Source organism: Equus asinus, chromosome 17, assembly GCF_041296235.1.
Source record: "Equus asinus isolate D_3611 breed Donkey chromosome 17, EquAss-T2T_v2, whole genome shotgun sequence".
NCBI classification, from domain to species: Eukaryota; Metazoa; Chordata; class Mammalia; order Perissodactyla; family Equidae; genus Equus; species Equus asinus.
In genome coordinates, this window is record NC_091806.1 from 32,384,646 (window position 1) to 32,456,734 (window position 72,089).

Genomic DNA, 72,089 nt, shown 5'->3' on the forward strand with positions numbered 1-72,089 from the left:
TTTTGTGCATGTTGTAAGGGAACGGTCTACTATCATTCTTTTGCATGTGGCCGTCCATTTTTCCCAAAACCATTTATTGAAGAGACTGTCCTTTCTCCATTGTATGCTCTTGGCTCCCTTGCTGAATATTAGCTGTCCATAAATGTGTGGGTTTATTTCTGGGCTCTCAATTCTGTTCCATTGATCTGTGTGTCTGCCTTGATATTTGCAAGAACAAAAGCCCAAGTTATGTTCCACAGCTGAGCTCCACAGGTGGGGAAGTAGTTTCCCCAGCATGATGCTTTCCTGGGCGTGGACTTCTGGTCAAAAATCTGGGTGTGAAATTTTTCCAGACTCCCTTTTCTGTACCCTCACTTGTGTGTTCCTCTGACAACTGTAAGTACTAAGAAAACATACAATCATAGTCAATTAGAATGGAAAGGGGCTCTAGATGTTCCAATCATTTTTATTTTACAAATGAGGAAAATAAAGCCCAGAGAGGTTAAATGACTAGACAATAGACATTCTGTCAGCTAGTGATCTTCTCACTCCCAGTCCACCTGTCTTTCCACTCTGCTATGCTGTTCTACAGCACCCAGATTTCCATGCTCATTGCAATCAGATAAATGGTTGGAGTGATGGTTAGACTCAAAAGGGAGGCTGTATCTCCTAATTTTCTTTTATTTAGAGTGTGCTACAAGAGTAGCAGTGCAAATATCATAGATCCCTTTTTGAATTTCAGGGGTCATAGAACTTTCATCTATTTGGGGACCTCAAATATAAAGCCATTTTCGTTAGGAACATCAAAGTTTCAACATTCAATATTACTGAGGGAATAGCTGGCATGAACCAAGAAGAGATAAGATAGACAATGTAAAGTAGTGATTCAGATTGCCTGATTTTAAAATGTCAGCACAGTTTATGCTTTTTAAAGAACTTTCATATTCATTGTCACATCAGAGCAGAATAGCAGCCTACAAGGGAGATAGAAAATGTTTTCATCTTGTGAATTAAGGTCTGGCCAGCGGCAGGCCTACCTAGATAATCATCAATAGAGCTAGATTAGAATTGATCTTGTGTTTGTAGTGCAATCCTAATCAGATCTACACTTCTGAATTTCTGAATCAAAAGGAGATTTTTAATATTTAGAATAGATAAGACATTCTGTCAATAAGTTGACCATTCTTGGTGCATCAGTGGAATACAGAAAGTAACTTTTTTCAAAAATAAATTAACCAGATTCACATGTGTATGCATTTAGGCTAAATCTAGCAACTCTAGCAAAGACAAATATCCAACAATTGATGAACCAATCTCAAGAGGAAGTAACTTCATAGTAGGGTGTTCTGGCATATTCTGAGTGCTTTTGTGATCATTTTATAACACTTTAGACACATTTTTGTTATAGCACTCTTCATTTTGGGGTGATAGTTTGTAGATCTGGCTGTTTCTACCCCATTAAAAAGTCAGGAATCATGTTATTCACTTTGTAACACCAGCTCCTGGTACAGAGCTGGCATACATGCAAAGCCAGCTAGGATGAGAATGAGAAGAGGGAACTAACACTGAATACATTCCGTGTGCCACATTAACAAAATGAAGACTAAAAATCACGTGATCATCTCAATAGATGCAGAGAAAGCATTTGCCAAGATACAGCATCCATTTATGATGAAAACTCTGAATAAAATAGATCTATGAAGAAAGTACCCCAACATAGTAAAGGCCATATATGACGAGTCTACAGCTGATATCATTCTAAATGGAGAAAAATTGAAAGCTATGCGTCTAAGAACAAGAATCAGACAAGGATGCCCACTTTCACCACTCTTATTTAACATAGTATTGGAAGTCCTAACCAAAGCAGACAACAAAAAGAAATAAAAGGGATCCAAATTGGAAAGAAAGAAGAGAAACTTCATTATCTGTAGATGACATGATTTTATATATAGAAAACCTTAAAGTATCCACTAAAAAAACTTTTAGAAATAATAAATGAATTTGGTCAAGTAGCAGGATACAAAATCAACATAACAATGAGTTGTGTTTCTATACATTAACAATGGAGTAGCAGAAAGAGGAATTAAGAATACAATCCCATTTACAATTGTAACAAAAAGAATAAAATATCTAGAAATAAACTTAACCAAAGAGATGAAAGATATGTACACTGAAAACTATAAAACATTGTTGAAAGAAATTGAAGATGCAAAGGAAAAGAAAGATATTCCGTGCACTTGGATTGGAAGGATTAACATAGTTAAAATGTCCATACTCCCTAAAACAATCAGATTCAATGAAATCCCTATCAAAGTTACAACAACATTTTTCACAGAAATAGAACAAAGAATCTTAAAATTTTTATGGAATAACACAAGACCTAGAATAGCCAAAGGAATCCCAAGAATAAAGAACAAAGCTGGAGGTATCACACTCCCTGATTTTAATGAGGGAAAGAGAAATACAATAAGGGGAAAAAATTAAAAATTAACAGGTTTTAATATCACAAAGTAATATCTGAGCAGGGACATGATCAAGCCTATAAAATTTGTATGGTACCTTGAGTGAATATGTATGCTTTCTTCAAATTCTGGAAGACCACAATAGGGAAGTTATTTAAAAAGTAACGGAGGAGAGTTAAATGTCTACCAAATGTTCCCCCTCAAATTGTTCCTTCACCTACAGCTAAGGTTACTAGAACCCTCCTTTTTCAGATTTAGCATTTTTTTCTGGATCCAGCATGGCCAATACCTCCTCCCACTTACTTGGTGAACATAGACAATTGATCACTGTGTATACATTCACAGTCCAAGCCCTGTCCACACACCTCTGCAACCAACTACCCCTTGGCCTTCCTTGGGCTAGTGTATGCCCACTTGGGGTGTACTGACTTCCAGAGGAGCCCGATTCCAGCCATGCAAGCTCAGGGTCCCAGGACCCTGGAACATAGTTTTGAAGTGGGAGGTGAGATCATTGCAGACTTGGAATGGGCATGTTCTCTTGGCCCTGTGAGGTCCTTGCCCCATGAGAAGGAGCTTGCCACAGTAGAGTTCCCTTTGCACATGCTTAAGAGCAGTCTTGGTGATAACCTATCAAGTCTATCTGACAATTACTCACCAGTCCGCCTGGATTTGGAATCTTGCCTCAGCACCAGCAGTATGATAGCCATTCTCCTGTTTGATGGAAATCATCTTAATGGTAACTGCCTGCCCATCTAGATTCCTGCATCTGTCCTGATCAACCTAATGTGTTTTCTTTCCACCTGCTGGACTTCTATGCATCACTGGCTCTGTATAGTTGGTTTCTGCTTCAGTTTCCCTCTCTATTCATCAATTCTTTACTGAAAATAGAGCCATTACCTTTATCATTGTCCACCCAAAGGGACTCTAATACCTGCTTAGCACTTGCCAGTCTCCTAACCTCTAAGAGAGGAATTTGAAATCTGGTCTCCAAATCTAGTCTGGATAGATTGCTGAATAAATAACTGGTTGGGCAGGACCAGAACACATGGTTAATTATCAGTGCAAATGCAGGAGAATAGTTACACCATCTCTAGCTCCACCTTCTTAGTCTAGTCCACCATTAGCTCTCATCTTAACTACAAATACCCTTATTGGGCTTTCTGCCTCCATATTTGATTCCTACAATTCATTCTTCCATCAAAATCTAACCTTCTATGACTGGAAGAGAATGGATGATTTCCCAAGAGTGTTATTTCCACAAGTCTCCCTTCATTCACCATGTATCTCTCTATTTTTGTAGTCTACAGAATATTATAATTATTAAAGAAAAAAATTACTGGACTTAGAAAGTAATATCCAAGGAATATCATGTGGTCTTCATCATCACTACCAACACCAGCATCTTTCACAGATTAATAAGAACAAGAAAATGTCAACCTTTTCCAGATCTTATTGAGAGAAAGTCCTCTTCTTAGGGATATCGTGATAAACCTTGGAATATCATTTTTGTACGTTCAGAGGTCAAAGTCCACATCAAGAACTTTGTGAAAACGGGAAGTAAGCAATTTACTACAGAACAATAATGGGTTTGGAGCATAGAAACTTCGCAAGGCAAGGACAAGAGGAATTTATTGATTATAATAGTAACTTTCATCTTAGCACCAGTTCCTTTATGAGGTGGCCATGACGATGTACCACTTAGAACCCCTGCTGCAGGGAGGATTGGCCAGTTGCTGCACTGTATCCATGCCAGGCCATAATGTCCACTCTCTACTCTCAGCAAAACATTGACTGTGTTAGGGATACTAAAGCAAATCTATTCCCACAAGATGCAGGATTCCTGTGTCTAGAGACTTTGGATGAGGACAACCAATTTGCTTGGTTAAAATTCTCTTAGAGTCTGACAGTCTGCCTATCCAACGCTACTTCCCTCTTTTCCTCCTCCATGAGGGTCAGATCTATATCACAGTTCAACATCTCTCCCTGTCTCCTCTGGATCCCTCCCCCTTCTCTCTGGTAGGCTTTTACCCCACTATCTCTTATACGTCTAATCCTGTCTTGGCATCTGCTTCTAGGAGTATCCAGATGAACGACTTAATAACAAGGAACTGGAAGCTCATATTAAATCTTCTAATACATCATATTATGTAGTCTGTATTTTAAGTTGGCATAAGATGACTCTTCAGTAAAGTGTATAGAGTCTTATCAGAGTGTAAATTCATTATTTTCTAATTATACATTTTCCCCCATAAAATTATTTGATAACCTCTTCAACTATATACACACATACATACAGAGATAGATAGATAGATAGATAGATAGATAGATAGATAGATAGATATATGATAGAAACAGATAGATGTAGAGATCTATAGAGAAAGAGAAGAGAGTGAGAGAAGTAACTAAGGGTTTGGGCCTTATAGATATCCCAACAATGTGAATAGCAAATTTTATGGAATCCTGACTTAGTAAATATAATTTATGCCTGGGTGTGCTACAGAGTAGACTTGTGATCATGAAACTATATTTCTTAATTTATGTGATAGCTTATATTAATTTTTATGTGTGTCATGTCAACATGGAATACATAGATGAACATATTCAGGCTTGTACCAGTAAAGTACTCACTGTATTATCTGTCAGACAGTGAATTCCTTGAATAAAGATAGGAATTTGGGCTATCAGAAAGATTTAAAAGTGTGTAATATGAAATAGTGGAATGAATAAACACAGATTCTGGTGCAAACCTGAATTCCTATAGAGCAGTCCATCTCTAAGGGCTGTCAGCTGGCTTCCTGCATCAGAATCACTGGCAGGGATTGAGGAAATTGGGGAAAGCCCCATTCCCAAAACTACCCAGTCAGAGCTGCTACAAAGAATGGAGAAATGTCCATTTGAAACAAACATCCAGTCACTCTATGTAAACCAAAGTTTATGTATCAAACATTTGCATATCAAATCTTCTTTTAACATTGACTTATATTAAGATCCCAGTGCTTATTTACTTTCATTTTTACTGATCCTCCTTGATCCTTGTTGATAATCCTTAGGTTTTCAGATGTTGAGGTCACATCCCCAGTGACCCTCTGTGAAGCCTCTCTCTATGAAGTTCTTAGTTTTGTTTTGTGCTTGTCTAAACTTCCTGAGAAGATGGCATGTCTAGGAACTCCACAAGGAATCTTTCTACATTGATAATTGATATCCCCAGTCACATTCTTCAATTTATTAATTTGTGTATGTGTGTGTGAGAAAGATTGGCTGTCAGCTAACATCTGTGTCAATCTTCTTCTATTTTATGTGAGATGCCACCACAGTGGGGCTTGATGAGCGATGCTAGGTCTGTGCCTGGGATCTGAAGCCACAAACCCTGGGCTGCGGAATCAGAGTGTGTGAACTTAACTACTACGCCACAGGGCCAACCTCCTGAATTTATTAATTTTTTGTTTTTAAGTTTGATCTTTAAAAATATCAATTTTCTTGAAGGAAATTATGCCAGTAGGCTTGACTTCTTTCATTCAAATTCCTTTTGGGATTAATTAAATTGAGTTCCCATAAATCAGGGAGAAAAAGTAGAATAATTGCACCAACAAATTATTCGTTTGTTAAGTGTTTGGCCCGTCACTATAGAATTTTGCAACAGCTATTTTATAAAATATAGGACATGAAAAAGTCATTCTTAGTTAATCGAATATCTAAATTTCCTTAATCCACTTCTTCAAGTGTTGTTTTTCCTTTGAGGAATGATGTATGGGAATAGGGGGATGGGTGAGATTAGGGGCAATGACTCTAACAGTGCACCTATGCTTTTACTGTGTAGCTGTAACCAGGAGGCAAAGAGAGGTCAAGGCCATCCCAAAGTCTGAGCATATTCTGTTTTCTTGTGGTCTACTATTTTTCATTTGTGTGTGTGTGTGTGTGTGTGTGTGCGTAGCATGGAAAATAAAGATACTTGCGGACAGATGAATTTCCTAATGGAAAAAAGGTGAAGAAGAAACTTCCCTGGTTTGACATATTTAATCCCATTTTAACACCTACATATTGTTATAGGCTGAATTTTGTTCCCCTGCCAAATCTATACCTCAGAATGTGACTGTATTTACAGATAAGATATTTAAAGAGGTAATTAAGTTAAAATGAGGTCATTAAAATGGGCCCTAATCCAATATTACCAAGGTCCTTCCAAGGTTGTATCCTTCTGAGGAAAAGAAATTAGGACACAGATACATACAGAGGGAACACAATGTGAAGATACAGGGAGAACATCTACAAAGATCAGTGAACATCTACAAAGGAGAGAGGCCTCAGAAGAAACCAACCCTGCTGACACCTTAATCTCAGACTTCTAACTTCCATAACTGAAAAAATAAATTTCTGTTGCTTAATCCATCTGGCCTTTGGTGCTTTGTTATGGCAATCTTAACAAACTAATATACGTATCTAGCAAACAAAAACCTGCAGGACCACTCTCTCATTCACGCAACTTAGAAAGGAAAAGTCTTTTATCATCTAGTATATAGAGTTATTATATATGCTATGTTTTTCACATGTACACATATAGTAACAGAATTCTTTCCTTCATCTGTGATGAGTGACTTTTGCAATAATGAAATGCAATTTCTTATTCCACAATAAATTCCTTAGACACTTATTGAAGTCAGGAAGTAGCAGGCCAACATCGTAACCTCGTGATTGCTGTATAATGCAAAGTTTTACTCCTAGATGTAGCAGATCATAGAGAAAAATTATTCAAGAGAGTGGAAAGAATCCTGTATATTTTCACAATCATAAGTCCTCTGTCCAACTCACCACTCCTCCAGTAGGTCTTAGCTTCTTAACTTTAAGACCATTCACTTATTCCATTATTTCCCCAAACAAGGATCCACACAGACAACTTGCCTCCAAAGAATATTTTCATACAGACAGGAGTTAATCTGTATTGTTTAAAATGAAGGTTAGTAAGGAAGACTTGTTGGTGGTTCCTTAGAAATGATATGATAAAAGGATGCTCTCATTCTAGACAGCCATTCCTAATTTATTTAACTGAAATATCTTTACAACATGAGGAAAATGCATCAGACTTTCTTAGATGGTTGGAAAGAAGACTTAAACACATGCAGCCCAGTTAGCTACAATTCTGCATTCATCTACCAACCTCTTGATCTTTATCTTGAGTTGAAAGACTCACTGCCATAGAGTTCCAGACCTGAATCCTGAGCTATTTATTCAATCATTCAACAAATAGTTTTGAGTGTCTTCTATGTTTTTCAAGTGGTTCTTAACTGGGGGTAATTTTGCTTCCCAGGGAAACATTTGGCAATGTCTGGAGATATTTTTCATTATCACAACCAGTGGGTTTGGGCTGGAGCTCCTGGATGAATCCAGGATGCTGTAAATATACTATAGTGTAAAGGACAGCCCCTTACAACAGAATTATCCAGCCCAAAATGTCAACAGTGACCAGATTGGAAAACCCTTTTCTTATACATACAATATACATACAAGTTGAGGAAAAAGAGACTTGGTCCTTGCCTTCATTGAGCTTACACACTACTAGGGGAGATAGAAGTTAATCAAACAGCACACAAATACATGAAAAATTGTAGCAGTGATAGTTGCAATGATAGAGGGGTGCATGAGATTCCAAAAGACCATTCCAAAAAGTGCTTTTATCCTGACATGACCAGGGTCAAGGAAATCCTCCATGAGGAAATTATAATAGAACCGGGATGGAGGATAAGACAAAGGATCTACTTCAGTAAAGAGAAAAGAAAAAGAGCATTCCAAGCAGAGTGAACAGCAGGTGCAAAGACCTAGTGGTGGGAGAAGCATGATGAGAAGGGACTTCAAGAATGACAAAGTTGCTGGAACAAAGAGTCAAGAGGAGGCTAAAAGTCAGTATGGGTCAGACTTTATGTGGCCTTGAAAGCAATATCATGGATCATCTTTGTCATAAATGTCAGATTTTACTTTCTCTAAAGATTAATTAAGAGCAATGTGGCTGTATGAAGCTTGATGTAGAGGAAAAATAACATGCTTTAGAGTCAAGCAAACTTTACCTCAGCTGCTTGCCACATCTATTCTTAGGCAAACTACTCAAATTCCATCAATCTTTTTACCTTTGATTTTTACATGTACAATAGGGATAACACTCACTTTGCAGAGTTCTTATAAGGATTAAATAATATAATATGACAATGGGATACAAATAGTACCTCCTTCTTAGGATTGTTGTGAGGATTAAATCAGTTAATCTAAGTAAGATGTGTGAAATATAGTAAATGCAATGTAAGACTTAGTTATTGTAATTATATAATGCTTGACACGTGGTAGACACTATGTATTTTGCTTCCTACCCTTTCCACTCCATTTTTCCTTCACTTTTAGGCCTTGAAAATACCTCAGAAGTCCCTGAACATCTCAGGTAGCTCAGTCCTTCCTGGTTGTTGGGTTCTGACAGTCCTGCATAGACACACACACACACATCAAAAAACATGGATGGACTTGAGGGCATTATGCTAAGTAAATAAATCAGGCAGAGAAATACAAATACTGTATGGTCTCACTTATATGTGGAATCTAAAAGAACCAAACTCAGAAGCAGAGATCAGATGGGTGAAGGGGTCGGGGGAGTGGATGAATTGAGTGAAGGTAGTCAAAAGGTACAAACTTCCAGTTATAAGACAAATAAGTTCTGGGGATATGATGTACAACATAATGATTATATTTAATAGTGTCTTGTATATTTGAAAGTTGCTTAGGGAGTAAATCTTGAAAGTTCTTAACACAGGGAAAAAATTCTAACTACTTGAGGTGACAGATGTTAACTAAACGTATTGTGGAAATTCTTGCACAAAATATACATGTACTCAATCATTATGTTATAGAGCTTAAACTTATACAATGTTATATATCAATTATATCTCAATAAAACTGGAAAAAAATGTTTGAAAGGTTAAAAAATTACTATATTAATCACTCTAGGCTTACACAGAGGACCTGCCTTTGAATGAATGGGATTTTGGGTGCATGTATTCACATACAGACATATAAACATGTATATACACATGACCAACCAACACTTTTTCAAGGAATAAGCTAATTTGCGAAGACCTGTGGGAATGTCTCCACTTGAGGAGAGTTAAACAGAGAAAGATGCCATGGATGAGGTGAAGCACTTGGTAAGTATTCATTGAGGCTCTCTTAAGTAAAGAGCACTATGCTAGGTCCCATGGAAGCTAGATGAAACATAAAATATGGTCTCAGCTCTCCAGGGCAATAATTTGAGACTTGGTCTGAACTCAACTATGACAGTCTGGTGGGAGTAAACTCCCTGAAACAGAAGGGTCAAATGATTTAGATTAGGGAACTTCATATTTCTCAGGAAATTATTTTGAGCACTGAGAATGTTGATAAAGGGTTAAATGCTGATCTGTACTTTGACAAGCTTACTCCAGACCTTCCACTGGCAAAGGATGCCTTGTAGACAGACAGTTTTAGTTTGGACTAATCATCTGGTAGCAGGGGAGAAGATCAGCAATCACCATGCTACCTTCTTCTGGGAGATGGAACTTGTGAGACAAGACCCCAGATAGCAAAACAATTTACTCCTTCCATGGTTTTTTGTTAGGGAAGGTTACATAAAGTCTCAATCCTACTGGGTACTCTCTCCAGGTTCATGCTCCTCCCTTCTCTATCCACTAGAGCAGTCAGATATCACCTGATAGGTCCTGTCTTTCATGAATATAACTGAGAAGGCTGGCTCAGTATACTCCCCTCTCTTCTCATGCTAAAGGTAAGAGAAAGTGTTTTTCTACCTCCTTCTAGATTTACAATACACCAGGCAATTGTTGACACTGAGATAGGAAAGCAGGTAATGACTTTACAAGTAGAAACTCCAGGATTTCAGAACCAGTTAAGCCTACGAATTATGGTGTTTCTCTCAATTCACTTGGAAATGCAATTCTGATTAAAATGATAGTAACTAATCTCAGTGTAAAAAATATTGAGAGAATGACTAATATAAATTTAGAAAAGGTTTAAGGGTTAATAAAAACCCTTTTCTCATGAGGTACCTCATTCAATCCTCTGCTATGAAGCAGATATTATTATCATCCCCTTAATAAATTAAAAAAAAACAGGGAAGAATTACCATTTGTTATGCAACTTAATAGGTTTCCTACAACAAACCGAGTTTTCTAAATACTTTGTCTCATCTAATCAACATCACAACTTCATTAGGTAAGTATTACCATTGACACCTTTTAAACATGAAGAAACAGAAATTAATGTTAGATGATCTGCTCAGGCAACAATGCTGTTAATGATAGGTTGATATTCTACCTTGGGTCTGTTATTGCCAAATCCACTAACCCTCTTTTTTAACACAACGCTAACTAGACAATTAGAGAGCTGCTCCAGCCTAGACTGTGGATTTCGAGAACATACACTGATTATGTTTTTCATGGCATTCTTGGCAGCTGGATAAGTAAGAAGGAAGATGAGTATATGAGGTGGGATGTGACTTGAAGGCAGTGAGATGGGTGTGAATACATGAACAGATGCCAGCCTGGGTCAGATTTCTGGGGATGATGTTGGCGTGCTGTAATCTTGTCTTTGTCTATGCAATATATTTAGTAACAACCTGCAATAGCAGGTTGATGATATGCTGATACAGTATTTCATTCTCTTGGAACCATAAAAACACTGTTCCTCTGTTCAGAATATGGACCCCACTACTTTGCCTACCTCTCTTCTTCTAGTTAATTTCCATTTTTTGGATCTGAACTTAAATATTTCTTCCTTTAGGAAATCTTTTCAAAATCTAGTAACTGCAAACTATGCAGTAGCTCCATGTTGCACAGTCTTATAACACACTATTTTTATTTACAACACTCAACCACAGTTTTAATTTTGTATACATGTCAGGCTGCCTAATTAACAGGGTCTCTCTCTCAATTGGATGTATAGCCACTTGGGCACAACTGTGCTATTTTGATCATCATTGTATGTGGTGCTTGGCACTTAATTAATAGAAAATAAATGTCAGTGACTTCAGGAAGGATAGTTAACATGTGGATTCACAGATTAAAGATTTTTTTAAATGTCAATCTCAATAGACATGAGCAATGGACCAATGTTAAAAGAGTGATGGGGCATGTTCTGCTTCACTAAAAATGAAAAAAATGATTAGAGCTTTAGCATCCAGGGAGCTGCATGTCAGTCCAAGTAAGAGAAGACTATCAAAACAATCAAATGCAAGCTCATGAATTAATCTGATTTTGATTAGATTTAAGAAATTGACTTCCAATGAACAGAGTGGTGATACCCAGATCTTTTTATAGTCAACCACTCCTTTGATCTGTCCCATATAGTACACATTTAAGTAAGGTACTTAAAACGAGAGCATTTCCAGAGCTAAAATTGTGAGACATTAAAACTATGTCATGTGAGTAATAGCAAAAGGAAATTTGGAAGAAAACTTGAGGCTGTATGATAAGAGTTCTTTTGTTCTTGAAGTATTTCATGTCAAAATGCCCCATTTCTGTTTAAAACAGAATGAATACGTAGAAGTTGCACAGAAGCACATTTCAGCCATCACAAGAAGGAAATTTAAGAGAACTGTGTCATCCAGCAATGGAGCAAGCAAGTCAGGAAGTAATGAGTTTCTCTAGGCATTGAAGATGACCTGCTGTTCAGATACAGTATTGCAGATTCAAGTATTCAATAGTAGACTAAACTAGGCAAATTCTGAGATCCTTTCCAGTGCTAAGAATTCATGATCCTGGATAACTCTATTATAAATATTTTAGTATAAATCCTGGGGAGCACCAATAAGATGATATGAGTGTGACGGACTATAATAAAATTCTCAGAAGTCATTGTTATCACACAGGTTTCAAGGTTCTTCATCATAATATAGGTGGTAGACTAGCTTCAGATGTCTGTTTGCTGTAGTCTTCCATATGACGTATCCATGGATGACAGGATTTTTTCCACAGTGGAGCCCAAATTTTGGAAGTGAAGTTGTTTTCCATAAGGGCTCTTGAACAAGAGATTTGATTATGAAACAATCTTAAAAGTGAAAAAAAGTGTATTATTTATGTTTTAACAGTATATTCATCCATACAACATTTATCTATTGAATATTTATAATTTGTACAATGTTAAGCTTAGTGGTATAGAGAGATAAAAATATAAATAAGGAAGGATGGCTGTCCTTGAACTTACAAATAATAGTGATGGTTATCTGTTATTTTGCCGCTATAACAATGGAGAAGGCATTGTGGTAGATATTTTACATTACGATCTCATTTAATCCTCACAACAACCCTTATAACAAAGTAAAATATTACCTCCATTTTTCAAATACAGAAACTGGGGCTCAGGGAAATTATATATTTCCTAACATCGCAGGATCATTCAAACCACATCATTTAATTTCAAAACTGATTTCACATCAATACATTACCCCTCATCTGCATATTATAATACAATGTTGAATATTCTCAGTGAAATTAGAAATAATTCAAAGCATTATTGAAATTTAGAATAGGAAAACAGAATGAACAAAATGGACGGTGCTTGTTAGCTGTTAGAAAAGCAACAGAGAGCCATTCATACCTTAAGTGCTCTTAATATTTAGGACAGCCTCTAATCGCATTTCTTTTTATGCTTATGACACTGAGGTGGGTCTGTGTGAATGATTTTAACTGGAAGTCATGCTTCTGAATGAAGATTCTTCTTCAAAGCTCATAATAAATATTAAAATTGAGCAGGCTGAAACAAGGTTACACATTTCCTATTTTCCACTTTCTTGAATATGAGTTGGTCTTGGAAAAGAAGTGGAATTAATGCTCTTTGAGAGTTATGTATGTTCATTAGAAGATTTTCAAGAAAACTAGATGGCTTGCCCTGAATTTCACTTTAGCTCCTTAGAAGAGAAGAGAAATAAATGGAGACTGGCTTGGGCTTTCCTATTCATCCCAAAACACACAGGAAGGATTCTTAGATCTCCCACAGCTTATGATTCCATATTTTCCAAACCCCCACAAGCCTGGAGGAACCCTATGATAAAACTCTCTGCTTCATTCAAGTCCTACACTTATCCTGACTTGATATGGATAGAAAACTCAGAAGTCAGGAGGGCTTTTGCTGAGGCTTATCCCTGACACTGTCAATCACAGCCCTCTGTCAGCTCTTTGCCCATGTGCATTGTTTTCTTTCTTCATTTTCCATCATATCATTAGCTTTTCAGTGTTACATCCATATCCCTGAGTCAATACCTCAGGAGGCATTGTATGTAAATAAATATATGAATGAATGAAAGAAGGAATGAATAGCTTCTCGTTCTCACCTAAGACCCCTGGTCTCAAGAATTTTTTGACATGTTCTTGTGAATTTACTGAAAGAATTTAATTTTCAATCCACTTCTACTGAAAATAGCTCTGAATTCCACAAATTTCCTCTTCTTTTCCTCAAAATATTTCTATATAATTTAGCCCAACTCTTAGCAGTTAGAAATTAAGTTGTAAATATTTACATAAAGACACTTGGTAAAAGGGGAAGAAAAATAATTAGTTCTAATTCTTCTCATTTCTAATTCCAGCTCTGATTAGATTATATCATGGCTCAGAGTTTGAACTGATATATTGTCAGTCTGATTCATCTTTCATTCTTGTAACTCTCAGCAGAGAAAAGCTGTTAGCTCAATGGCCTGGGAAAATTGCTCACTGTTGATGGAATTCGTGTTCCTGGGCTATCCCTCCAACCCAGAGGTGTGTATACTGTTCTTCCTTGGAGTCAACCTGGCCTATACATTGATCATCTGTGGGCATGTCCTCATCTTGGTGGCCATCCAGACAGAAGCACGCCTACACACACCCATGTACTATTTCCTGGGCAGCCTCTCAGCAGTAGAAATATGCTACACTGCTGTGGTGGTGCCTCATATCCTGGCCAACATCCTTCAGCCAGAGAAGACCATCACCCTCCTGGGCTGTGCCACTCAGATGATTTTCTTCATAGGACTTGGCAGTGCCGATTGCTTCCTCTTGGCTGCCATGGCTTATGACCGGTATGTTGCTATTTGCCACCCTTTGCAGTACCCTCTCATCATGACTTTAACTCTTTGCATTCATTTGGTTGTGGCCTCTGTGGTCATTGGCTTGTTCCTCTCCTTACAACTTGTGGCCTTCATCTTCTCTCTGCCATTCTGCCGGGCTCAGAGCATTGAGCACTTCTTTTGTGATGTGCCACCAGTGATGCATCTTGTTTGTGCCAACAGCCACATCCATGAGCAATCGGTGCTGGTGGCAGCCACACTAGCTGTTGCTGCACCTTTCTTCCTCATTACCACCTCCTACGCCTTCATTATGGTCGCTGTGCTCAAGATCCACTCAGCAGCTGGCCGCCACCAGGCTTTCTCCACCTGTTCCTCCCACCTCACTGTGGTCCTGCTGCAGTATGGCTGTTGTGCCTTCATGTACCTGTGTCCCAACTCCATCTACTACCCCAAGCAAGATCAGTTCATCTCACTGGTATACACATTGGGAACTCCACTGCTCAATCCACTTATCTACACCCTGAGGAACAGTGAGATAAAGGGGATCCTAGGAAGATGTCTTACTAGGAATTATCTCTTCCAGAACAACTAGGGGAGAATATAACCTATCAGGCAAGGATTTTGTTCCAGCTCATTCAAATCCACATGCAACTGGGATTTCTCTCAGCTGCTGTTAAAACTGATCTTAAGCAAATGTATAAATTATCTGAATACTACTTAGCTGGATGTGCCAGAGACCTTTAAAATGTCTCCACCATTTTACTCAGTAATTTCTCTTCTAGAAGAGAAATTAACAAATGAGTGCAACCCGATAGAAAGTGACAAATATAAGACTGCATCTCAGGTATCAGCTGGAAACAGATGATTCATTCAATATATTTTAACTGAAAAAATAATAAAGGGATTATATGCAGAGGTATGAATAAGGGAACCAATTATAGGCGGCAGTGTACTGACACACTAGCAAAAGCCGGAAGCTGTTATGACCCCTGGACCTCACAGGCATAAGAGAGTACAGTATTATCAGAGACAAATGAGAGCTAGATTTATTGGCAGCAAATGTGGCTTTAGGGAAAAAAAAGCAACTATTGACAGAACTATGGCCATGCAAGGAGAAAGCAGGAAGATAAATACTCCAATCTCTCTCTACTTACCCTCCCATTTTTTCCCTGTCTCCAGTTGGCTAAACCCAACTGGAAGCAAGAAGGCAGAGTAGACTAAATGAGTCAGTTCTCATAATTGAGCCTTTTGGGACAGGACACGGCAGAAAAGAATGCTGAGTGGGGAGGGCAAACAGAATAATCAGAATAAGATTTATTATTATAGTATTTTATGCAAAAATATGTTAACAATCTTATTTCCCCATAATAAAGTATTTGCGAAACAATTATTGTATGAAAGAATATTATGCAAACTTAAATTTATGTTTCAAGTGCTTAACATTAATTAAGTGCTTACTGTGCACAATAAATATATACATATTCTCTTAATCTTCAAAACTCCTATGAAGTGAGACTGTTATTATCCTATTTCCAGTGATGGAACTGAGTCACAGAAAGTTTAAGTAATTGATGTGAGGTCACGTAGCAATATGTGATGGAGTTGGAATTTGAAATTTGAATACAGTGACTCCAACTTCAGAGGCAACATTTATTTGCATTTCCCTGATAAAATGATAATGAATATCTTTTCATAGGCTTACTGGCTGTCTGGATATCTTGTTCTTTGAAGTAGTACTTTAAGATTTTGCCAATTTTAATTGGCTTGCTTAACTTTTCTGAGTTTATTATATATTCTAGATGTAATCCCTTTCTCAGATATTTTTATTGTTAACATTTTCTTCCTAATTTTGACTTATACTTCTCATTGATGTTTTTTGATGAGCAGAATTATTTTTTAAAAGAAGTCTAATATATCATAATTTTACTTTATGTTAATGACTTTTGGGTCCTATTTAAGAAATGCTTGCCTTCCTCAAGTTTGTGAAGATATTTTCCTATGCTTTCTTCTAAAAACTTTATAGTTTTAGCTAACACATTTATGTCTGTGACCTACTACAAATTAATTTTTACATGTATATAAACTAAGGGTCAATGTTTATATTTTCCATATTATATATAGTTGTTTTAGTGCCAGTTATTGAAAATATTTTTGTTTCCTTGTTGAATTCGTTTTGTACCTTTGTGGAAAATCAATTGAATGTGTGTGTGTGTGTGTTTAATTCTCAACCCTCTATTCTGGTCCACTAATAAATTTTTTTATCCTTATGTAGTATCAAGGGTCTTAATTATTGTAAATTTTTATTATGTCTTGAAATCTAACAGCATAAGTCTTCCAAAATTGTTCTTCATTTCTTTGATTATCTTGCTATCCTGAGTCATTTTTATTTCTTTCTAAAATTTATAAAAAGAAGTCAGGAGATCTTATTTTCGACTACATTGATTCTTTAAAGGTCAGTTGAATATAATTAATATATTAATATTGAGACTTTTAATCCATAGACTTGGTGTGTTCTTTATTTATTGGTCTCCTTAATTTTTCTTAGTACTGTTTTATAGTTTTCTGTACAAATATATTTCATATTTTTTCATTAAATTTATATGTAAGTGGTTGTAATAGTTTTTTAATGTTGTTGTAAATGTTTTTCTTATTTTAATTATCAGTTATTTTCTATCAGTATATAAAATTACTACAAACGTATCCATTGACCTAGTATCCATGACTTAGATAAACTCACTTATTAGTTCTAGTCATCTGCAAATTCTCTTAGATTTTCTATTTACGAGATCAAATCATCTGTAAATAAAAATAATTGTATTTCTTCCTTTTGAAGTTTATTATTATTGTAGAGCGCCCCCACCTAAGAATCTTGCCTTCTGCTATCTATGCACTTATGTATAACCCTCCCACAAAGATTCTGAATTTGAATTGTCCAGTGTGACATCAGCAAATGTGGTGAGAATAAAGGCTTGATAAGCACTTGCACATTGGAGCTTGCCTTGTTTGAATCATGAGACACTATGCCATAAATTAAGAAAGGAAAGACTATGTTGAGTGAGAGGCCCGACTGCCCTTGGCAAACTCTCTTTTCTAGAATCTCAACTTTATACAGAGAGGAAGCAAGCTAAGAAAGCTACTCAGTGCAAACATGTACCAATTTTTGTATAAGTGGAAGAAATTCTCACAGAACACACCCAGGGAGTAGAGCCAATATCTACAGATCACAAAGGATTAGGAGACCAGCCGCAGAGAGAATAACTGGGCTGTCATAAAAGAATGTTCCTTACTGCTAGTAGAGGACCCTGACAATGTGCCCAATTAAATTCAGAATCGCTATGGACTAGTGACTACTATGTGCCTTCTCTTCCCCCTCTTTTTTAATGGCAGTGTCTACTATGGTTCAAATTGGGAACTGATGTTAAATACAAGAGCCAGAATTTTGAGTCTGGATTGTAATTTTTATTGTTGAGATTTTTTTTATAACACAACATATGTTTTATTGTGATATATCATGTGAAAAGAATGTGCTTTGAAAAGAATACGCATCCTGTAAATGTTGAGTGAAGTCAATTAGGTTAATGTAGCTAATAGTGTGATTCGAATCTTCTATCTCTTTATGTAGTTTTTCTACTTGTGTTACCAATTGCTGATAGAAGTGGGTTAAAGTCCACAACTGTGACTGCAGATTTGTAAATTTCTCCCTTTAGTTCTGACAATTTTTGTTTCTTGTATTTTGAAGTATTTATTATATGTGTACATATTTAGCATTGTTATAATCTTGTTAACGGTTTAACCATTTTATCATTAAGCAATGTTCTGTTTTTTTATTTTGCTGATAATATCCCTGGTCCAGAAACCCACTTTGTCTGATCTTAAATTACCCACGTTGTCTTTTTTATGATTAACATTTGCATGAAACGTGCTGTTCTTCCCTTTAATTTCTACCTATATTTTCTCATACATAAGGTGTGCCTCTTGCAAAAAGCATATAGTTCATACTTTTTCTTGTTAATCCAATTTGATTGGAGTGTATACATACCATCTTCCCATATGTTTTTTATTCATCGTTTCTTTTCTTTGTTCTTTGGTTTCTCCTTCCCAGCCTCTTTTTGAATTTAAAATTCTATCAGCTTTATAGCTATATTTTTATTGAGGTTATGATAGTTTACAACATTGTAAAATTTCAGTTGTACATTATTATTTGTCAGTTATCTTATAGGTGCACCTCTTCACCATGATTTGAGCCCACTGACCATCCTCCTTCCTCCAGTAACCATTAAATAGCTCTCTTTGTCCGTGTGTTTGTTTATCTTCCACATATGAGTGAAATCATACAGTGTTTGTCTTTCTTTATGTGGCTTATTTTGCTTAACATAATACCCTCAAGGTCCATCCATGTTGCTGTGAATGAGACGGTTTTGTCATTTTTTTATGGTTGACTAGTATTCCATTGCGTGTGTGTGTGTGTATATATATATATGTGTGTGTGTATCTATATATATATATACACACCATATCTTCTTTATCCAGTGATCAGTCGAAGGGCACTTAGGTTGCTTCCACATCTTGGCTATTGAGAATAATGCTTCAATGAACACAGGGGTGCATAAGTCTCTTTGAATTGCTGATTTCAAGCTCTTTGGATAGATATCCAGTAGTAGGATGTCTGGGTCATATGTTATTTCTATTTTTAGTTTTTTGAGAAATCTCCATACTGTTTTCTATAGTGGCTGAACCAGTTTGCATTCCTACAAGCAGGGTATGAGTGTTCTCTTTTCTCCACAATCTCTCCTATATTTGTTATTTTTTGTCTTGGTTATTATAGCCATTCTAACGAGTATGAGGTGATATCTTAGTGTAGTTTTGATTTGCATTTCCCTCATGATCAGTCATGTTGATCATCTTTTATGTGCCTATTGGCCATCTGTATATCTTCTTTGGAGAAATGTCTGTTCATATCCTCTGCCCATTTTTTGATCAAGTTGTTTGATGTTTTTGTTGTTGAGTTGTGTGATTTCTTTATATGTTATGGAGATTAACCCTTTGTCAGACATATGGTTTGCAAATATTTTTTCCCAGTTGGTGAGTTGTCTTTTTGCTTCAATTCTGTTTTTCTTTGCCTTGTAGAAGCTCTTTAGTTTGATGAAGTCCCACTTGTTTATTCTTTTGTTTCCCTTGTCCAAGAAGACACGATGTCCAAAAAGATCCTTTTAAGACCGATGTCAAAGAGTGTACTGCCTATATTTTCTTCTAGAAGATGAGGTCCCCATACTATTATTGTATTGTTGTGGATATCTCCTTTTTAGGTTCATTAATAGTTGCTTTCTGTACTTTGGTGCTCCTGTGTGGGGTGCATATATATTTATAAGTGTTATGCCATCTTGGTGAAGTGTCCCTTTCATCATTATATACTGCCACTCTTTGTCTCTCTTTACCTGTTTTGTCTTGAAGTCTACTTTGTGTGAGATGAGTATGTGACACCTGCTTTCTTTTGTTCACTATTAGCTTAGAGTATCGTCTTCCATTCCTTCACTCTGAATCTGTGTTTGTCTTTGGGGCTGGGATCTGTTTCCTAGAGGCAGCATATTGTTGGATCTTGTTTTTTAATCCCTCCTGCCACTCTGTGTCTTCTGATTGGAGAATTCAATCCATTTACATTTAGAGTGATTATTGATATGTGAGGGCCTAATGCTGTCATTTTATCACTTGTTTTCTGGTTCTCCAGCATTTCCTTTGTTTTCCGTTCCATGTATTTCAGACTACCAATTGTTAGGTAGTTTTCTATGCTGGTATTCTTGGTTTTCTCCTTATTTATAATTTGTGTCTCTGTTCTAATTATTTGTTTAGTGGTTATCATGTAGTTTGTATAAGAAATCTCATAGATGAGATAGTCCATAAGGTCGTCCCTTGTTTCCTTAGACTAAGCCAGTTCCATCCTTTTCCTCTTCTCCTTCTAAGTTGTTATTGTCACATCTCTTCTTGGGTTGTGAGCTTTTGGTTAAAATGACAAAATTTTATTTATTCTTGGTCTTTTCTTTCCCTTTCCCTTTAATGTTATAATTAAGCATTTGCTAACCTGTTCTGATGGAGAGCTGCAATTTTCTGATTTTGTCTATCTACTTATCTCCTTACTCAGGGTTTTGTAACTCCTTTCCTTTTTGTCCTCCAGGTATGAGGGCCTTCCTAAGGATTTCTTGTAACAATGAACTCCCTTAAATTTTGTTTATCTGGGAAAGTTTTATTTCTCCATCATATTTGAAGGATATTTTCCCTGGATAGAGTATTCTGGGCTGACAGTTTTTGTCTTTCAGACTTTTGACTTTATCATTCCATTCTCTCCTAGCCTGTAAGATTTCGGCTGAGAAATCTGCTGACAGCCTGATGGGGTTCCTTTGTAGATTATTTCTTTCTGCCTTGCTGTCCTTAATGCTTTTTCTTTGTCTTTGACTTTTGCCAGTTTTACTACTATATGTCTTGGAGTTGGTCTTTTTACATTGACAAAGTTTGGGGATCTATTGTCTTCTTTCACATGGATTTCAAACTCCATTCTCAGGTTTGGGAAGTTTTCAGCTATTATTTCTTTGAAGAAGCTTTCTTCTCCTTTTTCCTTCTCTTCTCCCTCTGGGATACCTATAATCCTTATGCTGTATTTCCTAATTGAGTTGGATGTTTCTTGGAGAGTTTCTTCATTTCTTTTTAGTCTTACTTCTCTCTCCTCCTCTATCTGAAGCCTTTCTATATTCTTATCTTCCTGACTGCTAATTCTGTCTTCCATAATATCAGCCCTACTGTTCAGGGATTCCAGACTTTTCTTAATTTCATCCATTGTGTTTTCTGTCTTCAACATTTCTGATTGATTCTTCTTTATAGTTTCAAGCTCTTTTGTGACATAGCTCCTGAACTAGTTCAATTGTCTATCTGTATTCGCTTTTAACTTGTTGAGTATTTAATGATAGCTATTTTGAATTCTTTGTCATTTAATTTATAGATTTCTGAGTCTTCAGGATTGTTTTCTGGGTACTTGTCATTTTCCTTCTGTTCTGGAGATTTAATGTATTTTTTCCTACTGGTAAATGGCATGGATTTATGCCTCCACATAGAGATAGAATTTGGTTACTGATTCCACTTGCTGTCATTTGGGGGAGGGGGCAGGAGCTTGTAATCTGCACCCATAAGGATCCCCATCAGCTGTTCCTGATTGAGTCTCAGCCACTCCTTGTATTACAGGAACCCTGTGGAATCTCCCACCAACTCTGGGAACAATCACATGGAGGATCTGGGTTGCCGCCGCCTGCTCCCATAGACTGCCTAAACTTACTACCCCCTTGGGGACTGCAGCAGTGTCATAGGCTTTTGAGACAACCAGGAGCTTGTTTACCCAGACTTGTGGCTCCACCGCCCTCTGGTCCTAGGTTGTACCAGCTGTTGTGCTAGGTGGATGGGGCCTTCCCACTGGGTCTGAGCCTGTGACACTCCCTGGGACTGTGGTGGAATTGTGGACTCTCCCATTGGTGGAGAGAGTGATCGCACAGAGGCTCAGGGCTACTGCTGCTTGCTTCCACAGTCCCACCAGTCATACTGCTCCTTTGGAGCTGCTGTGCTACTGTGGACGTTTGCAGTATCCAGGGACACTTTGACCTGTGCTGCAGATACACTGCTGTCTGTTCCTAGGTTTCACCAACCTTTGAACTTAGTGGGTGGGGTCTCTCCACTAGGACCAAGCTTAGTCTCTCCCTGGGGCCATGATGGGACTGTGGGTTTTCCTCCTGGACAAAGGAATGATCACACTGGGGCTCAGGGTTGTCACTACCCACTCTCTTAGTCCTGCTGGGTCTCACTTGTCCCTTCAGGGCCACAGCAAATCTATGGGCATTTAAGGCAGCTAGGGGTTTGTTCACCCAGACTCTCAGCTGTGCTACATCTGCTCCTAAGTCACACCAGCCTTTGTGCTTGGTGGCTGGGGCCTCCCCACCAGATCTGAGCCCAAGTCACTCCCTGGGGTCTCAGTGGGACTGTGGATTTTCCCAGTGGTCCAAAGAGCAATAATGAGTGGCTCAGGGCTGCAGTCACCTGTCTACACAGTTGCACTGAGGCACACACCTACCCTTGGGGTTGCAGTGGTACTATGAGTGCTTCAGCCAAGAGAGCAGTTGCTCACAGGTGCTGGGCTGTCTTGGGGATGGAGAGTTCTCATCTACCTCTACCTCCTCGCCAGGGGTAGTCCATCCACCTTCCAATGTATAGCAACACGAGTCTTTCAGGCATCCTGAGGTGCTGTGTGAGTATCCTCTGTTGATCAATGAATGCCCATTTAGTTGTACTTTGAAGGGGGAGAGAGAGAGGGAACCACTTACTCTGTCATGTTGCTGACATCACTCTCCTTAGCTATATTTTTTGTATCATATTTTGTAGACGCATTCTTATCACTGCCTACCATGAGTTATTATGATATTGCTGCAGTAAATATGTAGAAACTTTGGTATATATAATTCTATTTTCTCCCTCCATATTTATGTTCTTATTGTAACATTCTACTTATACATTCCATCATAGGTGGCATTTTTCTCTTAAATAGACAATAGTTTTTAAAGGAATTCTAAAAGTAGTCTTTTACATTTTTTATTTTAATTTTAAGAATATTTTCTCTGGATATAGAGTTATAGGAAATTATATTTTTTTCTTTTATATGTTTAAAGATGTCATTTTACTGTCTACTGGCTCCCATTTTTCTGATGAGAAATTATTTGTCTTCTTGTGTTTTTTTTTCCCCTATGTGAGAGTAAATTTTTTTTCTCTCTGTTTTTGATGCCCAGCCATATCACTATTAAGAACCTAAGCAGGTGGGGGCTCAATGCATTAAAATAAAATAAAATTGAAACAAGGCTTGAAAATTCCGAGCACACAAAACCAGAATGGCTATGTAATAAACACTGAATCTAGCTTATTTCATGAATGTAAGTGAAACAACTTAGATGATTCCTTGTAAATGCCTCTGGTAATCATAAATGAAATTTAAATTATCTTCTTAAAATGGTATAAGATAATCACTTTTACCCAATCCTTTGTCATCTGGAAACTCCCACTGTAATAACAAATCGTTGTAAAAGTTAAACAACTTTCTCATTGTCACTTTATGAGCCATTGTGTAACAACATGCCTCTGAGCTTCTAACCACTTTCAGTTTGAAGTCTCCTTGTTTGTGAAGCTTGTTTGTTGCTCAATGAAATATACATATCAAGTAAAGTTATACGAATTTTCTCTTGACAATTTTATTTAATAACACATCACAAATGCAAAATACATTCATCTTACCCCAACATCCCCCAAAACATCAATCCATCACAGCATCAACTCAAGTCCAAAATCTCGCCTAAATATCATTGGCTCAAAAATACCAAACCTCCTCATCTAAACCATCTAAATCAAGTTCTAGATGAGACACTGAGTATGAACCATGCTGGGGCAAATTCCTCTCCATATGTGGACCTGCAAAACTAGAGAACAAGGTATCTGCTCCCAAAATGCAATGATGGGACAGGCATAGGATACCAGTTACAGATATTTCCATTCAAAAAGAGACAAAATTGGGGTTGGCTCAGTGGCATAGTGGTCAAGTTTGTGTACTCTGCTTTGGTGGCTTGGGGTTTGCAGGTTCAGATCCCGGGTGCTGACCTACACACCAGTCATCAAACAATGCTGTGGCAGTGTCCCACATACAAAGTAGAGGAAGACTGGCACAGATGTTAACTCAGGGACTATCTTCTTGACCAAAATGGAAGAGAAAATAGAAGAAATAAAAGAGTTATTGGTCCTAACCAATTATGAAATCAAAGAAGGAAAACTCTATTAGTTTTCAAGGTGGAAATAATCATCTGTAGCTCATAGCCCCACCCTCTGGACCCAAAGTATCACTGTGGTCCAAGGCACCACTCTCTAGGCTCATGGCTCTGCCCCTAGAGCCATCTTTCCTTTTTCACGAAGGACAGCACTTGTCTTCAGTTGAGTAGTTTTATCATCCTATTTCCTGCTTGGAGAATTTTAGGAATTCAACAGCCTTTTCTTTCTTTCTTTCTCTCTCTCTCCCAATCTCTCTCTCTCTCTCTCTCTCTCTCTCTCTCTCTCCCTCCCTTCCTCCCTCCCTTCCTTTCTTTCTTTCTTCCCCCCTTCCTTCCTTCCTTCTTTCTTGTATACTTAATATGATTTTATTTGATTAGCTACTTTTATTTGGTTTAAGCGTAAAGTGTTTATTATCATGTATTCTGTGGTTTCCAAAAATGTTGGAATGGTTAAAAAAGTAGATGAAGCTTCCAGGAACAATTTCTAGTCCCAGCATTTCACTGCTTCTGCCAGAATCAGAAAGACAGCGAAAAACGAAGTTGCTTGCTATAAAACCTTGCCCCCTGAGCTGTGATCCACGTCAGCAAAATGGATGCCTTGCTTCTTGCCATGCTCCCTTCTTTTTCTTTATTGTTTATTGTAGTAAGAACTCTTAACATGAGATATACCCTTTTAATAAATTTCTAACTGTGCAATACAGTATTGTTAACTAAGGTGTAATGTTGTACAAATCTCTAGAATTTATTATCTTGTATTACTGAAACTGTATATCCATTGAATAGCAGCTCCCTATTTCTCTCTGCCCCCAGCCCCTGACAACTACGATTCCACTCTCTGTTTCTACTAGTTTAACTATATTAGATACTTTATATAAGATTCGATTTTCTAGGCATTTCTTTTGCAGTTGTGTTTCCTGCAGTTAGATGGCAGGGGTTGCTGTTAATTTGTTCATAAAACCACAAGTTGGTTTTTACGAGGCATGGCTAACAGAAAAGAATAAGTATAGCATAAAAATCAGTTGACTGTGCTTTGTACAAAATCTCTGAGTTCTCTAAATCTAATGACATTAATTATTGACTAAATACTGTCTTTGCTCATCCAGTCTTAAAATTACTTAAAATTACTTTTGTGTCAGTTCTCTTTTTAGTTTGTTTTTAGTTTGCCTTGAGGACGTGAATTGTGAATTATTCATCTTTGTAGTCCCAGGGACAACTTTAGAGCCTGGTAAATAGAAGGTTTACAATAGATGTTTATTGAAAACGACAAATAGGAGAATGATTCAAGGAAACAGAAGCATCTAGGTACAGATTTACACTTATCCTCTGTGAAAACTTGTCAAGGTTTTCATAAAAGTTTGTGATCCTCTATTTTCTTAATCAATTGTCTTTTGTGTCTCAAACTCAATTCTAATACACTTTCTTAGGTAAACTTCCAACTGGCATACAAGTTTATTACAAATTGGAAAGGAAGAATTGAAACTGTCACTATGTGCAGATGACATGCTTTTATATATAGAAAACTCTAAAAAATTTACCAAAAAACTTTTAGGAATAATAAAAGAATACAGGCAAGTTGCAGGACACAAAATCAATATACAAAAATCAGTTGTGTTCATATACACTAAAATTGAAGTAGAAGAAAGAGAAATGAACAATACAATCCCATTTACAATTGCAACAAAAGAATAAAATACCTAGAAATAAATGTAACCAAAGAGGTGAAAGACCTCCATGATGAAAATTATAAAACTTTGTTGAAAGTAATTGAAGAGGACACAAAGAAATGGAAAGATATTCTGTGCCCTTGGATTGGAAGAATTAACATAGTTAACATGTCCATATTTCCTAAAACAATCTACAGATTCAATGTCACCTTTATCAAAGTTCCATTGACATTTTCACAGAAGTAGAACAAAGAATCCTATAATTTACATGGAACAATAAAAGACTCTGAATAGCCAAAGCAATCTTGAGAAAAAAGAACAAAGCTGGAGGTATCACACTCTCTGAATTCAAAAGATACTACAAAGCTATAGTAACCAAAACAGTATGTTATTGGCACAAAAACAGACACATGGATCAATGGAAGAGAATTGAGAGCTCTGAAATGAAACCACACATCTATGGACAGCTAATCTTCAACAAGGGAGCTGAGAACTTACAATGGAAAAAGGAAAGTCTCTTCAGTAAATTCTGTTAGGAAAACTGCATGGTCACAAGCAAAAGAATAAAAGTAGGGCATTATTTTGCACCATTCACAAAAATTAACTCAAAATGGATTAAAGATTTGAATGTAATACCTGAAACCATAAAACTTCTAGCAAAAAACATAGGCAGTGTGCTCTTCTACATCGCTCTTAGCAGCATATTTTCAAATACCATGTGTGACTGGGCAAGGGAAACAATAGAAAAAAAATAGGCAAATGGGACTACATCAAACTAAAAAGCTTCAGCACAGCAAAGTAAACCCTCAACAAAATGAAAAGACAACCTGACAATTGGGAGAAGATATTTGTAAACCATATATCTGACAAGGGGTTAATATCGAAAAGACATAAAGACCTCATACATCTCAACAATAAAAAAACAAACAATCCAATTAAAAATTGGGCAGAAGTTCTGAACAGACATTTCTTCTAAAGAAGATACATAGATGACCAATAGACACATGAAAATATCTTCAACATCACTAATCATTAGGGAAATGCAAATCAAAACTACAATGAGGTATTGCCTCACTCTCATTAGAATGGCTATAATTAACAAGACAAGAAATAACAACCTTGTAGAGGATGTGGAGAAAAGAAAACCCTCAACACTGCTAGAGGGAATGCAAACTGGTGCAGCCACAATAGAAAACACTATGGAGCTTCCTTAAAAATTAAGAATAGAACTACCATGTGGTCCAGCTATTCCACTGCTAGGTATTTATCCAAAAAACATGAAAACACAAGTGCACAAAGATATATGCACCCCTATGTTCATTGTGGTATTATTCACAATAGCCAAACTTGGAAATGACATAAGTGCCCATCAAGGGATGAATGATTGAAGAAGATGTGGAATATATATCCAATGGAATACTGCTCAGCCATAAAAAGATTAAATTGCCGGGGCTGGCCCGGTGGCCCAGTGGTTAAGTTTGCACATTCTGCTTTGGTGACCTGGGGTTCCCCGGTTCAGATCCCTGGTGAAGACATGGCACCACTCATCAAGCAATGCTGTGGTAGGCGTCCCACATATAAAGTAGAGAAAAATGGGCAGGATGTTAGCTAAGGCCAGTCTTCCTCAGCAAAAAAGGAGGATTGGCAGATGTTAGCTCAGGGCTGATCATCCTCAAAAAAAAAAAAAATTTAAAAAGTAAAAAAAGATTAAATTGCCATTTGCGACAACATGGATGGAATTAGAGGATATTTTGCTAAGCAAAATAAGTCAGAGGGAGAAAGTCAAATATTGTATAATCTCACTCATAAATATAAGATAAAAGTAACAACAACAACAAACAAACACATAGAGATAGACATTGGATTGGTGGTTACCAGAGGGGAAGTGGAGAGGGATGAGCGGAAAAGGGATGACCAGGCAGATGTATATGGTGCTGGATGGTAATTAGCCTTTGAAAGGCGAACATAATGTAATCTACACAGAAATAGAAGTATAATGAAGTACACCTGAAATTTGTTTAATGTTATAAGCCAATGTTACCTTAATTAAAATAACCATAATAAATTTATTAACTAAACTAAAATAAAACAATAAGTGATTTTATTGTTATCTCTCACAGTTCTAGGAGTTGACTGGACTCAGCTGTGCAGTCTTCACTTGGAGTCTCATGTGCTTGCAGTCAGAGTTGAGGCTGGGATCAGCTGAACATTCATTCACTCACAGTTGAGTGACTAGCTGGGAAGACTCAAGATCTGTGAGCTGGAACAGCTGGACTCCTTGGGCATCTCTCTCTAAAACTACATGATCCCTTCACATGGTCTCTCCAGCATGGCTGCTTCAGAGTAGCAAGACTTCTTACATGGCAATTCAAGGCTCCAGAGGTACATGTCCTGAGAGAGAAGTGCTAGGTAGAAGCTGTACTGGCTTTTCTTAGATAGTCTTGGAAATCATGTAGCATCATTTCTTGGCTATGTTATTAGGCAAAGATGTCCACAAAGCCCTCCAGGTTCAAAGGGAGGGACACAGACTCCCTTTCTTGATGGTGAAGTGGCAAGTTTCTTCAAGGGAGTGTGAGTTGGAAAACATTGTGCCCATTTTTGGAAAATACAGTCTATCACAACCACTGATAATATTTTCTTAACGTTCTTCCCATGCATCTCTTTCAGCCTATTCTGTTTAACATCAATGGGTTTTAATGATGCATGCTACTATAAAAACTTCATTGTTCATATTAGATCAAGTATTATATTACAGAAAATGAAACTGAGGTTAGTAACATGGATTGTCACACAACGAGTTAGCTGCAGAGCAGGACCAGATACCAACTCTCTCAATTACAAACATAGGACTGTCTACTACTCCACGTGGAATAATTAAAGCAGAGCTCCGTGATGTTTCATATTGGAGCTGTGAGTAGAATAGTGTGGATTTTGAGGTCCTTGAGGAAGGCAGGATTGCTAAGAGGCTGGATGGGCAATCCCAATAAAAGCAGGTGGAATGAAAACAAATGAAGTGTAAAAGTTTGAGATATCATAGCAAAAGGAATGTGACTAATTGTATATTTCCTCATAAAGAGGTTGCAATTTTATGTTTATAGAAGAATAGAAGTCATCTTAGACTGGGGACAAATAAACCTAGTTTAGTAAGGCAGGTAGATTGAATTTGGAAGCCAGGGGACACTTACAAAGAAGGGAACACCTTTTTTATTTGAGTGTCTATGATATCCCAAGTGCTATTGTAGTTGTATAATATACATATCCACTAAGCCATAAACACCTTTGGGACATTGGATTATTATTCACGTTTTACAGGTAAAGAAGATGTGTTTCAATGCTCAAGTAGTTTCCCCTAGATCACACAAGTGGATCACAACATGCTGAAAAGACAATATTGAGAACCAGATCTTCTCTCTATGCTACAGTGCAATTGCTAGAAAAATTAGATTCAATAACAAGTAATAGTTTGTTCCAGATATGGAAATACTTAAAAAGAGATTTGGGGCAGGGATAAAGAACACACTCTTGTGGGTAACTACAGAATATTTTTAAGACAGATGTCTGAAAGACGTCACCACCAATCAGTAGGCTTCTAGATTCACAAAGTCCAAAAGCTGGACTGGAGCTCACAGTTCATGTGGTTCAATGATTCTTTAGCACATCAGGGTCACCTGAGGGTTGTTTTCAGAATACAAGTTCCTGATTCCTTCACTAGAGTTCAAGTTTGTAGATCTAGTGTGGGATTTGGAGGAAAGTAATCAAACCAGGTTTGTAGCTTTTTCTCAGCCTCAGAGAAGTCTGATGATTGACCCTTGGTCAAATCCCCCTTGCTACTAATTCAAGAAGTTTATAGGTGTACACTGCATCCAAGATACACGGCAGTCCCCCTGAAATGTCTTTGAAGTGACTCAAGCACTTGTACCTGTTTATTAAAATTGGTCATGGAAGAATTTGTAACTGATGTGTAACCTGTATTTTCTGAGAAGCAGCTGCACCAGAAAATAGGTGCTAGTCATTTACCCCCGAGAGGGCTATCAATAAGCAAAGCATAATGCCTAAGGAATACTGGAGGTGGGGTTTCCCTGAACTGAAGTGGTCCACACCCACTGAGCACTCTCTTTCTCATGACCATGCACATCCCAAGCATGGAATGACTGGATATTAGGAAGCTGTGCCTGAGAATCATGAGACTTCTACCATGCTGTCCCTGTGTGTTGTGGGAGTGTCCTGTATATATTTTTAAATCTTTCTGAAAGCTTGATTCTTGGCATATCTTGGGAGTTTCATTGTCAATCTGAACCCAACACCCCTGCAGTTGGCCAAGCAGAGAGGGCCTTGCAGGGTCTGAGGCTGTGAATTTTGAAAAAGTTCCTCCCAGTAATTCTGATGTACAGCCTCAGTTGGAAACAACTGGGACCAATGGCTTCATTTTATAGATGAGAATAGGCTTAAGAATATGGACTGACATGACTAAAGTCTCACAGCTACTTAGGGACAGAGTCAGAACTAGAACTGATGTCTTTATATGCATTCTCTCTGGTTTTCCATTGAAATACGTTCCAAAGTGTGTTTTGCACAACACTCGACCCATGAACACTCTGTGATGAATCAGATTCTGTATGATTGAACAAGTTTACTTTTGAGAAATGCTGCAGGCCATCTGAACTTTCTGGAGATTTGTACTGTAGTAAAGGCTCTGAAAAGTTGTCTAGGTAAGACATTTTGCTTCATTTAACTCAGAATTACCCAAAACAATGTGAACATTGGCTCCTTCATTTTTACAACTATTAAACATCTCACTGAATAGTACCTTGGCAAAACAAACTTTGAGAAAATCTGACCTAGGTAAATCTAGATTCAATGAAAACCTGTCTTCAAACCTGCAAAAGCTGGACTGTAGGTAAAACATGCACTTATTACTGTCTAAGTTATAATCAATTTGCATCAAAATTTGTAGTAATGTAGGCTATAAAGATGTGAGTTATTGTTGTGACTTAGTATGGGGGTTAGAGTTCTTGTTTCCCAGACCAGAGGTATGTGCAAAAGCCTCAGCTTCTCAGAGGTTGGAATAGGAGGCAGATTTCTGAAAATTAATCAAAAGCTGAAACATCACAACTATGCCACAAACTCTAGGCAGAGTCACCCATCTGGTTATTGGGATGAAAGAAATGTAGATGCCCAGGGCATAAGAAGGAGAAAGCTCTTCCTATTGATGAGCTTTCTCAGGGCACCTTTCATGTCCTTGTTTCTCAGGCTGTAGATGAAAGGGTTTACCATGGGTGTTACCACAGTGAATAGTACTGCGCCAATCTTATCTCTGTCATCAGGGAGCATGGATGAAGGGAAAAAGTAAACCCCTACAATAGTCCCATAGAAGAGCAATACAACTGTCAAGTGAGAGCCACAGGTGGAGAACGCTTTCCACTTTCCCTCTGTGGATGAAATTCTCAGGACAGCTCTGATAATGCAGATGTAGGAGAAGAAGATGAGGGAAATGGGGAAGGTGATGACTAATAGGCCCACGAAGAACAATACAAGCTCATTTATCATTGTGTCTGAGCAGGACAGTTTGAGAAGAAGGGCCAAGTCACAGAAGAAGTGTGGGAGAGTACTGCTGTCACAGAAGATCAGTTGAAGGAGCAGAAGGGTGTGTGTCAGGGCAACAATATTACTGAGGACCCATGGAACGACTGTGAGAAAAATGCAGAACCTGAGTTGCATGATGGTCAAATAGTTCAGAGGGTGGCAGATGGCCACAAAACGGTCATATGCCATGACTCCCAAGAGGAAATTGTCAATGTTGACAAACACAATAGAAAAGTACATCTGTGTGATGCAGCTCTCATAGGAGATGGACTGACTGTTGGTATGAATATTCATCAGCATTTTGGGGACTGAAGTAGAAATGGATGAAATATCGGCAAAGGATAGATTGGCAAGGAAAAGATACATGGGGGTGTGAAGGTAAGAATCCAAGCCAATGGCCAGAATGATGAGCCCATTCCCAGCCACAGTTACCAGGTACATACCTAGAAAAAGCACAAAGAGGAGCTGCTGCTGCTCAGGTTGGTTGGAGAGTCCCAGGAGGAGGAATTCAGAGATGGTGGTTTGGTTTCCTTGATGCATGTTTCTGCTGATCTGAAGAAAAGAACACATATCTTCATACCCCAACATGAAGCCCAATACGGTGCCATTTATTTACAGCCATTGCAGGGAGATGGGCACTCCTTCCAGGCTGAAGGGGAATGAAGAATGAAAAAGGACCACTTAATAAGGAACTGCATCAGCAGTGCAGAGATTCATAAAATGTATTAGAAAGAAAACACAGAGCCAAGATAGATACTTCTCAATGAACAAGTTTTAAACTCTGACATGATTCTGAATGTGTTTTCTATAGTTGGCTCCAAATGTAGTGCAATGCTCCAAATTGAGGGTAAAAGGCAAGATGTACTCCATATTCTAAAGATGCTAGTTACCTCTGAAGGAATTATTTAAAAATGAACAAGCTGGTCCTAAGACCTTTCCCACCACTCCCCTTCATCCTTTAAATCTAAGAGGATTCAAATTTGAGGAGTCATTAAACTGATGAGTTTGGGGAAGCCTATAGTAATATACTATTTTGTGAGTGCTTCTTCCCACTAAATTTGGGGGGAGAGCTCCAAAAGAACTGCTGTTGGAGAAAGTGTACAGGAAAAGGAGACAAGAATCTTATTTCATTCACTGCTAGATATTAGGTGAATGGGTAAAGTTTTGCAGACACCTAAGAACCTAAAGACTTGTACTTGACTCTCACTTTTAGAGCTGGGAGGCTCACTGGATTAGTTCATTATGCCAGGGACATGAGGAAAGCATGGTAAGGCAATCCTGCATCATCATACATAGAATGGTATGAAAAAGTGAGCTTCCTAAAGACCAAGTGAATGCTACAGGAGATCTTTGTGCTCAAGCTAACTTTTTGAGACTCCAACCAAGGAGTAGCCTACTAGAGTGGAGGAGGCTGTAGCAGTAAGCGGTTATAGATTGGCTCCCTTATGAAAGTGTGATCATAATGAGATGAGGGAGTGAATTCATTGCCCTTGTCAGAGAAATGCTTAATGGACAGTCCCAGAAAGAAGGCCTCTGAAGAATCCAAAATAGTTTCATGGCAGAGCACACCTGTTACACATAACTCACCAACTGCTACTATTCCATGGAAACAGACTTGAAGAACTTTTTCCCCTTTCCCCACTCCCATTATTCTTCTCTACAACTGTACATCCCCAAGATTCCTGAGCTCAGGAGGGAGGACACATGCTTTGAAGGATGTGAAATTGAAGTTGTAAATTGTGATGGCTTTTGAATACATGGAAGTGGGTCTTTAGTATCAAGGTAAAACTTATTAAAACTAAAAGTGACTGGAAAACTATAGGGACCACTCAAGGTGTCACCCAGAGGCAGGGAAGGATAGTGGACTGAGTGTGGTTTTCCTTGTGGCTTATTGGAAAGAATATTGGCTTGAGAGTCAAGATGTTTTGGTTCCTGTCTTTCTACTCTCCTTGCATCATCTCCCTCTCACTTTTTTCTCTCTCTTCTACTTATCTCCAAAACCACTTGTCTCTCAATGATTAGAGATTGCCAATTTCCCAAATAGCTTTTCTTTCCAAGAAGAGGTCAAAACAACAGGAAACCTTTACCTCTGGCATTCTGGAAAACTGAAGGCAGTGGAGACTGGAGTGGTAGCACTGAGGTCCCTTTGCCCCTGAGAATCTTGGCTTACAAATCAGAGAGAGGGGAAAACTTATATGTAGAGGGAGACTCCAAGGCAAAACTAAAATGAGATAAAGGAATGGCAAGCATCTATATGTACACCTCAGGGCGAGATACAGACTGGTGTTAGAGGGTTCCGTGATCTCTAAGCTATGGGGTCGTTTGGGATTGATCAGAATGGGAGAGTGTATACTTTTGAGTGACAATCTCTAATCTCACTTCCCTGTCCTACCTCTCTCCCCACCAGCAGTCCCACACAAATTTCTCTGTGAGTCACCTGCCTCACTGATTAAGAGCAGCACTAAAGTCTAAAATGGCTCACCTCTGAAAGACAGTAAGATCTCAGGAAGCTAAGGAATTTGGATCCAATAGCTTAACTTGTTGTTGATAGTGTAGCAGGCAGGAGAATGAGAGTAGCTCTTATATATTTTTCAGAACCAGACTCTTTTCTGCAGCACCAGAGTTAAGAGAGTCATGTTGCTGGGCTCACATGGGACATGTAGCTACTCCTTTGGGATAATATCCCTGAAGTGCTTTCCTCAAGACAGACAGTTGTTTTCACATCCAGTAGGGTAAATGGTGAATAGACGGGCAGCTCTGTTGTTTTGTTTGCTTGTTCATCTTCAAGTGGCTCTTCCTACTTGTGATTTCTTGTTTTGTAACATAGTTGGTTATTGTTCTTCATAGCAAGTGAGTTGTTTGCTATGTGTCTTAGGTTCCCAGTGAGACAGTAAGCATTTTGAGAGTTCCTTCTCCATTTCCGCTATAGGGACTAGAAGTGAGGAAAACTCAGTAAATACCTTGAGAATTGAATTAAATTCCTGCACTATGGATTATGACTCAAAAGAGATGCCATCTCTAGTGGAAGCGGATAAGTCCTGGCTTTCTGTACCACTTGAATGAATGTTAGCTTTGGAAGGGAATCTGGAGATCCAGTGATTCAGCACTCAGGACTATTAGTTGCAAACAAAAAAAATAAATTCTGGATTTTTAATTTAAATGAAACCTATTGAGATAATATTGAGTGGTTCACGGATACATTGGGAAGGCTGGAAAAACAGAACTTGAGATGGACAGGAGCAAGGGAGGCTGTATAGCTAGAGACACAACCAAAATCAATAGATCCCTTCTTGTAATGCTTACATGTGCTACATAATATAGTGCAGTTTTTTCTCAAGAACACTTGCCCACTCCTCAATAGGAAACTGCTTAATCTATGGGCCAACTGTGTAGTCATTCACAGCTAATGTTTGGAATAAATGGGTAATGGAGAAGAAAGAAAAGGCAAGCCATTTTATCTATATATCTATTCACAGCTAGGAAGAAAATTGGGTGGAATCAGAATCCTGAAACTCGTCCATGAAACATATTTATGAGTTCTTTCATCAACTACTGCTGTGGTCTAAATGTGTTTTGTGTCGCCACCACCCCACCCCCACAATTCATATGGTATTAGGAGGTGGGGCTTTTGGGAGATGATTAGGTCATGAGGACGGAGCCCTCAAGAATGGGATTAGTACCCTTATAAAAGAAGCCTTATAGAGCTCCCTTGCACTTTCTGCATGTGAGAACGTAGCAAAAAGATGGCCATCTTTGACCTAGAAAACTGGCTCTCACCAGATACCGAATCTGCTGGCACCTTCATCTCAGGCTCCAGCTTCCAGAACCAGGAAAAATAAATTTTTGTAGTCTATATGCCACTCAGTTTATGGTATATTGTTATAGCAGCTTGAAGGAACTAAGACAATGGCTGTCTTAGCACAGGTTTTCCCAAAAGCAGACCTTGAAGCAGGAATTTAAATCCTGACATTTTATTTGGAAGCTAAAACTCCAGGGAGATAAGGAGGAGGGCCATAGAGGGTATTGAGGCTAGACTAGATGCAAAACAATGCAAAGAAATGCATTACTGCAAAGGTGATTGTTCATAAGCATGGAAGAACCAGAGATTACTTATCAGATATGGTCACACAACATGTGGGTCTCCTCTGGAAGAAGAAATCACAGCCAGGAGCAGCTCGGGGAGGAGATAAAGTAAGGGATATGTATATGCCCTGTTCCCTCTCATCTCTTGCTTCTCATCAGTCAAAATTCACCCCATGAAGACTTGATTCTTCTGAACTTCTGGGTTGTGTCATCTGGCCCCTTGGTGGCCACACAGGAAGTCAGGGACCATGTTCCACAATATGGCTATTAATCTGAATCTAGAAGAGAGGGAAACTTCGTGTGGGCAGGTTTGGCATATATGTTCATTGTGAGTGTCTGCTAGCTGGCAGATCTTGGAAAGAGGTAGCAGAGTTTGGCAGGTAAGCAGTCATTAGAAAGAGAGAGGTAATATACGATTTGTGCCCAATGCAAATTACTTCTTGTGCTACCCAGATCTATGCATGCCCTCTCATGATCTCTAGATTCTTTAGTATAGTGTGGCACCTCTATTCTTCCTAGAGAATGAAACTACTCTGAGGAGGAACGTAGAAGTCTAGTCAGTGTAGAGCAGCTCTTGCTCAATCTTTTGTTCATTGTTGCCCAGGAACCCCCTTAAGGATCTTTTATCCTCAGTAGTTTTCCATGAAATCAAATATGATGGAGTAAGATTTTTAGGGTTGAGGTTTGAAGAGCCACAAACCTTTAAAATATCTAAAATGCCCCTCCCCCCGTACTGCTTTTTGTCCTTTTGAGACCCTTTCAAGGCGGTGACCAGTCTTGATCTCTAGGAAAACTAATACAAGTGTTAGCAAAACAAGTCCTTAAGTCTTTAGCTGGCTCTGAGGATCTGATTGACACTCTTCATCTTCCTCCCCCATCACTCACTCTTCGATTTCTTCACTCTTGACTCACACTTTGGCTGATCTGGGTTGTTTTCTGTTAGACCCAGAACTTTTTCCCTGAGGAGAATGAATTCTTAATGACTCTGACCTTTTGAGCTGTGGTTGTTGTAATTGCTCTTTATAGTCTTTCCTCCAGAGTTTGGAATTACTCTGGCTCAAGGTTTCAAGAATGGGGAGCCCATTTTCCCTACCATGCTGTGACATTGTGGAGATAGAATTTGAGTGTTAGCCCTATCTAAAGAGAAGGACTTGGAAAATTCTCTTGAGCCTCTGACCGCATTTTTATCTGCTCAGAGTTTATTTATGAAACATTATATAGTCTTAACTCTATATCCTGTTCTAGCTTAAGTATTACGTGGAACTCATGAGTGCTAACGTTCAGGTTCTGTCATCTAGAAGCTCACAGTTGTCTTGAAGATATAAGACATGAATAGGAAGAAAGAACATATAGTTTCTAATGGCAGGTGGAGACAAGTGCAATGGTTGCTCTCAGATATTAATCATGGTAGAGAGAATAGCACAGGAATTCATGTGAGAGAGAACTATATGTAGACTGGGGTACCAAGTAAATATTTCACAGAAGAAGTGAAATAGAGCCATGCTTCAAAAATTGAAATGATTTATATAGGTGAGGAGATGCAGAGAAGGATTTCTAAGCAGGTGGATGGTATGAGCAACGGCCAGGTGGTAGGATCATGCGTGGCAAGTTCTGGGTTCAGTAAAGAGACCAGTGTTGATAAGATTAAAGTTCATATAAAGAATAAGAAAGAAAGTTGTAAATTTGTAACTTGGGGTCTGATCCTGGCACACTTTCAATGTCGAGAAGGTGTTTGGATTTGCATTTACCAATTCCTTACTGAACACACATAGTCTTTCATAAATTACAGAATGTAGAGTAATTCCATGAACAGAGTCATAGAATCTAGAGCTGAAGGACACCACAAAGGTCAACAAGAACATCACTAATTGCACAATAGATTAACTTGATCCTCAGAGGGATGAGTGACTGGTTAACATCAGTTGGTTAGTTTTGTCATAACCAAAACAATAACTCACATGAGTGATTCCTAGTCCGGTTCTTTCTGGTTGATATTATTTCAGGTTGATGTAGTAGAAAGAGCAGGGACTTTGAAATGAGGCAGACCTGAGTTTGAACCCCAGATCTGCCACTTAACGGATGTGTAAACTTAGGCACGCCATTCAACTCATTAGAGCTCCTGTTTCCATATCAGTAAACTGGAGATGATGTTCGCAAAACACCTGAATTTGTCCCTGGAATATGGTTAGTGGCTCAATAGATATCAGCTTCTCTTTTGTTTACTCCAGAGGGACCAGCATCCTAGGGAGTATGATTTAGAAGCTCCACAATCCCAACCTCCTTTCTTAGCTGGTTTGAGATAAACACTGATAAAATCACCAAGGGCTCTGACAAAAATAAACCTATAAAAAGGCTTGGTTGAGACATGGGTGTGTTAACCTCTAGAACAGTGAGGGATGGGAGCAGAGAAGAACTGGAATATGGGGGTCAGTCAGAGAAACCATCTAGTGGTGAGTACCTATTCCATATGTCAAGCATAAAAAGACCAAGAAAAAAGAGTGTGGAGGAGAAAATAAAATCAAGCTCACAATGGATAAAGAAATTAGACTAACAAATTGTGGTATATTCATACAATGGAATACCATTCAGGGATTAAAATGACAAACTTTTAATAAACTTTATTCATGATGTGCTGATATTCCACTTAATGTTCTAATTTCCAAATGTAATAATTACATAGAAAGACTCTTATATTAAGGGTTTACATTAAGAATTACATTAAGAAGGAGGAATTCAATCTATTCAGCTAAAATATGTACAGGAAGATACCCAGGCAAAGCCCAGTAAGTCGTTTGAAAGAACTGATAAACTCTTGACAGCCTTCTTCCCAACAGAGTAACATTTCACTCTCTTCGAGAGTTCTCGGTTAATTTTATGTATGATTTGTGACATTAAATAGAAGTGAAAGAAAGCATGAAAATGTACTTGAAAACTTTCCTTTTGTTGGCATTCCAGACAATGCCTAGCATAGTGTGTACATTTAATTGATTCATTATGTTCTGACGTGACTTGGCCTAGATATGTTGATAAGCAATTTGCCAAGTAGAGAGCTCTGTTCCTCTCCTCAACATTTAGGTGGAAGCAAATTCATTTCAAATACATTGTTAAACCCATGACTATTCGTAAAACAATTAACACTTTGTGATTCTTCTCCTTATCCCTATCCTCATGTGAAATTCCTTAAAACATTAAAAGTATCAAACAGTTTTGAACAGAAACAGAAGAAACCAAAACAAAAAGTGTTCATCCAGGAAAAATATGAAAAGTGGAGGAGGATCCTGCCATGAAGATGGGAGATTTATGTGCCAAATAAATCTACAAGAGTCTTAGATTCCTTTTAGAAATTATCATTTTCCAGTTATAAAAGTAACACAGTCTTATTTGAAAAAACGTGGAAAAATTCATAAATGAATAAAGAAGAAAACAATTATTCTAATTCGACAAACCACAGACAATAACCATTAACTTTTTGTTATATTTCTATTCATCATTTTTTGTGTGTAGTTTTACAAAATTGGGCTCATATTATAAATAAATGTTTCTACCTTGCTTCTATCATGTATAGTTATAATGATAAATATTGCTCTTTATCATTAAATATTAATTTAAATATGATTTTAAGTATGTTGTCTTTATATATCTGATATTGGAAGTTAGATTTTAATAAGTTTGATTTTATAAATATAAGAACCTTATATTTTCAGCTTTGTTTGGCTGTTAATTTTTTGAGGTTAGAATAAGTATTATTGAATCAAAGAACATAAACCTTTCTAGGTCTTTGATATACTTAGCTATATGACATTCAGAAGGGTTATACCAATTTTTTAGATCAGTTTTAATATCCACTGGCAGACACTCTTACTCTCTTCCTTTAGTTAGGAGTTGCTAAAGTCAGTTTTATGGGCTGGATCCAGACCCATGCCTAATGGGTTGTCCCCTCCTCTAGTCATTCTGGGAAAGGTGCTTCCTGTTAAGAACTGTCTCTGGAGCCAACTTCACCTCATTGTTCCTCAGGGTATAAAAGAGAAGGTTTAGCATGCTGAGACACCTTAAACCCATGTCAAGGTTTAACACAAATGAGAAGTGTTTAGCTGGGAATGCCAGAGACAGAAGCGTTTATCTGTGGTTGGAGCACAGCTATAGGAAGATGTCACAGCTATCGTTACAGGGTGGGAGAAATAGTGGCACCACCTACTCAATGGATCTACGAGCAGCAGCCATTATGAAGGCACAAGAAGAGGTGAGGAAGGAGGAACAGCAGAGGCATTGTGAAAGTCACAAGCATAAATGGTTCATGCATGCAGGGTTGGCATCAACCAGAGGCAGTTTTCTGTACTCTAGCATGACTGGCACACAGTAGATGACTAGTCAATGAATGCCAATTCCTGACCACTTCTTGGCATGGCAAAATGAAAGAAAATGAAGGTGACCAGTTGGGATATATGGAAGGAAGGAAATTGATGCATTAAATAAGCTATTGTTTGCCATACATTGAAATCTAAAACAATAATATATTTCTTTGAGTAAAACATATGTCTGTATTAATAGTCATTGTTTAAGGTACATTTCACAGGATAAACTAATATTATTTCCTCCTCAAGAGGCAAGATGTCTAAATGTATCAACCCTTATTCCCAGAGTGTATGGGGAAGTTCTTGATAGAACAATTGCCCTGGGTGTGACCATGGTGAGCTGTGATCTTTAAAGTATGGTTAGGACACCAGAGCTCCTGCATTGAATGTTTTGTCCAAATTTTATTCAAAGCACTTCAAGAAAATGAGTGCAAATTGTGGCCAAGGGACAAATATGGTAGAGAGAAATATCAACTGCAAAGTGTGATAAAGTATAATAATTGTGTATTTGTTGTTTGGCATCTAAGCCTTAAACTGGTGTCAGAGGCTGCTTTATTGATGAAGTCATTCCTCAGAGCACCTTTAACATCCTTGTTGCACAGAGTACAAATAAGGGGGTTGAGTAAGGGGCTTACAAAAGTGACAAAGGTGTAGACCAAGGCTATTTGGCAGTCCTTATCCCCTGAGGTATCGGTCTGGGGACAACAGTAGACCAGACTGCAACAGCCATACTGCAGCAAGACCACAGTAGGTAAAAGGAGCAAGTGGAGAAGTCCTAGCGGTGGCCCTCAGCAGAGACGATGCACAGGATGGCAGGGGTGATGAATATGTAGGAGACACAGATAAGCAGGAAGGGGACAAGTCAGCCCAAGGAAGCCTACCACATAGAGGACAGCCTGGTGCACACAGATTCAGGGCAGGCCAGCCCAGCTGCAGGACCAGAGGCACATCACAAAGGAAGTTGTTGATTTCCTGGTGGTGCTCACAGAAGGACAGAGTAAATATTTTAAGGATGTGAGCTTCCTTTCTCTGAAGGGCACTGTACACTGTCTGGATTCACAGTTTCTGGGTCATGATGGGGGTGTAGTGCAGTGGGTGGCCATTGGCCATGTAGCAATTGTACACCATGAATGCCAAGAGAAAACAATCAGGACTGCCAAGGGTGACAAAAAAGAACACTTAGGCCCCACAACCAGTGAACAGAATGGGCTTCTGGGCCCCAATAATGTTAGAAAGCATCAAGAGCACCAGAGGTGTAGTAGCTGTCCAGGAAAGACAAATTGGATAATAAGAAATACATTAGGGTGCAAAGGGAGCTGTGTGTGCACACCACCCAGGTGATGGCTGTGTTGCCATAAAAGATCATCATGTAGAGGAGGAGGAGTAGGTAGAAGAGAAGGACCTGGAATTCAGTGACAGCTGTGAACACTCAGAACACAACTCAGTGAGGCTGGATTGATTGAAGACAGGGCTCCTAACATATTTCCTGCCAAAGAGGAACAAAAAAGTGTGAATATTCCATTACTGAGTTATTTTCTTGCCTAAAGGGCAGCAGGAATTTTAAATATTACTTTTGATTTGGAATTACCTATTTAGTATCCAGTTTCCAGTCTCAGTGCTTGGAATGATTTCATGATAGAAGGTATGGTATATTTTTCTGTGGAAATCTTCTTGAATAAGATAGACACTCATCTATAGAAGTTTCTGTGACAAAGACATGTAGATGCTCCTGGAGAAATATCATTTTTTATTCTGGTATTTTAAATTCAATGGAAAAAAGCTAATCCTTTGCTTGTATTTAATTAAACTAAAGAGTGGTATAGTGGTAGATATTTTCAAAACGAGATAAATGGATGTGTTGTTCACCTTTTGGGTAAACATTCTTACTGAAATATAGCATGCATACAGAGAAGTTCACAAATCCTAAGTGTACAGCTTGATTTATTTTTTACATGGTAAATATGCCAGTATAACCACTACAAAGATTAAGAAATAGAACAATTCCAGTAATCTACAAGCATCTTTCAAGTCTTCTCTGTCTCTATCTCTCTTTTGACTTTTATCACTGAAGATCAGGTTAACTGAGCTTCAATTTATATGTGTAACAATAAAGTACGTACTTTATTGTAACTGGCTTCAATACTATGCCTTCAGAAGTTATTCTTGCTGTTTTGTGTAGTGAGACTTTGTTCTTTCCATTGTTTTGTAATATCCTAGTTTATGGCTATACTATAATTTATTCATGAGTTGCCTATTTTTCAGCTAGTTTTTAGTCCATATTAAACTAGGCACTTTTTGAGTGATGTCAGCATGATGGAGGAGTGAGCTCTTCCCTTGGACTCTCTCTTGTAAAATACAACTACAGGGACATTCAAACACCAACAGAGGACACACACACAACACAAGAGATGTTTAGGAGACCCATGCAGCCATATGAAGGTGGTGGTTGTGAGGCTGTATCCTCTAGAAGAAAGTGAAGCTTCTCAGCAGGAGCTCTGTGGAGAGAGGTGACCCAAGGCTAGATGAGGGGCACAGCTGGGGAGAGGGTCTCTGTTCCCACCTGCCGCTCCAGCCTTGTTCTCAGCCACCCATTCGCTGTGAGAGTGGTGTGGTGAGAGAGGGGCTGGTTAGATCAGCAGCTCAGCTGGGGCAGGGCACTCTATTCCTGTCCCGTGCACCAGCTCCATGCTCCAGTCCCATGTTCACCAGGAGAGTAGCATGGTGAGAGAGGGGCTGGTTAGAGGAGTGGCTCAGCTGGGGAGAGGTGCTCTAGTCCCACCTAGCACTCCAGCCTTGCACTCTAGCCACATGATCATGGGGAGCACTGTACAGAGAAAGAGGTAGTGGCAGGTGGAGCCCCTTGAGTGCCCAGAACACCATGCAGAGATAGAGGCATCGGTTGAGGGACTCAGGCAGGTATAAGAAAGTGCTCCTTACCTCACCTGGTACTCAAGTCCTACTATCACTCAGAGTTCCACACAGAGTGAGAAGCAGAGGCTGAGGGAAGCAGAGGGGAAGGAGAACACCCCTTCCCCTGCCCAGTGCTCCAGATATGCCATCAGCCTGAGCATCACACAGTGAGAAAAGCAGCCAGTGGCCAGAGCTGGGGATCCCCAGATCATGCTGGACCCCAATTACACAGTGCCTGATCCTCACCCAGTGGAAGCACATGGTAGCAGCAACCAGATAATAATGCCACGTGGTGACAAAAATCCACACCATCAAGCAATATGAGAATCTCCAGACCAGAAGGAAGATGACAAGTATTCAGAAGCCAACCCCAAAGACACAGAAATCCATAACCTAAATGACAAACTATTCAAAATAGCTATCATAAAAAAAACTCAATGAGTTACAAGAAAAGACAGAAAGACAAATTAACAAATTCAGGAGCTTCTTCACAAAAGAGATTGAAACTTTAAAGAAGAGCCAATCAGAATTATTGGAGACGAAAAACGTAATGGATGGGATTAAAAAAATCTGGAATCCCTAAACAACAAAACTGACAATATGGAAAACCAAACTAGCAATTTAGAAGACAATACTATAGAAATGCTTCAGAGGGAGGAGAAGAGACAACTAAGACTAAAAAGAAATAAATTGGCTCTCAGAGAAATATCTGACTCAATAGGAAATGCAACATAAAGATTATAGGTATTACAGAGGGGCAAGAAAAGGAGAATGGAGCAGAAAGCTTGTTCAAAGAAATAATAGCAGAGAATTTCCTAAACCTGGGAAAGGAGATGGAAATCCATATAAAAGAGGCTACCAGAACTCCCAACTATGTTAATGTAAAAAGAACTACTGTGAAGTGTGTAGTAGTAAAGCTGGCAAAAGTCAATGACAAAGAAAAAATGTTAAGGGCAGCAAGGCAGAAGAAAATAGCTTACAAAGGAATCCCTATCAGGCTTTCAGAGGATTTCTCTGCAGAAACTTTACAGGCTAGGAGAGAGTGGAATGAGATATTCAAAATCTTGAAAGACAAAAACTTCCATCCAAAAATTCTCTATCCAGTGAAAATCTCCTTCAGATATGACAGAGAAATAAAAAATTTCCCAGATAAACAAAAGCTAAGGGAGTTCATTGTCACAAGAACCCCACTACAAGAAATCTTCAAGAAGGCTCTCATACCCGAAAGGGAAAAAAAAGAAAACAGGAAAAGGGCTACAAAGCCCTGAGCAGGGAGATGAATAGGCATGCAACAATCAGAAATCAGCAACTCTCCATCAGATCAGGTTGGTAAACACTTAATCCTTAGATCAAGGATAAAGGAAAGGAAAACAACAAAATAAAAATTATATCATCACCATAACCACAAACTCACAACATGAGATGGAATAAGATATGACAAAAATAAATTAGAAGGGGAAGAGGTAAGGGACAGAATCAGTGTAGTCTAAGGTAATAAGAGGCAATCAGAAAATGGACTATATCACTTTGACAATTTTTATGTGAACCTAATGGTAACCACTAAAATAATTAGAATAGAGACATATATGATAAACAAGGAGAAAATGAAGAAAACCAACATAGAAAACTACCTAATCAAATTGATAGCCTAATATACATGGGACAAGAAAAAAAGGATATGCAGAAGAACCAGAATACATGCAATAAGATAGCAATATTCAGCCCTCATATATCAATAATCACTCTAAATGTAAATGGAATGAATTCTTCAATCAAAACACACAGAATGGCAGCATGGATTAAAGAATAAGATCCAACAATATGCTGCCTCCAGGAAACACATCTCAGCCCTAAAGACAAACATAGATTCAGAGTGAAGGGATGGAAGACAATACTCCAAGCTAATGGCAAACAAAAGAAAGCAGGTGTTGCCATACTCATATCAGACAAAGTAGACTTCAAGATAAAACAGGCAAAGAGAGACATAGAGGGGCAGTATTTAATGATAAAAGGGACTCAACAGCACGAAGACATAACACTTATAAATATATATGTACCCAAAACAGGAGCACCAAAATACGTAATGCAACTATTAAGAAACCTAAAAGGAGATATTACCAGCAACACAATAATAGTAGGGTACCTCAATCAGTGTATTGATCATTCAGACAAAATTCAACAAGGAAATAGTGAAATTAAATGAAAAGCTAGACCAGATGAACTTAGATATATAGAGAGTACGCCATGCAAAAACAGCAGAGCACACATTCTTCTCAAGTGTGCATGGAGCATTCTCAAAGATAGAACATATATTGGGAAACAATGCAAACATCAATAAATTTAAGAAGATTGAAATCATATCTACTATCTTCTCTGATCATAATGCTATAAACTAGAAATTAACTACAAGAAAAAGCAGGGAAAGGAACAAAAATGTGGAGACTAAACAACATGCTACTGGACAACCAATGGGTTGTCAAAAAAAATAAAAGAAGAAATCAAAAAATATTGGGAGATAAATGAGAACAAAAACACACCATACAAACTCATATGGGACGCAGCAAAAGGCAGTCCTAAGAGGGCAATTTATAGCAATGCAGGCCCATGTTAACAAACAAGAAAAAGTTCAAATAAACAATTTTAAATTACGCCTAACAGAATTAGAAAAAGAAGAACAAACAAAGTCCAGACTCAGTGGAGATGGGAAATAATAAAAACTAGAGCAGAAAGAAATAAAATTGAGAAAAAAAGACTACAAAAATGATCCATGAAACCACGAGCTTGTTCTTTGAGAAGATAAACAAAATTGACAAACCCTTAGCCAGACTCACTAAGAAAAAAAGAGACGAGGCTCAAATAAATAAAACTATAAATGAAAGAGGAGAAATTACAATGGATAGAACTGAAATACAAAAGATTATGAGTATGTTATGAAAAACTGTCAACAAACGGGAAAATCTAGAAGAAATGGATAAATTCCTAGACTCTTACAACCTCCCAAGACTGAATGAAGAAGAAATAGAGAATCCAAATAGACCAATCACAGGTAAAGAGATTGAAACAGTTATCAAAAACCTCCCCCAAAATAAAAGTCCAGGACCAGATGGCTTCTCAGGAGAATTTTACCAAACATTCAAAGAAGATTTACTTCCCATCCTTCTCAAACTATTCCAAAATATTGAGGAAGATGGAAATATTCCTAACACATTCTGTGAGGCTAACATAACCCTCATACCAAAGCCATGTAAGGACAGCACAAAGAAGGAAAATTACAGGCCAATATTGCTGATGAACATAGGTGCAAAAATTCTGAACAAAATATGGACAAACTGAATACAGAAATACATGAAAAAAATCATATGCCATGATCAAGTGGGATACATATCAGGGACACAAAGATGGTTCACAAATCCATCAACGTGATTCACCACATTAACAAAATGAGGAGCAAAAACCACGTGATAATCTCCATAGATGCAGAGAAAGCATTTGACAAGATCCAACATCCATTCATGATAAAAACTCACAATAAAATGGGTATAGAAGGAAAGTACTTCAACTTGATAAAGGCCACATGTAACAAACCCACAGCCAACATCATACTCAATAGGGAAAAACTGAAAGCCATTCCTCTGAGAACAGGAACAAGACAAGGGTGCCCACTCTCACCACTCTTATTCAACATAGTATTAGAGTTTTTTAGCCAGAGCAGTTAGTTAAGAAAAAGAAATAAAAGAATATAAAGAGGCACTGAAGAAGTGAAATTCTTGCTGTTTGCAGATGACATGATTTTATATATAGAAAACCCTAAAGAATCCATTGGAAAACTATTAGAAATAATCAACAACTACAGCAAAGTTTCAGGGTACAATGTCAACTTATAAAAATCAGTGGCATGTCTATACTCAAATAACGAACCAACAGAACAAGAACTCAAGAAAACAATTCCATTTACAATTTCAACAAAAAGAATCAAATATCTAGGAATAAATTTAACCAAGTATGTCAAAGATCAATACAAAGAAAACTATAAGACATTACTGAAAGAAACTGATAATGACATAAAGAAATGGAAAGATATTCCATGCACATGGATTGGAAGAATAAGCATAATTAAAATGTCCATAATACCTAAAGCAATTTACAGATTCACTGCAACCCCAACCTGAATCCAAATGACATTCTTCACAGAGATAGAACAAATAATATTAAAATTCATCTGGGGCAACAAAAAACCCCCGAATAGCCAAAGCAAGACTGAAAAACAAGAAGAAAGCTGGTGACATTGCTATCCCTGACTTCAAAATATATTACAAAGCTATGGTAATCAAAACAGCATGATACTGGTACAAGAAGAGGCACACAGATCAATGGAACAGAATTGAAAGTCCAGAAATAAAACCATACATTTATGGACAGGTAACCTTTGACAAAGGAGCCAAGAACATACACTGGAGTAAGGAAAGCCTTTAATAAATGGTGCTGGGAAAACTGGACAGGCACATGCAAAAGAATGAAAGTAGACTATTATCTTTCCCCAAGCACAAAAATGGACTCAAAATGGTCCAAAGACTTGAAGTTGAGACCTGAAACCATAAAACTTCTGAAGGAGAATATAGGCAGTACACTCTTTGATATCAGACTTAAAAGGATCTTTTTGAATATCATGTCTACTCAGACAAGGGAAACAAAAGAAAAAATAAACAAGTGGGACTTCATCAGACTAAAGAGCTTCTGGAAGGCAAAGGAAACCAAGATCAAAATGAAAAACACAACCCACCAACTGGGAGAAAATATTTTCAAATCATATATCCGATAAGGGATTAATCTCTATCATACATAAAGAACTCACACAAATGAACCACAGAAAAACAAACAACTTAATCAAAAAGTGGGCAGAAGATATGAACCAACGTTTTTCCAAAGAAGACATACAGTTGTCTAATAGGCACATGAAAAGATGCTCAACATCACTAGTCCTCAGGGAAATGTAAATCAAAACTACCTTTAGATACTATCTTACACCCATTAGAATGGCTATAATCACCAAGACAAAAAACAACAAATGTTGGAGAGGTTGTGGAGAAAAGGGAACCCTTATTCACTGCTGGTGGGAATGAAAACTGGTGCAGCCACCGTTAGAAACAGTATGGAGATTTCTCAAAAAATTAAAAACAGAACTACCATATGACCCAGCTATCTCACTACTGGTATTTACCCAAAGAACTGGAAATCAACAATTCAAAGAGACTTATGCACCCCTATGTTTGTTGCAGCACTATTTGCAGTAGCCAAGGCGTGGAAGCAATCCAAGTGCCCATCGATGGATGATTGGATAAAGAAGATGTGGTATACATACAGAATGGAATACTACTCAGCCATAAAAAATTGTCCCATTTGCAACCACATGGATGGACCTTGAGGGCATCATGTTAAGCGAAATAAGCCAGACAGAGAAAGACAAACACCATATGATTTCACTTATATGTGGAATATAAACAAACTTACAGACAAAGAGAATAAATTAGTGGTTACGGGGGGAAGGGGGTGGAGGGTGGGCACAAGGGGTGAAGCAGCATACTTATATGGTGTATGGCACACAATAATGTACAACTGAAATCTCACTATGTTATAAGCTATTATGACCACAATAAAGTAATTAACGAGAAAAAAGTGAGAAATTTATTAATCCATTTAAAAATGTCAAACAATTACATTCTAACAATAATAACATATTTTATAAAAAATGACTACTTTCTGAAACAAAAGCAATTACTGCGAGAAGGGGCACATTTCACATTTATGGGACTCTACTTGCTGTCCAGCTTAATAGAAGGGAGCTGGATTCTTATATCTGCTCCTGCATTTGATTTGCTGTGATATGTTCTTTTGGTTGGAGAAGATGAAGCAAATCAGTCTCAGACAGATATGCAGTTGGAAAGAGCTCTGTCTCTATAGTTTTTCAGATAATGGTGTCTATGCTCCTTTGAAAATCACCTGAACAACAAATTTCTTAAACTTTAATTGCCACATGGAGTCTGAAATCCCAATTCAATGAACTTTTTTCATGCTGTGTTATATTAAATGCATTTGCTTGTCTTGCAAAAAAAAACCTAGGCACTTTTTATTCCAATCCATGCTGATGTTCACTCTTTATATATTTCCTCTCATTTGAATATGTTTTTCTAAATTTTCAAACATGAACCTAAACTTTAGTACTTTGACAGATTCACAGGAAAGGAACTTTTAAGGGAGTCAGGTATAAATGAAAGTGGAGCTGTCTGAGATAAGAAAAGACAACAAGGAAACTAAAAATGCAATAGCAGAATTGATATAGGCATTAGAACAATCAGGTGAATAAGACAGTTTTTTTAAGCATCTGGGATAGCAAAAATTTGTAAAAATTAAGCACTTCTGCAAGTTAGACTTCAACTTTATTTTCAATACAAAAACCCAAGAGACGACACAGCAATGTCTACAGAGTTTTAAGAAAAACAAATTCCTGTGAAAGAAATCTATGCCCAGCATTTGTGATTCATGTTTAAAAGCAACAGAAAGACTTTCTCAGATTTACAAGGGCTTAGGAAATAAGTTTAATTAAAAATTATACAACAAAGACTCTGGGTTCCTAGGTGATTAATCAGAATATATAATTCTAGATTGGGAAAGTTGTAATGCAAAAAATTGGTTTGAAAAATCAAATAGTAAAATATGCACTTAACACTAAATAGTTAATGGAAATATTGTTAAAAGTAGAAGAAAAAAATATAAAATACGAAAGTTAGACTAGTTATGCATATTTAAAATCACAAATTATGTCATTGGAAAATTGATAGAGAAGGAAGGGAAAAATGAAATAGTGATTTCCTCAATGTATGTAAGGAAAGATCCAAGAAATATTTCATATAGATGTGGATAATTAGAGAAATATCTATTCAAATGTCTATTTATGAATAACCATTATCAGTAGACTAAAACTCAGCATGTCCATTCCAAAAAATTGGATTTTAAAAAGCAAATTACTACAGAGAGCAAAAGGCTGAAAACAAAGGAAAATGTGAGCAAACAAATAAGGTAAAATAACATAAGTAGAGAAAAGTATATATTTAATTTCTGAAAATAAGTTTAAATGAGGTTTATGTTCTATTAAAGACAGAGTCTCACATTTACATAATAAAAAAATCCAACCAAGTGTACACATGATGACATAGAAAGGCTAGCATCACTTTTGTTGAGCATTGTGTTTCATGATGTGCCCGATGCAACAAGACAGAGAGAGGATGCAGAAGATTTCATTGTCTGACTGAAAACAGAACAGAACCAATAGAAAAATTAAGACCAATTAGATATTCTTTAGGTAGTTAGTTCCAAACGAAATGTAGTAGAAAGTCTCTTAACTAATCCTCACTAACTGATGTGTCAGATTAATCACTGCTCCTCAATCCCTCTGTTCAACATACTAAATGATGTTCGTGATACACAAGAGACCTATAGCTTATACTCTAAAATATCTGAGCATTCCTACAACCAGAAGTTGAGTTGTATGCCTTTACATTGGTTGAATTTCCCTCAAACCTACTTATACTATTTGTATTCATTTTTGTAATTATGTAATTTTATTAAATAAATTAAAAATCTGACACGATGTTATTGTGAATATAAAGGTATTTAATGAAAATTAATAATTGAATGTTTGAGAAATACTTGATACTTACAAGTTGCTAAAAATTTCTGTGAAATAGGATGTGAGCCAGACCACTATAAAAGACCAAGAAAAAAATGATAAAATTTTGAATAATGGTACACTCATATTTGACATGGGTCTAAATGTTCACTCTGTGTTACAAAAGCTACAACTAAAATTATACATGATGCATGAAAAGAAAGTTTTTTACTTCAGGCAGCACAAACTCAAAGTAAATCTCTTGACTTTATATCAAAAGGTTGATGAATAAATGCCTATTTGTATGTTTTAATTTAAAGTAAAATGAATGTGATGTGTGTTGTTTATGCTTTGAATCACAGGGCTTTCTTTTTTTAATCAATGATACTAGTTAGAACGCCCAACCTCCAAATAACAACCAAAATGAATGAATATAAATGGAATGTATTTCAATGGAAAACCAGAGAGTATGTATATAGAGGACATCAGTTCTAGTTCTGACTCTGTCCCCAGGTAGCTGTGAGACTTTAGGCATGTCAGCCGAGATTCATGAGCTTATTTTCCCATCTATAAAATGAAGCCATTCATCCCAGTTGTTTCCAACTGAGGATGTACATCAGAATTACTTGGAGGAACTTTTTCAAAATTCACAGCCTCAGATCCTGCAATGCCTTCTCTGCTTGACCAGCTGTGGTGTCTTGGGTTTTGGCTGGCAACTATACTCACAAGACACACCAAGAATCAAGTTTTAAGGAAGATTTAGGAAAAGATACTCGACAGTCCCACAACATACACAGTGACAATTGGTAGAGCTCTCATGATTCATTGGCATGCCTTCTAAATATCCTGTCATTCCATGCTTGGGATGTGCATGGTCATGAGAGAGAGAGTGCTCAATGGGTGTGGGCCACCTCAGTTCAGGGAAACTTCAGCTCTGGGATCCCATAGGCATCGTGCCTTGCTTATCAATAGCCCCCTTAGGGCTACGTGACTAGCACCCATTTTCTGGTGCAGCTGCATCTCAGCAAACACAGGTTATTCATCACTTGTAGATTTCTCCATAACCAATTTAAACAAACAGATACAAGTGCTTGACTCATACCGAAGCTATTTCAGTTGGACTGTCATACATCTTGGATGCAGTGTACACCTATACAATGCTTGAATTAGTAGCAAAGGGGTTTTGTCTGAGGGTCAAACTTCAGACTTCTCTGAGGCTGAGAAAAGGCCACAAATCAGGTTTGACTACTTTTCTTCCAAATCCTACCCTGGATCTGCTAATTCAGACTCTAGTGAAGGAATCAGGCAACTGTATTTTGTAAATACCCCTAAGGTGACCCTGATGCCATAAAGAATCCCTGAATCACATGAACTGTGAGTCCAGTCCAGCTTCGGGATTTTGTGAATCTAGATGCCTACTGATTGATGGAGATATATTTGATGAATCAGACATCTTCCTTATAAATACTCTGAAGTTAACCACAAGTGTGTATTCTTCTTCCCTGTCCAAACCCTCTTTTTAAATTTTTCCAGATCTGGAGCAAACTATTACTACTTATTGAATCTAATTTCTCTGACAATTGCACTTCAGCATAAAGAAAAGATCTGGTTCTAGATCCTGGCTTTTCAGCATGTTGTGATCCACTTTTGTGATCTAAGGGAAATTATTAAAACATTGAAACTCATCTCCTTCCTCTGTGAAATAGGAATAATAATCCCCAGATCTCAAAGCTATTTGCGCCTAAATGGACATGCATATTAGACAACTACCTTAGTGCCTGGTATATCATAGACACTCAAAAAAGAAAAAGTGTTCCTTTTTTTGTAACTGTTCTCTCGTTTCCAACACCAATCTACTTGCCCTACCAAACTAGGTTTATTTGTCCCCAGTCTAAGCTGACCTCTATTCTTCTCAAAACTTACAAAATCCAATCTTGTTAAGGGGACATATACAATCAGCCACCTGTCTTTTTCTATGTTAATTCTTACACTTTTATGCTTCATTTGAGTTTTCACTCCACCTGCTTTTATATGGATTACCAAACCAGCCTTTTAAGAGACATGTCTTCCTCAAGTGCCTCAAAATCCACCCTATTCCACCCATGATGTTCCAACATGAAACATCACAGAGGTCTGCTTTCAATATTCCACATGGAGTAGCAGATTCCTAGCTTTATAATTGAGAGACTTGGTATCTGCTCCAGCTCTGCAGATAACTCATTGTGTGACAAGCCATGTTACTAACCTCGGTTTCTTTTTCTGCAATATAACAATTGATTTCACATGAACAAGGAAGGTTTTATAATGGTACGTCTCAATAAAATCTATTTATGTAAAACAGAATATGTAGAAAGTGATGGAGAGTCAAGAAAATATTATCAGTAGTTGTGATAGATGATATTTTCCAAAAATGGACACAATATTTTCCCTTCCACACACTTTTGAAGAAAATTGCCACTTCCCCATGAAGAAATGGAATCCATGTCTTTGCCCTTGAACCTGAAGGGCTTTGGGGACTGCTTTGACGAATAGCATAGCCCAGAAATGGTGTTACATGATCTCCAAGCCTATCTAAGAAAATCTGATACAGCTTTCCTCTGGCATTTTTCTCTCAGGATATGCACCTCTGGAACCCTGAATTACCATATAAGAAGTCTCACTACTCTGAAGCTGCCATACTGGAGAGACCATGTGAAGAGATAACATAGAGGTAGAGAGATATGCCCAAGGAGGCCAGCTGTTACAGCCCACAGATTTTGAGTCTTCCCAGCCAGTCACCCAACATACGAGTGAGTGAATGCTCAACTGATCCCAGCCTCAGTTCTGACCGAAGGCACACAAGACCCCAAGTGAAGACTGCCTAGCTAAGTCCAGTCAACTCTTAGAACTGTGAGAGATAACAATAAAATGACTCATCGTTTTAAGTCCCTACATTTTGAAGTGATTTGTTACACAGGAATATAACCAAAATAGTGGATTTTTTTATGGGATAGAGTGATTCATATTATATCCTGTATTGCTTTAACATTTTACAGTAACTGTCATTTTATGAAGAATTTTTCTATTTTCCTATTTTAAGGAAAATAACCCGTCTTGCCTATTAAGCCATCATGCTTAACATGGTGCCAGAATCTTCTCAGTTACATTAACACTGATTGAGAAGATGTTTACTTTTCTCTCTTTATTCTGGTTTCATCAGCCCATATTTGATATAATTAGAACTGCCATGGTTAGAACCAGGTCATTTGGTTTAAATCAATTGTCGGTGCTTCTTTATTACCTCTGACTAGTAGATTCCACAGGAGGTTATATCCATTCTAAGGTAAAGCTCCATCAGCAATGAGTAAAAGGGGAGCTGATTTGGCTAGGAATATGCTTGTATGTTAGTTAGGAGTTTGCCTGAGAAAGGTAGTTAGGATTAAGTTTGGGAAAGTCAATTAGGATTAAGTTTGGGATACCAAAGACAATTGGTTAAAAAACTAGAAGACCACAAACTTTTATGAAAACCTTGACAAGTTTTCACAGAAGAGAGGCATAAATCTGTACGTAGATGTTTCTATTTCTCTGAATCATTCTCCTATTTGTCATTTTCAACAAACAACTATTGTAAACTTTCTACTTGCCAGGCTCTGAGTCTGTCCCTGGAACTACAAGGATGAATAATTCACAGTCCATGACCTCTGTGCACTCACAAACTAAAGACAGAAACTGACACAAAAATAATTTAAGTGATTTTCAAGACTGCCTAAGCAAAGACAATATTTAGTAAATAATTAATGTCATTGGATTTAGAGAGCATAAAGATTTTGTGCAAAGTACAGTCAGCTAAATTTTATGCTATACTTGTTCTTTTGTGTTAGCCATACCTGAGAAAAGCCGGTTTGTGGTTTTATGAATAAATTAACAGAAACCCCTGACATCCAAGTGTAGGAGACACAAATGCAAGAGACATGGCTAGTAAAATAAACCAAAAAAGTCCATACACTGGGTTAGAATGACTTTTAATGCCTAATGTATACAGTGTCAGCAAATATTCTTTTATGTATTCACTAAACAAATATTTTTTGAATACCTAGTGAGAATCAAAAGGAAATGAGACAGAATTATTTCTAGCCTGGCTCTTGCTTCACAGTGTGTGAGACAGAGAATGAACTTGCAAATAAATAAATTATGGCTATCATATAAGGCAGCAATAAGTCCTATGATGAAAAGTAAAGCAGCATCAGAGGATGGACGGTAACATAGAGTGGAAGAGCTATTTTAGGTAGAGAGGTCCAGGAGTTGGGGAAGCCCTCTCTCAGGTATTTGAGTTGAGAACTGAATAAAATAAGCAGTTTGGCCTCCTCAAGGAATAGTAAGTGGATAGGACTAGGGAGAAGGAAGGGAGAAGTAGACATAGTCATGGAGGTAGCCAGGGGCCCAAAGTAGCTGAATCTTGTAGGTCATGGTAGAGACTTTGAATTTTATTTAAATACTTTAAGTATTTAATAAAATAAGTATTTAAATCCATGGGTCTAGATGAAATTACCTGAAGAGTGACTTCAGAGAGAGAGAGAAACACATGTGATTAAGCCATGAGTGACTCTAACATTTAGAAATAAGGACCAGCAATGTATTCTGAGGATCAGAAGCCAAGGATGTAGAAAATCAGAGTAAAGTAGTGTCAGGAAGACTGAGGAAGAAAATAAAATTATTCCAGGAAAAAGGAGGGATAAACTGTTTCAAATACCACAGGCGCCAAACCATCACTCCTGAATTCAGACTTTCTGATTTTCTCTCTTCAAGGCAGGCAGCTATCATCCCTAGTAATCTCTTGACCAGTCCTCCATCCTGAGGGTTGGATTCAAATGGAAACTGCTTCTTTCAGAAAATTTTTCTCAGAAGATGAAAACATCTCAAATTTCTTCTTTGCCTCCTCTATCTTCCTTCCACTGCTTATGCCTTTGTATATAATCTTTTTAATAGAGGAATTTAGATGACTCAGAACTACAAATTCCTTTTAAAACTGGCAGATGCAGAGCTGTAGGCAACACGTCTGTGAACTTTTTAACCAACAAAGAGTGCTCAGAAACATCTTCCACTTTCTTTGATAATAAAAAGAATACTACACTATGACCAAGTGCAAGTTATCCTAGAAATACAAGAATTTTTAACATTCCCAAAGCAATAAATGTAAATCACCATATTAATAAACACAAAATAAAATTATATGACCATCCTAGTGGATGCTGAACAATCTTTTGAGAAAATCCAAAATCCATTCCTGATTTAAAAAAAAAAAAAAAACTAAACAAATTGGGAATCAAAAGGAAATCCGTTAATCTGATAAATGGCATCTATGAAAAAATCTACATAATGAATGGTGAAAGCCTAAAAAATTTCCCTTGAGATCAAGAAGAAGACAAGAATTTACACTCTCATCACTTCTATTGAACATTGTATTGGAAAGGAAATAAGTCAGAGAAAAATAAGTACTGTATGATCTCACTTATATGTGAAATCTAAAAAAACAAACTAATAGAAACAAAGAACAAATTTGTGGTTGCCAGAGTGGGTAGAGCTGTCAGGGAATGGGGTAAACGTTATCGAAAGATAAAAACTTCCAGTTGCATGATAAATAAGTTCCTGGACTATACTGCACAACATGATGAATATAGTTAACAATGCTGTAGGGTATATTTGAAAGTTGCTAAGAGAATAGATCTTAAAAGTCCTCATGATGGATGTCAGCCAAATGGTAGAGTGAGCTGTTCCCTTCATCTCTCCCTTTTTGAACTACAACTAAATGGACATTCATTGAACAGCAGAGGATACCCACACAGCACATCAGGATGCCTAAGAGGCCAGCGTAGCTATACATCTTAAGGTTCATGGACTACCCCTTGGGGAAGTGTTGGAGATAAGTGAGCACTCTCTGGCCCCCAGGCCTCCCAGTAGACATGTGCAAATGCTGTCCCAGCTGGAGCACTCATATCACTGCTGTGGCCCTGAGGGCAGGATTGCACCTTGGCATGACTGCATAAACAGGTGAAAACAGCCCTGAAGCCCTGCATGATCGCTTCCCTATCCAGTGGGAGAGTCCACAGGGCCATGAGGTTAACAGGGAATGGCTCAGGCTTGGCCCCAGTAGCAAGGCCCCCCCACTAAGCACATAGGCTGGTGAAACCTAGGAGTACATGTTGGCAGAGCTGCAAGCCCAGGTGAACAAAGTCCCAGCTGCCTTACATGCCTATAGTTCCCCTGCAGCACTGAAGGGGGAAGCAGGACTCTGGGAGCAGGCAGCAGCAGCCATGAGCCCCCGTGTGATTTTTCTCTTGTCCAGTAGAAGCATTTACAGTCCCACTGTGGTGCCAGGGAGTGGCTCTGGCTCAGACCCAGTGGGGAGGCCCTGCCCACCAAGCACAAAGGCTCATGTAACCTAAGAACAAGTCATGGCATAACTGTGAGTCTGGGCAAATGAGCTCCTGGCTCTCTTGAATGCTCATAGTACACCTGCAGCCCTGAAGAGGGGTGTGTGTCTCAGTGGGACTGTGGGAGCAAACAGTAGCAGCCCTGAGCTCCCATGTGATTGCTTTCACATATGGTGGGAGACCCCACAGGGTTGCTGTGGTCCCAAGGAGTGGCCCAGGCTTGGACAGGCACAGCTGACAGGGATCATGGTGGGCTCAGATTATACAGCTCCCCCCTACAGTGGCAGCAGGTGGAACCTGAGATCAAATAATATCACTACGTGACAGCACAAATTGACTACATCAAATGGTATGAAGAAATATATTAATACTCTAGACTAGAAGGAAAAAGACAAACAGCCAGAAATCAATCTGGCACAAAAATTTACAATCTAAATGCCACAGAATTCACAACAGCTATCACAAAAAACACTCAATGAGTTACAAGAGAATTCAGAAAGAGTTCAATGAAATCAGGAACAAAATCAATGAACAGAGGGAATTCTTCACAAAAGAGATTGAAACTATAAAGAAAAAAAATCAGAAATATTGGAGATGAAAAACACAATGGGTGAGGTAAAGAAAAATCTGGAGTCCTTAAATAACAGAGCTTATATTATGGAGGATAGAATTAGCAATCTAGAGGCTAGGGGTACAGAAACGCTTCAGATGGAGGAGGAGAGAGAACTAAGACTGAAAAGAAATGAAGAAATTCTCTGAGACATACCCTACTCAATTAGGAAATGAAACATAAGATTATAGATATCTCAGGTGGAGAAGATAGGGAGAAAGGAGCAGAGAGCTTGTTAAGAGAAATAATAGCTGAGAACTTCCCAAACCAGGAAAAGGAGCTGGAATTACATGTAACTGAAGGCAATAGAAATCCTAATTACATAAATGTAAAAGATTCTTCTCCAAGGCATATATTAGTAAAGCTGACAAAAGTCAATGAAAAGGAAAAAATATTAAGGACAGCAAGGAAGGAGAAAACCTACAAAGGAACCCTTATCAGGCTGTCAGTGGACTTCTCAGCAGAAACCTTACAGGCTAGGAAAGAATGGAATGATATATTAAAAATTCTGAAAGACAAATGCTTTCAGCCAAGAATCCTATATCCAGCAAAAATATCCTTCAGATATGATGGAGAAATAAAAAATTTTCCAGATAAACAAAAGCTAAGACAGTTCACTGCCAGAAGACACCCCCCCACTCCCCACCAAGATTTGTCAAGAAGCCCACAATACCTGAAAAAGAATGAAGAAAGGGTTTACAAAGCCTTGAACAAGGAGATAAATAGGTTGACAAAATCAGAAAATTGCAGCTCTCTATCAGAACAGACTAGCAAAACACTTAATTATAACTTTAAAGATAAAGGAAAGGAAAACATCAAAAATAAATATAATCACTTCATTTTAACCACAAATTCACAACACAAAATGAAATAGGTTATGAAAACAACAACTTAGAAGGATAAGAGGAAAGGTATGAAACCTGCTTAGAAAAGGGAATAAGAGATTATCAGAGAATGGACTATCTCATCTACGAGATCTTTTATACAAACCTCATGGTAACCACTAAAGAAAAAAAATCAGAACAGACACACAAATGATAAATACTGAGAAAACTGTCCTGGAGAGCCACCAGACTGAATTGGCAGTCTGAGATATGCAGGACGAGAAACAAGGGAAATACAGAACAACCAGAAAACAAGTGATAAAGTGGCAGCATTAAGCCCTGATATATCAATAATCACTCTAAATGCAAATGGATTGAATTATCTAATCAAACGACACAGAGTGGCTGGATGAATTAAGAAACAAGACCCCAAAATATGCTGCCTCCAGGAAATGCATCTCTGCTCTAAAGACAAACACAGGCTTAGAGTGAAGGCGTGGAAGATGATACTCCAAGCTAATGGCAAATGAAAGAAATCAAGGGTTGCCATACTTACATCAGACAAAGTAGACCTCAAGATAAAAGAGACAAAGGGGTGCAGTATATAATAATAAAAGGAACGCTCCACTGAAAGGACATAACACTTATATATGCACCTAACACAGGAGCACCAAAGTACACAAAGCAACAATTAATTGATCTAAAAGGAGACATTAACAACAATACAATAATACTAGGGGACCTTAACACCCACTTTCATCAATGGATTGATCAACAAGACAGAAAGTCATCAAAGAAATGGTGACTAAATGAAAAACTAGTCCAGATGGGCTTAGTCTATATAGAATACTCCATCCAAAATCTCCAGAATACACATTCTTCTCAAGTGCACATGGAACATTCTCAAAGATAGACCATGTGTTGGGAAAGAAGTCAAGCCTTAATAAGTTTAAGAAGACTGAAATAATATCAAGCATCACTTCTCACCATAATGCTATGAAACTAGAAATCAACTACAAAAAAAAGCTGGGAAAGTCACAAATATGTGGAGACTAAACAACATGCTACTGAACAACAAATGGATCACTGAAGAAATTAAAGCAGAAATCAAAGAGTAACGGAAGACAAGAGAAAATGAAAATACACTATACCAACTCATACAGGATGCAGTAAAAGTGGCCCTAAGAAGGAAATTCATAGTGATACAGGCTCACCTTAACAAACAAGAAAAATCTCAAATAAGCAATCTTAAACTACAGCTAAGAGAACTAGAAAAAGAAGAACAAAGAAAGCCCAAAGTCAGCAGAAGAAGGGAGATAAAAATTGAGCAGAAATAAATGAAATTGAAACACAAAAAAAACAGTAGAAAGAAGCAACGAAACTAAGAGCTGGTTCTTGGAGAAGATAAACAAAATTGACAAACCTTTAGTCAGACTCACTAAGAAAAAGAGAGAAGGCTCAAATAAATGAAATTAGAAAAGAGGAGAAATTGCAACAGACACCACAGAAATACAAAGGATTATAAGAAGTACAAATAAAAACTATATGCCAACAAATGGGACAATCTAGGAGAAACAGATAAATTATTAGACTTATACAACCTCCCAAAACTGACCCAAGAAGAAATAGAGACTCTGAATAGACCAATCACAAGCAAAGAGATTGAACAGTAGTCAAACATGTCTCAAAAATTAAAAGTCAAGGACTGTTTTTAAAAAGTCTTAGCAAATCAGGAGGGACTTCAGACACATCCTTTGAGTGGTATCTTATGAGATGATAAATAATATAAAAATGACTGATTGGGGATGGCCTGATGGCACAGTGGTTAAGTGCACATGTTCCGCTTTGGCGGCCCAGGTTCGATGGTTCACACCCCAGTTGCGAACATGGCACCACTAGGCAAGCCATGCTGTGGTAGGCATCCCACATATAAAGTAGAGGAACATGGGCACAGATGTTAGCTCAGGGCCAGTATTCTTCAGCAAAAGTGGGAGGATTGGCAGCAGTTAGCTCAGGGCTAATCTTCCTCAAAAAAAAAATTTTTTAAATAACTGATAGATGATAGCACAAAATAATAAAATATATGTTTTAATGCTATTAGAGGGTAAGAAATAACAAAGGTTAATGCTATTAGATGGTAAGAAATAACAAAGGAATTTTGCATTCTTAGGTGATCACTGAAAATTGAAAAGAAGACATGAAGACAAGATTTATGACTACTTGGAACACTATACTGATGAACTACGTACTGGAGGAAGGTTTGACTCAAGAGTTGCTCTGGAAGATCTTCAGAAGGCAATAGTTCATCTTAACCTATCTTGCTGTTTCTGTGGGAACTGGGAATTCTCCTGGATCCTCCTCATTGACCTACAAGAGGGCAAAGGTGAGTTTCATGAACTTCATATTTATGTCAGGCCAGAAGATGCACCCACTCAAGCACAGACATATCCAACATTGAGACCAAGAAGGCAGCCAAAATCCAGACACTTCTGAAGCAAAATGCACCTGAGAATGGGCCTGGGAGAAATAGGGAAAAATGCAGAAGAGTGTATATTATTTAAGAGTACACACTTTAAATCTTGCCTTGTCTACCACTTTGTTGCTGTATAACTTGGGCAAGTTATATAACCTCCCTGGGTCTTATTTCTTACTTTTGATAAATGAGGTCAATAATAATTACTTTCAACTTAAGTTGTCAGGAGGACTAAAATAAATGATTCATGTAAAGGTTTTAGCATAGGGCCCGATGTTAGTTTAAGTGTACATTTAAGTTTACATTAATTTGAGTTAAGTTTAAAAATTATTAGTGAACTCTCCATTACTGGAGGTGTCTGGATCAAGGCTGATCTCAGCCCAGGAGAGGCTATTCCAGACAGCTCTGAAATGAAGAGATTTACTGATCAGCTATGGGTCCCTCTGGCCATTGATGCTCACTGGGGCATGGAGCCTGTGACAACCACCATAATAGCACTAATTAATGTTCAGAGAACTTCACCTAGCATCTTCCATTTCCCATGTGCACCAAATTATCGTGAGAATGAATGAGATACATATAAAATCTGGCCAAGAGTAAATGCTCTTTAAGTTTTATTTCACAGTTGAGAAAGCAAGCTGATAGGCCAACAAACCTGAAGCCATGCAGCTAAGAAGTGACAGACTGGACACTTTGGTACCAAATTCTGAGCTCTTTCTACACAACAAATGCCTCTATCACCTACTACAGAAGTTGATCTGTCAGGGGAACATTTTCATGGTAGTTAATATTTGAAAAATGGCCCCAAAGATGCACTCTGTGGAGTTGCTTCACCCTGCTCTGTAGTTTTTAAGTGATTTGTACAAACACAAACGAAGGCTGATGTGTGAACCCAAATCTCTTGGCCATAAGTGATGTTTTATCCCTATATCTTTTCCTAAACAAGCCCACTCGACTCTTTTCTAAAATTTTTGTCATATGTCCTTAAAATGAAAATTCCTAGAGTTCAGAAGCTGCCGTTGATTTAATCTACACACCTCATTTTCTCACACACAACTATATGAACATACACACTGACACTAACTCTCACATTACACAATACTAGTGCATCAGGTGTATAAAATAATTATTGTTGACTATCTCCTACCTTTACAGATTGCACTTTTATCTTTTCTTCACCAGGTAAAAGGAAAAATAAAAGTGCAACAACAATAAATTCCAGACTGAGTGATTATATGTAGTGGGCAGCAGGAGACTGACTGTGTGTGTGGCAATTATGAGCTCAGGCTCAAGTAGGGTAGAAGCCTGACTCTGCCACTTGCATGCTGACCTTGGGAAAATTACTCAACCTCTCTAAGTCTCAGGTGCCTCATCTACCTGTAAAGCAGGGATAATAAGAGAACATGCCTCATAGGGCTGTGAGAATTAAATCAGATAATTCCTGTAGCGAACATCCCAATTCCTAGAAGGTGATAAGTTCATAATAAATGTTTCTATCTATTATAATTATCATTAATTTAAAAAATACAGAAACAATACGGGGCTGGCCCCGTGGCCGAGTGGTTAAGTTCGCGCGCTCCGCTGCAGGCGGCCCAGTGTTTCGTCGGTTCGAATCCTGGGCGCGGACATGGCACTGCTCGTCAGACCACGCTGAGGCAGCGTCCCACATGCCACAACTAGAGGAACCCACAACGAAGAATACACAACTATGTACCGGGGAGCTTTGGGGAGAAAAAGGAAAAAATAAAATCTTAAAAAAAAAATACAGAAACAATAAAAAGGGAAACAATGAAAGAATAAATAATGATGGGATTTAGAAAATCCATTTGGATCAAAACGTTAGTTGCATTTGTAGACAGCTTTTTGATTTTATAAGTATTTTTGTATCACTCATCAAGTATTTGTTATGCTGGACAATGCACTACCTTCAACAGATACTAGTGAACAAGACAGACATGGTCTCTGCCCATTCACGCATTGGATTCTCAAAAATATAGTCCTATAGGGTAGGTAACCTACTTGGCAGATAGGAAAACTGAGGACTGGGGAAGTTGGAACTTAAAGGTAGACACTGGAACTTGAGATTAATTCATTCATTCAACAAATGTTTATCGAGTGCTTCTTATATGCCAGGTGCTTTGGTAGGCATTGGGCAAACAGAAAGGAATCTCACAGATAAAAATGCTTACTCTCATGTAGTTTACTTTTTTGGTGAGAATTAGAGAATATCAAATATGTAAAACATAGTACATCAGAGAGTGACAAATATTACATAGAATAATAAATCAGAAAGTGGAGCTAGAGAGTTCGGGTGCAATTTTAAGTAGGGTTGTCTCCCTACTTATCTCTGCAAGTAGGTGATATTTGAGGAAAGACAGAAAGGATGGGGAAATTAAGGAATGACAGACATATTTGACAAGAGTCCTTCTACGGCCATCCAGAAGTTTTTGACCTGCTCAGGGCTTTCCTAACAGCCTCTTTTACCTCCTTATTCCTCAGACTATATATGAGGGGGTTGAGCATTGGCGTCACCACTGTATACAGCACCGACACTACTCGGTCTTCCTCTGAGGACTGGCCTGAGTTATCTCGCAGATACATGAAGATAAGGGTCCCGAAAAAGAGAGCCACAGCAGTGAGGTGGGAGGCACAGGTCGAGAAGGTCTTGGTCCAGCCTCCAGCAGCGCGGATCTGCATGACAGACACAATGATAAATAGGTAGGACACCAAGATCACCAGTATACAAGCAGGCATGACAAAAATGGCAAACACAATAATCACCACCTCCTGAGTGTAGCTGTCCCTACAGCTGAGTTTTAACAGAGGAGGAAGGTCACAGAAAATAAAGTTGATCTCATTGTTTCCACAAAAGGAGAGACTGAAAGCTGTAACCGTTCGAATAAAGGCACTAGAAAAACCGGCAATGTAAGCTCCAGCCACTAAGCCCAAGCGGGCCCTCTCAGTCATGATGGTGACATAAAGCAGGGGTCGGCACACGGCCACATAGCGGTCATAGGCCATGATTGCCAAGAGGTAGCAGTCAAGGGAAGCACAGAATGTGAAGAGGAAAAACTGAATTGCGCAGCGAGCTTGGGAGATGGCTGTGCCATGTTCCAGCAGCACAGCCAGCATCTGAGGGACGATGACGCAGGAGTAGCAGATGTCCATGAAGGAAAGGTGACTGAGGAAGAAGTACATTGGGGTGTGGAGCTGGTGATCTTTGTGGATCAGGATGATCATTGCCAAGTTCCCCAGCAGAGTGAGTAGATAGAAACTCAGAAATACCAAGAAGAGAGGAAGACCCCACTCAGGATGTTCAGTGAATGCAATCAGGAAGAACTCTGTCACCACAGTGTAGTTCCTCCCAGCCATCCATTCAGTGGTTTACCTGCGAGGGCTAAGACAAAAAAGCCAGGTGAGGGGATCCCTGAAGAGAAGTTCAAGTCACTTCAAGTAAAAATCTTTAAATTGAGCATCTGAAATGTAGACACTTGACTTCAACAAATTTTTCAGGCTAATGTGGAAATGGATAAAAATAGAGCTCACCAAAAAGAAGATTAAAAGTGATGAATGCTTCTATTATACTGAGTGGAGAGCAAATGATTCTCTGACTCACAAGTCAGCTCTTGTATTTGCAACTCTGTCTCCAATTAGCTGTTTGATCTTATGCAAGACACTTAACCTCTCTGAACATCAATTTCCTCTTCTGCCAAAAGGGGATCATAATATGTGCCCTACTGATGAGATAAGGTTAATGCATAGATTAAAACAGATGCACAAGTGCATTGGAAAGCTAAAAGCACTCCACATATAGATGGCGGCTATTTAAAATTTTAAACAAACACTTTAAGGAAGGAAAATTTATATTCTATGAACAAAACAGCATGAACCAAAAAAATCCGTTAGCAATCAGCAATGGGCTCTGCTTATTGGGATATTTCTGTAACCAGTCTAACAACACGCGTGTTGAACAGACAGCTGTAATCCTAATTAGAGTTGGTTGGCTTATTTGGAGTTTTTAGTAAGTACTAGCATTGACCTTGGAATGAAAAGAGCAAGCATAAGCTTCTTTTAGTGCCAAACAAAGCTCCTTAAGTCTTGTTTGGTTATTCTCACAGTCCCTAATAAAAGTCGTAGATTTATAATAAACTGTATCCACCCTTGAAAGCAGAAATATTTCTGCGGCTGGGTATTGTGAAGCACTGTTGGAGGAATCTAGATTAATGTACTCGGGGTCCTTAATACAGTAATAGAACAGGGCTGTTAAGGAGGGCTTTGATTGTATTTGATTACCCAGTGCACCAGCACCCAGGCCAACACTGAGGTGAACCATTAGGGATGACAACAAAGAAAAGAAATTAGGTTTGGAAGCCATGAGCTGAGCATGAACCATCCTCACTTGAATTCTACTTCACTATTGCCTTCTTCCTTTGTTTATTGTTTCCTCTGCCAGTGACCTTCCCATCCAGAGGAACCCTGGGTTCCAGTTCACCCACACTAGATGTGTGACCCTGGGCAAGTCACTTTTCCTCTGTGGATTTTAGTTACCTTGTCTTTGTTCCCTTTCAATAAACAACAATACAGCATGAGTCCATAATCATAGCAACCTGGTTGCTATGGGGTCACTTCCAGAATCTCTCTGTCTTATTCTCGCTTCACAGAGTCTCTATCTTTCCTCTCACCCTTGACAAAACAATACATCCCTGACACTAGAGTTCCCTAAGAATTTTTTCAGTCCAATATATCAGGGCTGGGGGACCAGCCTTTCTTCCTCATCCAGTACTAGACCTTGCTAGTGGTGCTCTCTATATTCACTGCCCCAGTATCGTGCCATAACTGGCTCCTGAGGTGAGTCTCCAGGGACAGGCAATTTATCTTCCTGAGACTTCCTAACAAGGCATCTAACGTGCTTGAAGATTTCTCTTTAATTTCAAATTCCCAAAGCCCTATCCCACATCCTGCCATCACTTACTTGGGCCTTATTGGGCTGATTCCTAGTCTTGCCTCATGCCTGCCTTGTACCAAAGGGAATGTATTTCTTTGCAGGTTTCCTATATGTCAGTTGGGAACTTTGTCAACGATTTTGAACAATGCCATGCTAAGTGGCTATATCCTGATGACAAGAATGAGGCTGTTTTGTCAGCACAAGCTTTTGCTCCCCATTGCCAAGACACACTGTAATTGGTGACTCTGAAATTTCACCATTTGAAAAGCAGAATGGTGCAAGTGGGGAATCATGAGATGAAACGTTGGAGAGGCAGGTGTGGGCAAGTCGTAAACAGACTTCTACCAGGCAAACTGAGCAAATCCTTAATGGTGCCCAGCTTCTCCTCCAGATCACTGGTCCTCAAACTTCAGTGTGCATAATAATTACCCAGGGAATTTGTTTAAAATGTGAGTACTGCAGTCCCACCCCCACAAATTGTGATGCAGTGCCTCTGCCATGGGATGCAGGCATCTACACTGTTAACAGGCATCCCAAGTGGTTCTGATACAGCTAATCCTCAAAAATCATATCTAGAAACAGTCCTTGGGAAGTGTTCTTAGGAGCCCTAGTCCTGCTTGACCCTCTGTGCACTGTGCTGTAAACTAAAGTAAAATAATAAAGGTGTGTTCTTGAAGAGCATGATTTCTCCAAACTCCCATCAGTGCCTTCCTTCCTCACAGGAGACCTAAGATAGGTGGAATGGGTATGATGTTTCCCTGTCTTATAAATTAAGAAAACTAGATACAGAGAGGGCTATGCAGCTACTTGGTGGCAAAACAAGGACTTTGAACCAGATCAGTGCTCCTTTGACTAAGCCTATTCAGAAGATCGCACAAGACGAGACAAGACAAGAGGACTCCAGGGCAGTGGTTCTCAACTTTGCTTTGTTAGAATCACCTGGGGACCTTTTAAAATCCTGAGGCCCAGAGTGTACCCCTTAATAATTAAACCAAAATGTCTGAGTGTATGAGCCAGGCATCAGTATTTCTTTTAAATCCGTAGGTAATTACAAAGTGCAGCAACATTTGAGAACCATGGCCAAAGGACTTGTACCTTGCAAAACCTTACATTTCCCCAGGTGTCTTTGGTATACGCCAAGGGAGGAAAACAGGTTTACTGTTCTCATAAGTTTGGAGGTCACTGCATACTATATACTATATCCTCCACATGGAAAATCATGCTGCATGTCATCATATTAAAGAATATATAAGGTCCTATAGTTAAGAAACCTTGTCAACTTTGTTTAACCCACCATTTCCCAAAAATATTTCACCACAGAACCTCATTTTCATCAAATGCAGATTAGCATCCTACAGAACCAGACTTCCTATGGAAAGAATCTCCTTAGGCAGTGCAGCTATAAAAAAGCTCAGCAACTGACCAAATGCCAAACAGCAAAGCTGTAATCATTCCAAGAAAAGGCATCTCCTGATGACTCATCTCGAGATCTGACTCCTTTATCTGACTGGCTGCCCCCAGAGCAACGGCTCCTACTAGGAAAGGATTTGGGAAGGGACCAGGCAGAGAGTAACATCCTGCCAGATGGATCCCTCAGGAGCTGTGAAAGAGGAAAACATCTTACCCTTTAAGAAAGACTTTTCCTTCAGTTGTGAAGTGAGACCAATGGCTGAGCCTCTGCAGTTCTGCTTCATAAACAATAGTGACTCCACTCAACCCTCAGGTCAAATAAGCTGCTGAGGCCATCAGAACTCTACTTTCAGCCAGCTATGGTAGCATTTACAACTGCTATCAGATAATTAAGATGATTCAGTCGCCATGAGTCTAGCCCCAGAAAAGAAGCAGAATGAACCTCATAAAGTATAGATCAAGATTTCATTTATTGTGAGTATTAGAATCTATAAAACTAAGGTAAAAGAAGCCTAGAGATTCAGTCCTGAGACCTACAGATCTGATCAACTTTGGTTTCCTGATTTAGAGATTCAAGGCATGGTGGTAGCTGAGCCAAAACATTAAAGGGAAATCCAAGAGGATGATAATAGCAAAGACCACTTACACTGCTTACTATATGCCATTTCACTCTTCTGTGAAGATAGCTGATAGATAGATAGATAGATAGATAGGGGTATTGGCTCATTTAATTCATGCAACAATCCTATGAGTTATGTACAATTATTATCCTCATTTTAAGGAGATGAGATAATTTAGGCACAGAAAGTTGAAGTGGATCACCAATAGTCCCACAGTAAGCATCAGAGGTAGGGTTTGATCCTAAGATTCTGGCTCCAGAGTGCACACTCTTAACTCCTATGGTATACTGCAAAACCTCAGGAGGATGTCTCTGAACACCATGTTTGGAAATAGTTGGGGAGTTCTTTCTTCGACATTTCTGTCTTCTTTCTAGCCTTTTAGAAAGAAGGATGCTGAGCTTAGAGATGGAATCTAAGTTACAGAGTGAGCAGATTGTGGTAGAAAATTTGGAGGATACTTGGCTAGGCCCTTCCTCCTTCTAAGTATTACTCACAGCCGTGGAGAAAGGATGGACTTAGCATCCACCTGGCCCCATATGGCTTCACCTTTCTAAGCACAGATGATTGGAAGAGGAGAAAACTCAAACTGAATTTATTGCCAGGGTTAACACTGCTTCTTCCAAAAAACTCTTTTCTTGAACTACTTTGAGTGGATATTCTTTCCTTGTAGCCAAGGAGTCATGACTGACAGCTTAAAGGAGGCACCAGAAAGACTGCAGATTTTGGTGTAAGGAGGATATATCCTCAGCTGTCACCCGGGAATCCATCTCCACTATCTTCCCCCATCAATACTTGGGTGGATCTCGTGCCAATTCAAGACTGAGCACCATATAGTGCTCATAAATTTACTTTTGAAGAACTTATCCTGCTGTCATAGTTCATCATTGGTGAACTTCCCTTGCTTTACATATTCTGGAACTGCAGAATTTTTATGGGCTCCTATAAGATGTTAGAACTAAGGGAATATTAGAACCCAATGACTCAGGCTTTCCAATTCGCAGGTGAACAGGCTGAGGGATCCAAATAGGACGACTGGCAGTGGTTGGATCAGTTCATTTGATTCCCAATCCGTGACTTTTTAAGGTGAAACTGGTTAACTGGCACTTTCCCCAGTGGTCCCTTATTTCTCTCAAATACAGAAGAGGGCTCAAATAAAAGATGACTGGATAATCAAGCAAATTCATCTTGATTCAGTTCTAGATTTTAAAAATGCATATCTGCCCTTTCCATCCCCCAAATACACTCAAGAGTATGCAGACCTGAGACAGGTTTCCCCTATTGCTTTTTTCATAAGTTTTCTCAGAGCTTCTATGTCTAAACTTCCCAGATTATGTAGTCAGGAGGAACTTAGGAATCAGTCCAACTCCTCACAAATGTGAAGAATGAGATCCCAAAAGGAGAATGACTTACAGTCCCTTTGTTTCTTCTTAGTTGCAAGTGACAAAAGCCCAGCATGTAACATGGCTTGAACATACAGGTGAATTCACAAAAGATTCTCAAAACCATAAGGAGGACAGGCAAGGGTGCAGCTAGACCTCAGGGTCAATTGGGACTAGTAACTGCCGTGACATCTGGAATTTCTATAACGTCCCTAACTGTCTCTGAATATCAGCTCCATTTTCTTCCTAGACCTACTTCTTCCATAAAATAGAAAAAATGGCCATTGAGTGTGTCTAGATTTCACCAGTCCCAGCTTTTCCACCACAAAGGAGATGAAAATCACTCTTTCTGATGCCAAGTTTAAAAAAGATCCTATGGAAGGCTTCAGATGTCATATGGCCAAGGGACAGGGTACCAGGATTGGCCCAGCATTGATCAGGTGCCTACCTCAGGGTCAATCACTGAAGACTAGAAAGATTGGATCTACAGGGAGATGGAAGTACTGGTATGAACCAAGAGTAAATAAAGAAGTATTTTCCAGAAGAGAGGGGATGCTGTTCTGGAAACACAAAAGAATGAATTTTCACTAAGTGCTAAGGTAAGGAGAATCAGAGAAATTCCCACCTGTGCTTTAGGGAATCCCACAGAGGTGGTGGCTCAGCAGTGACTCAGGGAGGCAATAGGTGGCAGGGTTGGCAGCATTTCTGTCACTTGTGCTTAAACCGTTCATGTTTACATCCTGTCTGCAAATCTAGTGGCTATGAACAAAGCATTGGAAAAACGATTGCTGTTTGGTGATTTTGTTAAGCTTTATGCCTTATTTTCTAAGGCCAATGTGAAGTGGAAAGTTTATCTCTGGCCACTGCATCTTCCTTGGCCTTGGCACCCATTCCTATACTTCTCAGTTACCTCCTTCTCAGGTGCTCACTCCCGATCCTAAGCCATTCTTGAAGAAAGCCTTGCACAGTCTCCTTCTGAAGAAAGTGGCTAGCAATGCATAACAGAGATTCTCTCCTCAAATAATTTACACTTTAACAGAGTTAAAGCCTGGATATATAGAATGTCAGACCACAAGGGGACTCAGAATTGTTTTATTCTAACCTCTCCCCAATTTTGCAGATGGAGAAGTTGAGATATAGAATGGGGAACTCCCTTTTGGAAGGACATTCAGCTGATTAGTGGCAGTCACCAGTCAGCATTCTTTCAGTCATATCCTACAGGCTCCAGAAAAGAAATTCAAGCAGGCTAATTTCAAGCAAAGGAATTGGAAGCAAAGAAAGGAGATTTAAGAGGGAATCAGACACCTTTTGGCACCTTGAAAATCATGCCATATTCCTCATGTTTGCTACAACCAATGTGAGGTGATATCTACCAACTTGCACTGCCCCTGGAAGGGCTGTGGCTTTTCTTCTCCCACCTCCTGTACCAAGCAATGTGGTGCCCAGGAACCATCTTTTAGGTCTGGGGCCAAAGAGAGTGAGAGAGTCTCCTTAAGCCACCAAAGAGACTATGATACTAAGTCCCTTCAGGGGACCAAGACTGGAGGACTTACCTGATGTAGTGGAATCTTCTTGGAGGAAACCTTGTGTTGGCGGAAACTTGAGAAGGGTGATGGGAGGAGTCCAGCTGAGTCCGAGGCTTGAGACCAGGCACAGTGTGGGTACAGTATCATACTCACCATCCTCCTACTGAGCTGGATATCCAAGGTTCTCTTTCGAGAAGACCTTTCTATTCTCCCCTAAGGTAATATAGCCACATTCAAAACCTCCTGGTAGATGGTGTTTTCCGGTCTTGATAGCCTAGTATTCCCTAAGTATGTAAATCTGAAAGCAGAATTTTGAATGATTTATCTTCAGTTGTACATTTTCTATTAAAACAGAACTTGTAGAATTAACAAAGCTCAACAAAAACAATCATAGTTTGCTTTATTTGAAGGACTTTAACACAAGATATAGCAAGATGTAAGGAGATACTAATACCTGTTTACAACAAGGTAACCTCGCTATTATCAATTCTTCTTTAAAATTGCCTCATTTAATCCTGTCTTTGCTTCCATACTTAAGTGGAAAGCATTTTTTAAAACTTTCCCTAAGCTGTCTTTATAAAGTAAAAAGTAAATGAAGTCCCACTGGAGCTTAGTAACCACTAGTTCCTACAGACCTTTCAGTTAGCCCTTTATTCTAAAATAATAATAAAGAGAACAATCCAACAAGAAAATATAACACTTGCAAATATCTATGAACCCAACATAGGAGCACCTAAATATAGAGAGCAATTATTAACAGATATAAAAGGAGAAATAGACAGTAACACAATAATAGTAGGGGAATTTAACACTCCACTTACACCAATGGATAGATCATCCAAACAGAAGATCAATAAAGAAACACTGGCCTTAAAGGACGCATTAGACCAGATGAACTTAGTAGATATATACAGAACACTCCATCCAAAAGCCACAGAATACACATTCTTTTCAAAGGCACATGGAACATTCTCCAGGATTGATCACATATTAGGCCACAAAACAAGTCTCAATAAACTTAAAAAGATCAAGATGATACCATGCATCTTTTCTGACCACAAAGGTATGAAGCTAGAAATCAACTACAGGAAGAAAACCAGGAAAGCCACAAAAATGTGGAGAGTAAACAAAATGCTACTGAACAACGATTGAGTCAATGAAAAAATCAAAGGAGAAACCAAAAAATTCCTGGGGACAAATGAAAATGAAAATACAACATGCCAAAGTCTGTGGGATACAGGAAAAACGATTCTAGAGGGAAGTTTATAGCAATTCAGGCCTACCTCAACGAACAAGAAA

The 72,089-nt window shown here is 38.4% G+C and overlaps 3 protein-coding genes and 1 pseudogene across 3 annotated transcripts; 1 reads left to right on the forward strand and 3 right to left on the reverse strand.

The window, feature by feature from the left end:
• The first annotated feature begins 14,176 nt into the window (after positions 1-14,176).
• On the forward strand, positions 14,177-15,094 carry LOC106822160 (olfactory receptor 10W1-like). The gene has a single exon (XM_014827201.3). The coding sequence runs from the start codon at positions 14,177-14,179 to the stop codon at positions 15,092-15,094; it is 918 nt and encodes a 305-aa protein (XP_014682687.3).
• Positions 15,095-31,150: 16,056 nt separating this feature from the next.
• Positions 31,151-32,155, reverse strand: LOC106822138 (olfactory receptor 1S1-like). The gene has a single exon (XM_014827181.3). The coding sequence runs from the start codon at positions 32,153-32,155 to the stop codon at positions 31,151-31,153; it is 1,005 nt and encodes a 334-aa protein (XP_014682667.1).
• Positions 32,156-40,490: 8,335 nt separating this feature from the next.
• Positions 40,491-55,393, reverse strand: LOC106822139 (olfactory receptor 10Q1-like; annotated as a pseudogene).
• A 7,944-nt stretch (positions 55,394-63,337) lies between these two features.
• LOC106822140 (olfactory receptor 9Q2-like) lies at positions 63,338-64,282 on the reverse strand. The gene has a single exon (XM_014827182.2). It carries the CDS (start codon positions 64,280-64,282, stop codon positions 63,338-63,340), a length of 945 nt encoding a protein of 314 aa, XP_014682668.2.
• Positions 64,283-72,089: the final 7,807 nt, after the last annotated feature.

Bases quoted from the DNA above. Each gene is read 5' to 3' on its own strand.
- LOC106822160 (XM_014827201.3), top strand. From the start codon at position 14,177: ATGGAATTCGTGTTCCTGGGCTATCCCTCCAACCCAGAGGTGTGTATA.
- LOC106822138 (XM_014827181.3), bottom strand. From the start codon at position 32,155: ATGTGTTCTTTTCTTCAGATCAGCAGAAACATGCATCAAGGAAACCAA.
- LOC106822140 (XM_014827182.2), bottom strand. From the start codon at position 64,282: ATGGCTGGGAGGAACTACACTGTGGTGACAGAGTTCTTCCTGATTGCA.